Genomic DNA, 72089 nt, shown 5'->3' with positions numbered 1-72089 from the left:
TTATCTTTTATGTCTCTATTAAGTCACCTCTCCTCCTCCTTCTCTCCAACGAAAACAACCTCAACTCCCTCAGCCTTTCCTCGTAAGACCTTCCCTCCATACCAGGCAACATCCTAGGAAATCTCCTCTGCACCCTTTCCATAGCTTCCACATCCTTCCTATAATGCGGTGACCAGAACTGCACGCAAAACTCCAGGTGCGGTCTCACCAGAGTTTTGTACAGCTGCGGCATGACCTCGTGGCTCCGAAACTCGATCCCCCTACTAATAACAGCTAACACACCATATGCCTTCTTAACAGCCCTATTAACCTGGGTAGCAACCTTCAGGGATTTATGCACCTGGACACCAAGATCTCTCTGTTCATCTACACTACCAAGAATCTTCCCATTAGCCCAGTACTCTGCATTCCTGTTACTCCTTCCAAAGTGAATCACCTCACACTTTTCCGCATTAAACTCCATTTGCCATCTCTCAGCCCAGCTCTGCAGCCTATCTATGTCCCTCTGTACCCTACAACATCCTTCGGCACTATCCACAACTCCACCGACCTTAGTGTCATCCGCAAATTTACTAACCCACCCTTCTACACACTCTTCCAAGTCATTTATAAAAATGACAAACAGCAGTGGCCCCAAAACAGATCATTGCGGTACACAACTCGCAACTAAACTCCAGGATGAACATTTGCCTTCAACCACCACCCTCTGTCTTCTTTCAGCTAGCCAATTTCTGATCCAAAGCTCTAAATCACCTTCAACTCCATACTTCCGTATTTTCTGCAATAGCCGACGATGGGGAACCTTATCAAACGCCTTACTGAAATCCATATACACCACATCCACTGCTTTACCCTCATCCACCTGTTTGGTCACCTTCTCGAAAAAGTCAATAAGGTTTGTGAGGCACGACCTACCCGTCACAAAACCGTGCTGACTATCGATAATGAACTTATTCTTTTCAAGATGATTATAAATCCTATCTCTTATAACCTTTTCCAACATTTTACCCACAACAGAAGTGAGGCTCACAGGTCTATAATTACCAGGGCTGTCTCTACTCCCGTTCTTGAACAAGGGGACAACATTTGTTATCCTCCAGTCTTCCGGCACTATTCCTGTCGACAATGACGACATAAAGATCATGGACAAAGGCTCTGCAATCTCCTCCCTGGCTTCCCAGAGAATCCTAGGATAAATCCCATCTGGCCCAGGGGACTTATCTATTTTCACACTTTCCAAAATTGCTAACACCTCCTCCTTGTGAACCTCAATCCCATCTAGCCTAGTAGCTTGAATCTCAGTATTCTCCTCGACAACATTTTCTTTCTCTACTGTAAATAATGACGCAAAATATTCATTTACCACTTCCCCGACCTCCTCTGACTCCACACACAACTTCCCATTGGCCCTAATCTAACTCTCTTCATTCTTTTATTCCTGATATACCTATAGAAAGCCTTAGGGTTTTCCCTGATCCTATCCGCCAATGACTTCTCGTGTCCTCTCCTTGCTCTTCTTAGCTCTCCCTTTAGATCCTTCCTGGCTAGCTTGTAACTCTCAAGCGCCCTAACTGAGCCTTCACGTCTCATCCGAACATCAGCCTGCTTCTTTCTCTTGACAAGCGCTTCAACTTCTTTCGTAAACCACGGCTCCCTTGCTCGACAACTTCCTCCCTGCCTGACAGGTACATACATATCAAGGACACGCAGTAGCTGCTCCTTGAATAAGCTCCACATTTCGATTATTCCCATCCCCTGCAGTTTCCTTCCCCATCCTACGCATCCTAAATCTTGCCTAATCGCATCATAATTTCCTTTCCCCCAGCTGTAATTTTTACCCTGCGGTATATACCTGTCCCTGCCCATTGAGAAGGTAAACCTAACCGAATTGTGATCACTATCACCAAAGTGCTCACCTACATCTAAATCTAACACCTAGCCGGGTTCATTACCCAGTACCAAATCCAATGTGGCATTGCCCCTGGTTGGCCTGTCTACATACTGTGTCTGCAAACCCTCCTGCACACACTGGACAAAAACTGACCCGTCTAAAGTACTCGAACTATAGTATTTCCAGTCGATATTTGGAAAGTTAAAGCCCCCATAACAACTACCCTGTTACTCGCGCCCCTGTCGAGAATCATCTTCGCTATCCTTTCCTCTACATCTCTGGAACTATTTGGAGGTCTATAAAAGACTCCCAACAGGGTGACCTCACCTCTCCTGTTTCTAACCTAGGCCCATACTCCCTCAGTAGAAGAGTCCTCAAACGTCCTTTCTGTCGCTGTAATATTCTCCTTGATTAACAATGCCGCACCCACCCCCCCCCCCCCCACGCCCACTCTTTTACCATCTTCTCTGTTCTTACTGAAACATCTAAATCCCGGAACCTGCAACTTTTGCTCTTCACTTGTTTGAAATTGCAGCATGGGATCTTTTACATTCACCCAAACATGCAGACCAGGTCTTGGTTTAACATCACACCTGAAAGGCAGCACCTTCAACACCCTCAGTGCTGCACTGGAGAGTCAGCTGTGAAATCTGAACGCAGAAGCTTGTGATTTCGAGGTGAGTGTGACCAACTGAGCCACAGCTTTTACCTGAGTCTCAATCCTTCTACCAACAGTTTCTCTCTATCTAGTCTGTCACGACCCCTCATGATTGTGAACACCTCTATCAAATCTCCTCTCTGAGGAGAACAACCCCAGCTTCTCCAATCCATCCACATAACTGAAATCCTAACCACACGTTGCAGAAAGGAATATTTCCTCAAGTTCCTTCTGGTTCTGTGAGTCATCTTAAATCTGTAACTTTCGTTCTGGACCAGTTAGAAACAGTTTTTCAGTATTTACTCCACCTCAAACCTTCAAGGAAGCTCTGTAAAGTAACTGAAAATCAAGTTGTCAGAAGTGGGATTTAAACACATGCCTCCAGTGAAAGCTGCAACCTGAACAGAGAAGCTGAAACCGCTCAGTCACCTCAACTGTTCAGACCTATTTGACCTCATCATCACTTCTGCACTTTGAAAGGTTCACTCAGTTCAGTAACTTGTTCAATGTTACTGGAATGCTCAGTGACTGGGATATTAACTCCCCCGGGTTTTCCTGAGCTTGTTCTCGGTGCATGGGGATGTTTGTCCTGGGCCGTGGAATCTTGCATGCCTGTAATGGACATTAACCCACTGATTGAATCTGTATCCACTGCTTTCTGCTGGTGCTGGGTAATTCCAGAGTGTGGGGCCGGAATGTTGCTGCTTGTCCCGGCCTCACTCACTCTGGGAAAGACTAAATAATTGATGCATCTGTTTCTGTATCTGAAATGTGACTTCGATCTGCTGTTATTAACCGAGGCAGCGCTGCAGGAGGATACGTGAATAATCTCTCACTAATCAACTGCAAACAGTCAGAATATGTAACTTTGAGCAGCGCTTTCTGCACCGTCAGTGCTGGAAAGTTGAGGGAGGGAGAGACAGTGTCAGTATCTGAGTGTATACAGCACTGCACAGAGAAAGAGCCAATATAACGGGGCTGAGACACAGTGCATCTTTTCACATTTATTCACAATAATATCCACAGTCAGGAACGGAAAAGGATGAAAAACCGAATAGCAAGAGCAAAAGTAAGAACACAAAGCAATTATAGATTAGCTGATAAGCTTTTACTGTGCTACCTGGTCGTCTACTGTTTTATATTCAATGCTTTCTCCACTGTGGCCAGGGAATGGTTTATTCTCAAGGGCTGAATATTAACAAAACTTCTTAGAATTGAAATCTTTTAAAATTAATTCCATGGAGCTAATGGGGAAAAGTCAAATAACTGCGTCAATTATAGGCGAGTTGGTTGGTGATGACGTGGATGTGTCTGCAGTGTGCAGGACCAGACTGTTTCTATAGATTCACAATGAATGTTCCACCCTATGTTTGCAACAGTAAAACTGATAGTGGACAATGGCTATTCTGGTTGCAGCAACTTGAAGATTTAACTCATTAACACCCTGCTTTCGGGTAATTTAGAAAGCACAACATGCAGCTCTGTCAGTTAGTGTGCTTGTTTGTTCACCCACAATTTGTTGGTTTAAACACAAAAAAGGATGAGGCTTTATTAACTTAATCTCGTCTACATCAGCTGTATTAGTCTTGCTGTTGATTCTTCAAAGATAAGATTAATCAAGTCTTTCTTTGTGAAATCCATGCTGACTGTGCTTCATTATATTTTCATTTTCATATGTATTTTCTACTTTTGGGAATTATTGTCTTTTTTATTGATTTTATTTTTATTTATTGCCCATCCCTAATTCCCTGGAGAAAGTGGTGGTGAGCTGCCTTCTTGAACCACTGCAGTCGATGTGATGCTGTTCGGAAGGGAGTTCCAGGATTTTGACCCAGCAACAGCAAGGGAACAGTGATATGTTTCCAATTCAGGATGTTGTATTTCTTAGAGGGGAACTTGCAGGTGGTGGTGTTCCCATGCATCTGCTGCCCTAGTCCTTCTAGGTAGTAGAAGTCACGGGTTTGGAAGGTGCTGTCTAAGGAGGCTTGCTGCCTTGCTGCAGTGCATCTTGTGGATGGTGTACACTGCTACCACAGTGCATCGGTGATGGAGAGAGTGAATATTGTGAATGAGGTGCCAATCAAGTGGGCTGCTTTGTCCCAGATGGCGTTGAGCTTCTGAAGTGTTGTTGGAGCTGCACCTCTCCAGGCAAGTGGAGAGTATTCCATCACACTCCTGACTTGTGCCTTGTAGATAGTGGACAGGCTTTGGGGAGTCAGGAGGTGAGTTACTCGCCGCAGGATTCCTAGTCTCTGACCTGCTCTTGTAGCCATGATATTTATATGGCTACTGCAGTTCATTTTCTGGTCAATGGTAACCCCCAGGATGTTGATAGTGGGAGATTCAGCAAACGTAATGCTGTTGAACGTCAAGGGGAGATGGTTAGATTCTCTCTTGTTTGGGATGGTCATTGCCTGGCACTTGTGTGACTCGAATGTGAAATATCCTTATTGTCGGGTATTGTATTGTACTGTACAGTGACAACACTTGGAAAGTCCTTCATTGGCTGTAAAAGGCTTTACAAAGTCCTGTGGTCGTGAAATGCATGTGTTGCTTTTCCCATTGTTATCAGTGTCATTTTGATCAAAAGATAGGTTTCGTGAGCACAAAGTTTAAATCAATGTTGATTCAAATAATGTAAAAGCATCTATATTCTTGCACTATACTTAATAATCACCATCTTCCTATCCTTACAGAGTCCAATGTCTTTGATCCTGAAATTGATTCCACAATCTCAGTCCCGAAGACAATTTCAGCCCAGTTCTGATGTAAGATCACAGATCTGAAACGTTAACTCTGTTTCTCTCTCCACAGATGCTGCCAGACATGCTGAGTATTTCCAGCATTTTCTGTTTTTATTTCAGATTTCCAGTATCTGCAGTAATTTGCTCCTGTGTTACTTTGAAAGTTAAAACGGACCCACCTGTCTACAATTCACACTGGGGTCTCCCATGAAATGATTCTGTATAATGTTGATGTAAGGAATACAGACTCCGAGCAAAGAGCTTCCTGTGGGGAATTGGGGATATGAAAACCAGCAGACTCTGCAGGAATTTCCACTGGGAGCACAAATTCACAAAATCTACCTATTATATTTCGAGTCATTTTGATTGTCCTTCTTGAAAATTATTTTGAAACAATTTAAACATCAACCCACAGCTCCATGACTTGGTCAATTATGAGGTCATCCTCTGACAGGTCATGTGACAGCTGGAGCCACAAGACATCAGAACCAGATTTGTGACTGGATTAAAACCCGGAATCCTGTCACAATGGCTTTTCAAATAAAGCTGTTGCTGTTTGAAAACACAGCAGTTAAACTTTCTGCCTGACCATGAGGGGAGCTAGGGAGAAATTTACAAAACTCAATCCTTCAACAAAATAGTTCGGAAACCATTAATACAGAAATCATGTGAGGATTCATATGCAGGCGAGAAACAAGCAGAATACAGAAAGTACAGAGGAGAGCTGAAAAAGGAAATGAGATCAGCAAGAGAATGTATGAGAAAAGATTAGCAGGTCACATAAATGGGATCACTGAAGTCTTTTACCAACATATGGACAGTCAAAGAAAGGGTGGGTCAATTAGGAGATCCTGTGAAGGCAGAGGGTGTGACAGAGGTACTAATTAAGTACATTTCATCTGTCATCACAAAACAAGCAGATTGTGCAAATGTCACAGTAAAGGAGGATGTTGTGGAGAAATTGGACTGGATGAAAATAGATAAAGAGGAGATAATTACAAGGTTAGCAGTGCTCACAGTCGAAAAGTTACCCGGTCTGGATGGGCTGCATCCTGGGTTGCTGAGGGAAGTAAGGATGGAAATAGTGGGGACTTGAGCCACAATCGTTCAATCCTCCTTTCCATGGGAATGATGCCAGAGGACTGGAGGATGTAGGTAAGTTTAGATAGTTCGATCTCAGTTTAACTTGTCCATTTTTATAATGTATCTGTTGTAATAACTAATAAGGTCAAGGAAGCCATTTTACAATTAACACATGACCGAAGGAGCCATTTTGTGTTCAGTACTAACATTTATATCCTGTATAATTAATGAGTAGCTGCCCATCATGAAACAGATGTTTGCAAAGGTAATGAACCTTGATTGAGTTATAAATAATGAATCAATAATCATTTTAGAGAGAATGGGTTTTCATTTAAAGTTAGTTCAATCTAATTACTGTGAGTTTCTGTGTCTGTGTGGGAAAGGGCAGTTTCAGCGAAACGTATTCAAACAATGGACCTTTCTAGTACACCTCATAAAACCCATGGTATTTTACATCGTGACCTTCAAGAGTCTCGATTTAATGAATAGGAAACTTGTTTCAGATCAGATTGGGAGATAGTGTGAAACCACTCCATTGTACTCATGTCTGAGATTCTGAGGACAGGTGACTGTTAGTGGAAGACATCATTCAGAACTTATTAAATGCACTTAGCAACTGCTTGGACAAAATATTATTTTACAAGGTGGTGTGATGGCAATCCAGGGGTTAAAAGTAGGGATTTTGTAAGGTTTCAGTGAGCAGGAACACTAGAAGATCTCAGGGGTAAAGGCTCAGATCATCAACCAAGTTCTCCACCTGATGTGGGATCTAGGCTGGACAAAGAGGACCGTGACACTCTGAGACCAAGCTCGACCAGTCCACACACCTGCTGGAGCAGTAAAGTTATATTGTCCAAGTTTGTTAAAGATAATTTTGCTTTCAATTATTAAGCACTATTTTACTCTCAAGAAAAGTTCTGGACTTACTAATCAAGTATCCTTTTGCTTTAATTGGTTAAAGTAATTCCCAAAGAGATTGTCCACAATAGACTTTCCAGAATTAAAAGATAAGTCTGCAAGGATTGCCAGTTTTAAAGCCTTGTTTAAAAAGAGAGATAAACCCAGCAACTACGGAGCAGTTAGTCTAATGTCGGTGGTGGGGAAACTTTTAGAGACAAATATCCAGGCGAAAAATTACTGTCACTTGGTAGAACATGGCCTAATAAATGACAGCCAGTACAGAGTGGTTAACAGAAGATTGTGTCTGAAATAATTCATTCATTTCTTTGATGAAGTTTCAGAGAGAGATGACCAGGGTGGTGAGGTTGATGGTGTGTGTCTGGACTTCAAAATTGTGTTTGAAAAAGTACCGTAAAATAGACTTGTTAACAGAATTGGAGCAGATGGTATTAAAGGGGCAGTGGCAGCGTAGATACAAAATTGGCTGAGGGACAGAAAGCATAAAGTAGGGTGAATGCTTGTTTTTCAGAATGGAGGGACTAATCCAGTAATGTCACTGTTGTTGCAGTGTGTGCAGTGTCTGACCCTGAGCGGTCCTAGGGAGGGGGCTGTTTGTGATGTTCCTGTGGGTTGCATTATCATCAGGGTCTCTCTCTGAGCTGTCACAGGGATGGGGCAGTGTGTGATATCCTTGTGCATGTCATGCAGGACCACTGGCTTGTGGTTCCATCCTGATGCCAAAAACAGAGCCCCAGCTATGGGCAAAAAGTCTCACTTCCCTGTGGATGTCTTGAGGGAGAAGAAGGCTGAGAGAGTAAACCTGGACAGTAAATCCGGAGTGGAGTCCCTTAGGCAGTTACCTGTTACTTATCAGGTAATTTTCCAGCAAATCCTACCGCAGAGCAATCCCAAACTGTTACTGTTTTTCTCCTTTCCTTTGGACAATACTCGCAATGCTGAGAGGGTGTCCTGATGCTCAGTGTCTCCATACTATTTGCCCAGGCCTGTGCCCTGGAGAGGTCACTCCAGCTTTGTGGTTAAACATTAGCACAACACGGGAATAAACAGTTGCTGATTGTAAGCTCTCACTCAATTGGTGTAGAGTATGAGCACCAGGGGTTACTTCTGACAGAGGGAGAGATCATCATGTCTCATTGGATAGCTACCACCCACTCTGTTAACTGCTGTCCTGCCACGACCTACTTGCTTCAATGGGTATTTGGAGCTTAGAGAGATATCTCTCAACAGGCGGTTCGATAATCTATGCACCAGGCAAGACAAACTTAACAAAGAAGACACCAGTCCTTCGCATCGCAATCTGGAATGTGAGGACCATGTGTCCTGGCCTTACTGACAACCTTCTGCAGGTTGATGACACACACAAGACAGCTGTGATGGACAAAGAACTCACAAGGCTCAATGTGGACATTGCTGTGCTGCAAGAAACTAGACTCGTTCAAAGTGGATCCCTCAAAGAGAGACACTACACCTTCTTCTGGCAGGGGAAAGCCCAAGAGGCAACTCGTGGGTTTCACAGTAAAAAAACAAGCTACATGCGATGAGTGAACCACCCACAGTAGGCTCAGAGAGACTTCATGCTCTTCACTTGTCAACAAGCGCGGGCCCAGTTAATCTCATGTGCATCTCTGTCCCGACACTCACCTCCACCCCAGATGTCAAGGATCAATTCTATGAGACACTTGACGCTGCCATCAGTAGAATTCCCAGCACTGAGGGATTGTATCTTCCAGGAGATTTCAACGCAAGTGTGGGTTCTGACTATAGCTTGGCCAACGAGCATAGGGCACCAGGGGATTGGCAAGATGATCCAAAATGGACAGAGGTTGCTGGATCTATGCTGTCACCACGGACTCTGTGTGACAAACAGCGACGTCCAGTTCAAGCTGTGCCACAAGGTGTCCTGGAGCCATCCAAAATCACGCCACTGGCATCAGCTCGAACTTAACATCACCAGATGTACCACCCTCAGCAGTGTCCTCATCACTCACAGCTATCACAGCGCTGTCTGTGACACTGACCACACCCTGGTGCGTAGCAAGGTCAGGCTTCAGTCAAGGAATCTTCACCCATCCAAGAAGAAAGGTCCTTCATGGATCAACACTTGCTGAACCACTGATCCAGAAAGGACCCAGGAGTTCCTCAACATCATTGATCAGGCTCTTTCAGAAATCACCCAAGGCCTTAGTGCGGTGTCAAAGTGGAATCATCTGCACGCCACCATCTATAACTCTGCACGGGAAAAGAGATGGGAGGAATGCTGACTGGTTTGAGGCTTATTGGACTGAAATGGAGTCAGTTACTATAATTAAGAAGAGAGCCCTCATGAACTACAAACCAGTCCCCAGCAAACAAACTCTAGACACTCTCAGAACGACCAGAAACAAGTCTCTGCGGACTGCTCTGCACTGCACCAATCAATACTGGTTAAAACACTGCAACAGTATTCAATCTGCCGCTGAATCTGGGGGATGCAAGAGGGACATATGAAGGAATTCAACACACCAAGGTTCCTTAGACAGCACCTTCCATACCCGCAACCTCTACCAACTAGAAGGACAAGGGCAGCAGATTCATGGGAACACCACCACCTGCAAGTTCCCCTCCAAGCCACACACTATCGTGACTTGGAACTATATCGCCTTTCCTTCACTGTCGCTTGGTCAAATCCTGCAACTGCCTTCCGAACAGCACTGTGGGTGTACCTACCTCACACAGACTGCAGCGGTTCAAGAAGGCAGCTCACCACCACCTTCTCATGGGAAATGAGGGATGGGCAATAAATGCTGGCTTAGCCAGTGATGATCACATCACATGAATGAATAAAAAAAAAAATATGAAAGCAACGGGCCCAGCAGTAACTAAATCAGCACCTTTGAAGACAAAGAAAGGGACAATCATCACTGAACCTAACAAGCAGATGGAAAGGTGAGTGGAGCATCACCTTGAACTCTACATAACGGAGAACATTGTCATTGAAGTAGCTCTCAGCACCATTCCAGACTTCCCTGTCATGGAGGAGTTGGACAGTGAGTCCACTATAATAGAGCTCAACAACGCCATTGACCGTCTTGCCAGTGATAAAGCCCCGGGAATTGATGGTATTCCACCTGGAATCATCAAAAGTGGAAAAGCGGCACAGTTGTAGCATCTCCATGAACTTCTGTGTCTCTGTTGGAAGGAGAGATCTGCGCCTGAAAACATGCGTGATGCAAACATTGTCACCTTGCACAAAAATATAGGAATCACAGTGACTGCAGCAATTACCGAGGCATCTCCTTGCTCAGTATTGTGGGGAAGGTCTTTGCTCACATTGCTCTGACCAGATTTCAGACCCTGGCATCACACATCTATCCTGAGTTTCAGTGTTCACCGCTATTGGGGCTGTAAAATGCAGGCCAATATCTCACAGTCCTGTTAGATTTGCTCTCCCTCTGTACAAAATCAAACTCCACACATTGTCTTTCACTCACTCCTGTTTCCAGCCCTGACGGTGCAGAAATCCCCTCTCAAAGGTACACAATCCAGTTGATTCCTGATCAAATACCTCCTTCCTCATTCAATGGAGGAAACAGAGACATGAACAGGAGTCAGGTGCAAGAAAGTTTCACCAACAGAGCAAAGAAAGGCACCAACAAAAGTCACACCTACTTTCCAAATCATTTCACTGTAATATTCTTTCACTTGTTTTGTCGGATGACTGCAATAAATCTGAAAATGAGCACCATGAGGTTTGTGTTCACTAGTCACTTGTTCTCCTGTGTTTGTCTGTCAGGTTTGTAATTCAGTTTGTATTTGATATTGAAGAGAATATCTTTTCAAGATGATTGCACATCGTACTGTGTTTAAAGCAACCAACTTGTAAAATGGAAGTTAATGAATGTTTCAATACCTGTGTGACCAGATTCTTCCAATGCATTTCAACAGCTAGATTGATGATGCTTGTCATCTGTATCCTGTGGAGAATGGGAGAGGAGAATAAAAACATGGTGCATGAACAGGACAGACTGTGTAAAATGGGAGCACAGAAATACTGCCACCTCATTGAAAGTTAATGAGATTTATTTGAAGTCAGACACCTGTCCACAATGAACAAGTGAATACAATAATTGTCCACTTTCAATCTAAATGGGACTGAGGTTCCAACAGAGAAGTTTTCTGGAAAATACCTGCTGCAGTTTTAAAATTGATGAACTGGAACATCTCATACTAACTGTCAAATAACTGGAGTGATTGTATAGATCTCATCGTGGAGAGAAGGAATTGTTTATAAATATAAGCAGAAAGACACATTTGTGGATTGGTGAATGAGCTTTATCTTTCTGAAATGTATTTGTCCATTGGTTGCAGGTCACTGGAAATTCTTTTTTACATTTCAATTGTCGCAGCAGCAGTTAGCAGCAAAATGTCTGATTAATCAGAGTAGTGGGTCTGGGAAACACTTAAACAGCCGAGACCCTGTAAAACAGAACTCCAAGTAATAGTTTAAATAAGGGACTGAACTGACAGAGCGGTAAAGGCCTGCTCAGGTCAGGAAAAAAACCCCGACCCGAACCGAACAGAACCACATTGGACCCGAGCCCGACCCGGCCCGAGTATCTCCATTTATTCCCACGCCCAAACTAACCCGAATCTTACCCGACCACCGGAATGTTCACTTTATCTGCCTCCCGATTCCGAATCCATCGGAAGTTGCAGCATGAGCGCAATGACGTCATAGAGATGCTCACTTGCTCACTGCGCAGACTCAGAGTTTCCCTCCTTGATGACCCGGACTCCCAGCTAAGGTTGCCTTTTCAACTTTTGACACTTATTAAACTCAACTTCCCAGCAGAGTTAAATGTAATACTTACTGTGTGTGTCCGACACGGACTCAGCCCGACCTGGACCCAGCCCGACCCGAACCTGGCCCGAGCCCGAAAGCCAGACCCGGAAGAGCGACCCGACACGACCCGGACCCGACACAGGTCGTCGGGTCCCGTTGGGTTCAGGTCGGGTCGCAGGCCTTGACAGAGCGGAGGTCAGATGAGGATTGAATTAATTTCAATCACTGAATCTAAACAAGAAGTAAATCTGCCAGGAATGGAAGACTTTGCTTTATCTGTGAGCTTTTGGCGCAACGGTAGTGCGTCTGACTCCAGATCAGAAGTTTGAGTGTTCAAATCACATCAGGCTCAGTTACGTTTTGCAGCAGCTCAAGTTCCTGGATTTTATATCAGAAGAGAGTTCGTTCTCTTGGAATGTTCGTGCATGGTAGAATTTCAAGATCAACTTTAGTAGATTAAAGTCCTGATTTCTGGTTCCGTTCCATTTCCATGCTCAGTTCTTATTTCACACTATTTTATATCAGAACAATGTTTCAGGGATGTGATGTGTCCATTGTTTGTACAATCGCTCTGTCACCCAGTGTGAGAAATAAAACACAAACCACACAGCGTGCGGCTCAAACCCATACCTGGCTCTGTCTGTAGGCCGCTTAGTTCAGTTGGTTAGGACGCAGTGTTGATAACAACAAGGCTGTGGATTTGATCCCCATGTGCGCTGTCACATGGTCAGTCATTAATTTGACACATTTTTGTAACACTTAAAATCCAACCTTTAGATGCAAACAAGTTTACATAAAATGTCAAAGGGAATTTATTTTGAATAACATCCATTGCATCTTTGTCACTGGTCTGGAGTAACACAGAATTCTTTCCAATTATCTTCCATTTGCTGATAAACATTGAACTCGTGGCCTGTTCTCGTTAATGGTCACGAGCAGCAAAAACAGACAGAGCGAGTCTGATCGCCCAGAGATGTGGAAAAGGCTTCAGTTTGGGACATATGCAGCAAATAAAATGTTCACCCGGCACCGAAAGATTCAAATACTGGGGAAAATGACACAAGGAGATAGAGAATAAGCTAAAGCTGACAATGTAAATATTTCCCATCCTTGATATCTCTCTATTCCAATCCAACCTTCAGAGTTGGGTAAATAATTTCAGTGTAAATTGTGCAGTTCAAGAGTCAAAACCAAAGGGCGATGCAGAATAAAGGAGAACTGCCAAAACCCCAGATTGAACCAGGGATCTTCAGTCTAACACACTCCCAACTGAGCTATTTCAGTCTCACAGGCTTGGGATGATAAGTGGCAAGTAACATTCGCACCACACAAGTGCCAGGCAGTGACCATCTCCAACAAGAGAGAATCTAACCGTCTCCCCTTGACATTCAATAGCATTACAATCACTGAATCCCCCACCATCAACATAATGGAGGTTACCATGGGCAGCCATACAAATAACGTGACTACAAGAGCAGGTCAGTGGCTTGGAATCCTGAGGTGAGTAATTACAGTGCAGCTGTTGGCTCCACCCCAGGGGCTGATTTTGTCCTGTAAACCATGAAGCAGCTTCCTCTCAAATCCCAGGTTTATCAATAAATCCTCTTACAAAAGCCCCAAAGTGTGATATATTCCTCTCACTCATTCCATGACTCCCGACTCCCCAAAGCCTGTCCACCATCTGCAATTCACAAGTCAAGAGTGTGATGGAATACTCTCCACTTGCCGGGATGGGTGCAATTCCAACTCAAGAATCTCAACACCGTCCAGGACAAAGCACCCCACTTGATTGGCACCCCATCTACAAACATTCACTCCCTCCACCATCGGCACACAGTGGCAGCAGTGTGTACCATCTACAAGATGCACTGCAGCAATGCACCAAGAATCCTTAGACAGCACCTTCAAAACACAGCGAACTTTACCACCGAGAAGGGCAAGGGCAGCAAATGCAGGGGATACCACCACCTGCAAGTTCCCCTCCAAGCCACACACCATCCTGACTTGGAACTATATCGCCGTTCCTTCACTGTCGCTGGGCCAAAATCCTGGAACTCCCTTCCTCACGGCACTGTGGGTGTACCTACCCCACATGGACTGCAGTGGTTCAAGAAGGCAGTTCACCACCACCTTCTCATGGGCAATTAGGGATGGGCAATAAATGTTGGCCTCTCCAGCGGTGCCCACATCGCATGAATGAATGAATAAAAATGTGAAGTATCCCTTGTGTCATTGTTTTGGTAGAACATATAACCCTGGTGGAGTTGCCCCTCCCAATCACACCTCACTTCATAGAACATAGAAAATGGAGAAAATTTATGGCACAGAATGAGACCATTTAGCAATCGTGTCTGTGCCAGCTGAAAAAGAGCGATCCAGCCCAATCCCACTTTCCAGGTCTTGGGAATGGGATCCGAACAGATCTCAGAGCTCACATTATGTGAATGTTCTGTTGAAGTATTGGTGAGCTGATATACCAGGGAAGATTCGCACTGTTAAACACAGTGTGAAATACATTCAAGTATTTATAAAACATTACAACATGTGATTAATATTCCCCATTGATTTCTCAGCACTGATGGATTGTGAAGTGGGAGACAGCCAGAAGTCCCAGTGATCCACACTGACCCTGAGCTGAGAATAAAATGAGAAAAAGTTCAATCTTCAGCAGCGAGTTGCTGCAGAGAGGTAAGAGTCCTGAATCAAGGAGAGACTTTCTCATACTGCTGTTGAATCTCATTTCAAACACTCTTTGAACTCTCTGCCGAGGAATTCAGAGCTGGAGAATGCCTGTAAGATCAGCCTAAAAAGGAAATAGAAAACACCCACCTTGGGCTCAAACTCAAAAACTTGAGATTCAGAGTTTCATGCTTTCATCGACTGAGCTCACTAGGCCTGAGACAGTGTCCCCGTCCTGTCTGTTATTGGACAGTGCAGCTGTTGGCTCCACCCCAGGGGCTGAATTTGTTCTGTAAACCATGAACCAGCTTCCTCTCAAATCCCAGGTTTATCAGTAAATCCTCTCACAAAATCCCCAAAGTCTGATATTTTCCACTCACTCATCCAGAATAAAAGTTACATCTTTTGCTCTTTTTACCTTCCAAACATTGACTTCTATTTTACTCAGCATTTATTTCTCTCTCCTTTTTATGTTGTGCATTTCCTAATGATCATTTCATTTCAATTATTTATGAGGGATGAAATGAACAGAAGAGATTTTCTGCAATGGTACCGGGGTGTGGGACAGATTGAGTGGTTCGGATCTGGAATACACTGCCTGAGAGTGTGCTGGAGGCAGATTCAATCGTGGCTTTCAAAAGGGAAGTGGATAAACACCTGAATAGAGAAAATTTGCAGGGCTACAATGAAAGGGCAGAGGAGTGGAATTAGCTGATTTGCTCTTGCAAAGAGCTGTCATGGACATGATGGACTGAATGGTCTCCTTCTGTACTGTAACCATTTGATTCCTTGATTCTAACACTGTCAAAGTTGTTCTGAACTTGCTCTGCTCCAAGGAGCACAACCCCAGCTTTTCCAGTGTCTGCACATAACTGAAGTTATGAGGAACCATGGGGAACCCACTGTAAACCTTCCTCCAGACAGAAATACAACTGTTCACCACCACACTGTGACCCAGCTGTTCACATGATTTGGATGTGGGGACCAAATGTAGTATTTCCAAGTTTGCAGATGACACAAAACTAGGTGGGAATGTGTGTTGTGAGGAAGATGCAAAGCGGCTTCAAGGGAATTTGGACAGACTTAGTGAGAGGACAAGAAAGTGGCACATGACATATAATGTGTAAAAATGTGAGGTTATCCACTTTGGTAGGAGAAACAGACTGCAGATTATTTGTTAACTGGTAAGAGTGTGAATGTACAAAGGGGCCTGGGTGTCCTTGTCAGTAAGTGACTGAAAGCTAACATGCAGGTGCAGCAAGCAATTAGGAAGGCTAATGATATGTTAGACTCTATCACAAGAGGATTTGAGTACAGGAGTGGTGAAGTCTTGCTTCAATTGTATATAACCTTGGTTGGACTGCACTTTGGAATACTGTGTGAAGTTTTGTTCCCCTTACCTTAGGAAGGATATCATTGCCAAAGAGGGAGTGCAACGAAGGTTCACCAGACTTGTTCCCGGGATGGCGGGACTGTCAAATGAAGAGAGATTGGGGAAACTGGGCCTGTATTCTCTAGAGTTTTGAAGAATAAGAGGTGATCTCATTGAAACTTACAAAATATTTAAAGGGATAGACAGGCAGATGAAGCTAAGATGTTTCCCCCGGTTGAGGAGTCTAGAACCAGGGGACACAATTTCAACGTAAGGGGAAAGCCACTTAGGACAGAGATGAGGAGAAATTTCTTTACTCAGTGGGTTGTGAATCTTTGGAATTCTCTACCGCAGAGGGCTGTGGAAGCTCAATCATTGAGTATGTTTAAAGCAGAGATTGACAGATTTCTAAATACAAATGGCATAGGGGAGATGGAGATAGTGCGGGAAAAAGGCATTGAAGTGGACGATCAGTCATCATCATATTGAATGGCAGGGTGGGCTCGACGGGCTGAATGGCCTGATCCTGCTCCTATGTTCCTATCAGTCTGCAAACTTCATATGCATGCTGTCATTGTCCCTTTTATTCCATGGGCTTCAGTTTTACTGGCAGTCTAGTATGTGACATCATCAAGAAGGTTTTCAATAAGTTAAATAAGGAGAAATTGTTTCCAGTGGCAAAAGGGTCAGTAACCAGAGGATGTATTTATCAGGTGATTGAGAAAAGAACCAGAGGCGAAATGAGGAATGATTTTTTATACAGTGATGTGTTGTGATCTGGAATGCACTGTCTGATCAGGACTTGAAAGCAGATTCAGTCGTAACTTTGAAAAGCAATTGGGATAAATACTGGAAGGAAAAATGTACAGATTACAGGAGACAGCACTGACACAATGGACCAAATGGTCTCCTTCTTTGGGTATCATTCTATGGTTTTATGAACATAATGTTGGTACAATTCGCTGAGTTGGAAGGGAAGTGAACCCAGATTCCGGGTATTCTAAACACCAGACCCAAACCAAATGAACAAGCCCATTGTTTAATCTCTGTTTTTCACACCAGCCTCTCCTCGCTCTTTCTGTGTTTCCTGCCTGGTCTGTTCCTCTGACCTTCATTCCTGACACTTTATTGAGAATGGCCAACTCACTGCGCCTCTCACTCACACCGTCACTCCACCCCTTCACCCACTTCCAAACCTCTCTGTTGAACAGCACCTCACATCTGCTCCTCTGCTCCATTAATATAACAGGAAAACATTTTCAAACAGACATTTCCAGACAGTGAACGTTCCAGTAAGACAAGGTAAAGGTCAGATTCATTCACTTCAAACACAGAGAGAGCAGCTCTCCTTGTTCAGTCTAAGGAGCAGCTGTAGTTTCACTCCCATTAGTCTTAGAGACATGGGCCAGAATTTTAAGGGACCGTTGGAGACGGGAATGCAGGCCGGGGAGGGGGAGGGGGGGGTGTATAAAATAGGGATGGAAGACGTTGGACCGGATTTTTCTGTCGGCGGCTGACATGGAGGGCAGACTTCGCACATTCACACGGCAAGAAGGCATTTAACGTATTTATGAGTCCAATTGTCAGCAATTTTATTCACTGGATCCAATTGAACTAATAGTGCACGGGAACCACGGGGCTTCAGAGCCTCGTCTGGTTAAAGGAGGTGACTGGGAGTTGGGAGCTGAGTGTTGGCTTCACTGGGAAGCTATCGGGTGAGGCAGCAAAACTTGGCAGCAAGGGTGGAGGGGGAAAGGGCATCGGGAAACACTGTCAGGAGTGGGGGCCAATGTGCCAGCTCTGCAGGAGAAACAACACCAGAGTGCCATTGGGGCAGTGCCACCTCTTTGAGGATGACAAGTGAGCTAAATGTGGCTGGGTGTTGTTTACTGTGAAGGCCTTGCACTCAGGGAGGGGCAACCTGTCATGGGCCTCATTCGAGGCTCTCATTGGATTCGAGGCTCCCATTGAGGAGGAGGAGGAGGAGTAGAGAGGAAGGGAGGGAGGCGCAGGCACCAGCAGGGGTACCACAGCAGCTTGGGGGCCCACAGGACGGCCAGCCTCGAACAGGAGGCTGGAGAAGTAGGCAGAGGAACACGTCAGCCGAGGTTCAACTACCTGCAGATGTCCGAGTGACAGTGTCTCCGCAGACTGCACCTCTCCACGGAGGTCGTCACTGATCTCTCTGCCATGATGCAGCTGTGCCCCATGCGACTTGGTGGGCACCTGATGCCAGTGTTACTGAAGGTCACCGTGCCACTGAACTTCGACACCACCAGATCTTTGCGGGGATCCACTGGAGATATGTGTGGAATCTCACAGTCTGTGGTGAATCAGTGCATCAAGGAGGTCACCAATGTCCTGTTCAGGAGGGCCGCTGACGATGTGCACATTGATCCAAACAGTCAAGCTGAGAGAGCTATCGGATTTGGGGCCATCGCTGGATTCCACCAGGTGGAGGGTGTCATTGACGGCACCCATGTGACCATCAAGGCTCCTGCAGACCAGCCAGCAGCCTTCAACAGGAAGGGCTTCCACTTGCTCAGTGTGCAATTGGTCTGCGACCACTGCAAATGGATCCCATAGGTGTGTGCACAAATCCCGGGAAGCAGCCACAACACCTGCATACCAAGGCACTCCCAGGTGCCAGAACCTTTCCGCGACCCATCCGCTTTCAGAGATGGATCCTTGGAGACAAGGGCTACCCACTGAGGACATGACTACTGACATCTGTGAGGAACCCACGCACGGATGCAGAGGAGAGGTACAACACCTGCTGCGGGTCAACCCGAGCGACCATCAAGGAGGCCATTGGTCTCCTGAAGATGAGATTCCGGTGCCTAGATCGATCCAGTGGAGCCCTTCAGTATGTCCCGGCGAGGGTCTCGCATATCGTGGTGGTTTGCTGTGCACAGCACAATCTGGCATTACAGAGGGGTGAGGTGTTGACTAGTGAGGATATCGTGGAGTGTGATATCTCCTCTGATGATGAGGATGTGGAGGAGGATGCTGCCCAAGCAGTGCCAGATGAAGAACCTCAGGCACAGGAGGAAAGGGGCCATGAGATACACACAAGGGAGACATGAGGCACCCTTATACATTCAAGTTTCCTTTGAGCCTTACCACCTTCTGGAACCACAGCAATAAAGTCTTAGCTTTCAGCAGCCCTGTTGTCGCCTCCTTCCTTCTGCACTGCAGCGTCCAGGTACACATCGCACAGTGACAAGGCCGAAGCTTTGTGAACTCAGGGCTTGGTCACTCACTTCCAGCCCCTTGGGAGGAAGGGTTTAAATGAAGTCCCAAAGGACATCAACAATCGGAAGGAGACATAGTGAGAGCACATCATTTCTTTATTCCGTGTGACACCAAACACAACCCTATCCATCTGGAATGCACATTCACCGTGAACCCTAAGTGAATCTAGGTGCTCTTCTGAAATCTTTTCCGCATGCTCCTACGAGGTGCTCCCCCTGCTCTGTCAGCTGAGGTGGAGACAGGCTGCTGACCTTGCTGCCCCATGGCTTGGGATGACATTGGTGGCTGTCCTCTTGCTGCCTGAGGCCTGGAGGGCTCCGGCACACAGAGGGCCTCCTGCACAGGTACAGGGACCCCCTTCTGTCATCGAGGGTGATGGAGGCAGGCACTGGCATCACTTGTGTCACTGGCAGAGGGGCTTTGGAGCTACTGTCCACACCAGGAGCACCCTGAGAGGAGACCCCAGATGTAGCAGCCAGCTTCTCCTCCCCCTTATAAGACACACTTGTACCTCGCTGCTGACCTGAGAGGGACGTGGTGAAGAGTTCAGGTGCCTCGTCCCCCCTCTCGCCTTGTCACCACTGGATGGAGCTCATGGACAAAGCGATGGAGTGCAAGTCTGTGCACATCTCCGGCAGCCACTGATTGGTCGGCTGGATCTGGCTCTCCATTAGAGTCACCAATCTCTCAAGGAAGGAAGCCAGACACACCCCCATCAGAGACAGTGCAGCATGCAAGGCCTGGATGGACTCCTCCATCATCCGAACTTGGGTACACATAACCTCCGGCAACTCTGCCAGATGTTGCCTGACCTCTTGCTGCAGCTGCAGCATTTCCCGTGTGGCTGGTGACACCAGAGGCACGTCATCAGCCTGGGACTCAGCATGGGCCTGGCCTCCCACAGACTTCCAACTGCCAGTGGCCTCGGCTGTCACAGCCTCCGTCAGCTGCCCGGGCCTGTCTGTGACGTGCTCACCTGCATGTGTGTGCCCAAATCTAACAGCGAGTGGATACCCACCGAGTGAGGGTTTCTGTGCTGGTGGAGGGTGCAGGGGAATGATGTGACGGTGCACCCTCTGAGGCTCCCTCCTCCTCCTCAGAGGTGTCTGGTTGTCCCCCAGTCTCTCCAGCTCTTCGCTCTTGTCGTTCATCCCAGCCTGCATGTGGAAACAGGGACATTGAAGTGTTAGGGTCTTCACATCGTGACATTCCAGCCACCCCTACTGTGCAGCTCCATTGATGCAGTGGTGAACAGATGAGCAGTGTGGCTCCTTTGCAGCGGATGCTCCCTTGTGCCCCAGGAGATGTTCACTCACTTTCTTAGGTAGGTGTCCCTGTCTGTCCATCAGCTATGGAGCAGCTGCTTTGCTGCCCGGCCTGTTCCATGGCCTCCTCCTCCATCGGGATGAGGACATGGAGATAAGGCATCCACTGCCAGTCTTGACACGCTCTTTCCGATTGTGGGCTGTCTTGTCCTGCAGCCACTATGATCAACAAAGTTAGTCTCCCAGCGGGGACAAGCCCAATATCTCTGATGGTGATAGTCCAGCAGTCCATGATGTGGACACACATATTCCTCCTGCATGTGGCCCCTCTCGAGGGACTGTGTGAGTTTATACAATCACTGACGTGCACCTCCCACCGAGATGCAGCCAAGCCTCAGGCAGCATGTCCTGCTGCCCTTCCCCAATACACATGACTGGATGGTCACTCCCTTTCCATCAAAAACTCCCTCTCACTCGGCCATGCGCAATGTCCAAAGGGTCCAAAGTGTTTTGAGTTTGCGCCTGAGCAGCCCGGATCCGGTCATTGACCCACTTCGTGCACTGGATCCATGTCTTGGGGGTGACCCCACGGCTGCTGACTTCACCTACTATCTCAAAGCAGCTTTGCTTTGTCAGGTGGACAGGTCTCCACCTCCCATCCCTGGGGAAGAGGATCTTCCACCTATCTGTTGTCACCTGGAGGCGAACCTGCAGGAAGGCATCGCCAAACCATTGGACCATGGTCACTGCAGGCTCGCATTCAGCTCCTTACCTATCAGGCAGCAGAGACAGCAGAACGGGTCCTGGGGCGTCAGTGATAGCAGAACGGGTCCTGGGGCATCAGTGACAGCAGAACGGGTCCTGGGCAGCAGAGGCAGCAGAACAGGTCCTGGGGCAGCAGATGCAGCAGAACAGGTCCTAGGGCAGCAAATGCAGCAGAACTGGTCCTGGGGCAGCAGAGGCAGCAGAACAGGTCCTGGGGCAGCAGATGCAGCAGAACAGGTCCTGCGGCAGCAGAGGCAGCAGAACAGGTCCTGGGGCAGCAGATGCAGCAGAACGGGTCCTCTGTCAGCAGAACGGGTCCTGGGGCAGCAGAGGCAACAGAACAGGTTCTGGGGCAGCAGAGGCAGCAGAACGGGTCCTGGGGCAGCAGAGGCGGCAGAACGGGTCCTGGGGCAGCAGAGGCAGCAGAACGGGTCCTGGGGCAGCAGAACGGGTCCTGGAGCAGCAGAGGCAGCAGAACGGGTCCTGGGGCAGCAGAACGGGTCCTGGGGCATCAGAGGCAGCAGAACGGGTCTTGGGGCAGCAGAACGGGTCCTGGGGCAGCAGATGCAGCAGAACGGGTCCTGGAGCAGCAGAGGCTGCAGAACGGGTCCTGGGGCATCAGAGGCAGCAGAACGGGTCTTGGGGCAGCAGAGGCAACAGAACGGGTCCTAGGGCATCAGAGGCAGCAGAACGGGTCTTGGGGCAGCAGAACGGGTCCTGGGGCATCAGAGGCAGCAGAACGGGTCTTGGGGCAACAGAACGAGTCCTGGGACAGCAGAGGCAGCAGAACGGATCCTGGGACAGCAGAGGCAGCAGAACGGGTCCTGGGGCAGTAGAGGGCTCTCAGGAAGACACTCCTTTAAACCAGGCAGCAGTGAATGCAGGTCTGGCAGCCCTTTAAATATGGTGCCAGCACCTGCCGTTGTGTCAGATGTCGGTGCCATCGGTGCCTCGTTCCCTACCTCTGGTCCTTGTTTACATGGGCCCCACGCCTCCCCTTCATTAATTGGTCGGCTGCTCCGTGATCGGGGTCGGCCGGCCACATTTCATTCGTGTGGTGACGGCACCCGCTTCCGGTGCCTCTGGCGAGAGCCGCACCGTTAGTTTAAAATTCAGCCCATGGGGTCAAGAGTGGAAAATCTCCCCTCTGATTCTCTCTACTTAAACTGATGGAGACACCAAATTAAAACTGATGAAACCAGGGATTGTATCCTGGTTCTTCAATCTAGTGTTCTCCCAACTGAGCTATTCCATCCTCACTGTGAACTCATCTTCATTGGAGACAAATATAACTCCAGGTGGAATTTCCAAACCCGTTCATTCCTCACTTCAGCGGAATGGGACCCGACCAGATCGCGGAACTCAGATTATGTTAATGTTCTGCTCTTGATATCTTGATATAATCTTGTGTTTGAGCCACTTTTAATCAGGTTCACGGACAAATTCTTCCATCATCCCTTCTCCCACATTCTCTCTCTCTCATTCATTCTTTATTCCACACAGTCCAGAAAGGGTTAGGAATCAGAGCTCACCCCCAAACCCTCTGCACACAGACCTCTGTCTGTTACCCTGTTTGATCCAAGATCCAAGAGACCAGTCAATAAATTACACTCTTTATAAACACAGAAAGCTGCCTCAGAGTGTTGGATAGAGATAAATACACTGAAGTCTTTTGAAAAAAGTTCATCTTACGGGTTGTTACTGAGCCACACGGAGCAGGAAAGGGCCTGGTTGTATTCATGGCCTGTGTTGAGTTAACTGATCCCACTCAGTGTGGTAGGAGCCACACTGAACAGAATGGACCCAGGCTCCTTCCTCAGCCTGAGGGATGATAGTTCTTCTCACGTGTTGTTGTACAGAGCCCCACACAGAACAGGGAAATCTCAGGCTCCATCCCCGGCCTGTGGTATTTTACTTCATCGCACCTGGTATGGTACGGAGACCCCAGAGCAGGAAAGGTCCAGCTTCCATCTCCGGCCTGTGCTGAATTGGCTGATCTGACCTGGTTGGCACTGAACCGCAATCAGGGAAGGATGGGCCGAGGCTCCATAGCCTGTGGTGTGTTAGTTATTCTCATTTGGTGAGGTACTGAGCACCATATAGAGTAGGATGGGCCTGTGCTCAGTGAGCTGATCTCACCTTGTGTGGTCCTGAGACCCACACACAAAGCAGGACAGGCCTAGGCTCATCCACGGCCTGTGTTCAATTAGCAGATCTCAGCCAAAAGATTTTGATAAGGTTCCACACAAGAGGCTTCTCTATAAGATTAAAGTCCCTGGTATCAGTGGTAATATATTGATCTGGATTGGACTGGCAGACGGAGGCAGAAAGTAGTTACAGATGGATCTGGATCTGTTAGGAGACCAGTTACCAGTGGTGTCCCACAGGGATCGGTGTTGGGTCTGTTGCTCTTTACTATTTTTATTAATGATCTGGATGTAGGTGTAGGGGGCACCATCTGTAAATTTACAGATGATTTGAAGATCTGTGCGAGTGTTTAGACTGTCGACGATGCTCGGCTGTTTCAGGCTGATCTTAATGTGTTGGGAGATTGGGTTCATGACTGGTAAATGATGTTTAATTTGGGTAAGTGCAGTGTTATTCATGTGGACAGGGCGAATGCTCAACATTCATACACCCTTCAGGGAAAAACATTAAAGTAGGTGGAAAAAAGAAAATAATTTTGAGCAGAGATCTGGATGTTCTAGTGCACAGATCTCTAAAGGTACAGCAGCAATGCTGTGAAGTGATAGTTGGAGCAAATAGAGGGTTGGGCTGCATTCAGAGGACAATTGAGTATAAAATGAGGCATATTATTTCATGGGATGTGAGCGACACTGGCAAGTCCAGAATTTGTTACCCATCCCTAATTGTCCTTGACAATGTGGCGGTGAGCTCCCTTCTCGAAATGCTGCACTCCATGTGGTGTAGGTACACCCACAGTGCTGTTCGGAAGGGAGATCCAGGATTTTGACCCAGCATCAGTGAATGAACAGCGATATATTTGCAGATCAGATGGTGTGTGACTTGGAGGGGAGCTTGCACATGGTGGTGTTTCCATGCATCTGCAGCCCTTGTTCTTCAAGGTGGTGGAGGTCTTCGGTTTGGAAGGTGCTGTCTGTGGAGCCTTGGTGAGTTGCAGCAGTGCATCTGGTAGATGGAACACACTACTGCCACTGTGCGTCAGTGGTGAAGGGAGTGAATGTTTAAGGTGGTTAATGGGGTGACAATCAAGGGGGCTGCTTTGTCCTGAACAGTGTCGAGTTTCTAGAGTATTGTTGGTGCTGCACTCATCCTGGTTTGTGCCTTGCGGACGGTTGACAAGTTTTGGAGAGTCAAAAATCACAAAATTATTACAGTGCAGAAGGTGGCCATTCGGCCCATTGTGTCTGCATAGAATCATAGAACATAGAAAGTTTACAGCACAGGCAGGCCAAAAAACGAGCCACCCAGCTGAATCCCATTGTCCAGCATTTGGACCGTAGCCCTGCAGGTTCAGGTACTTGAGGTGCACATCCAGAGTCTTTTTAAATGAGTTGAGGGTTTCTGCCTCAGCTACCCTTACAGGCAGTGAGTTCCAGACTCCCACAGCCCTCTGGGTGAAAAAACCTTTCCTCATCTCCCCTTTAATTGTTCAACACATCACTTTAAATCTATGCCCCCTAGTCACTGACCTCCCTACTAAGGTAAATAGACTCTTCCCATCCATTCTATCCAGACCCCTCACAATTTTGTACATTTCAATCAAATCTCCCCTCAGCCTCTTCTATTCCAAGGAGAACAACCCCAGTCTATCCAATCTTTCCTCATAGCTGCATTTTTCCAGTCCTGGCAACATCCTCGTAAATCTCCTCTGTAACCTCTCTAGTGCAATTACATCCTTTCTGGAATGAGGTGACCAGAACTGCACACAGAACTCAAGTTGTGGCCTAACTAATGATTTATACAGTTCCAGCATAACCTCCCTGCTCTTATATTCTATACATCGGTTAATAAAGGAAAGGATTCCAAAAGCCTTCTTAACCAACTTATCAACCTGTCCTGCTACTTTCAGGGATTTGTGGACATTCACTTCAAGGTCCCTCACTTCGTCTACACCTCTCAGCATTCACCCATTAATTGTGTATTCCTTTGCTGTGTTTGACCTCACCAAAGGCATCACCTCACACTTCTCCAAGTTGAATTCCATTTGCCACTTTTCTGCCCACCTGACCAGTCCATTTCTCCAGCTCTCCTAATGAGCATTTCACCACGTGCCTTGAGCTGAGTTACTCATCACAGAATTCCCACTATCTGATTTACTCTTGTTGCCAGAGTATGTATATGAATTGTCCAGTTAACCTTTTGTCAATGGTAACCCCCAGGATGTTGATGGTGGGGGGAGTCAGCGATGGTAATGCTGTTGATCGTCAAAGGGAGATGATTACATTCTCTCTTGTTGGAGATGGTCATTGCCTGTTACTTATGTGGTGTGAATGTTACTTGCCACTTAGCAGCCCAAGCCTGAATGTTGTCCAGGTCTTGCTGCTTCTGGACACGGACTCCTTCAGTATCTGAGATGTCCCGAATTTGTACTTTTATGAAACATTGGTCACGACTCACTTGGAATATTGCATCCAGTCTTGGTCTCCTCACATGATGGGTGATATTGAGGCTTTGGAAAGGGTACAGAGGAGAGACATTCGACGAATTCCCAGTATAAGACATCTTGGTTATCAAGTTAGACTAAAAGAGTTGGGACCCTACACCTTAGAGAAACATAGACTGAGGGGTGATCCGATTGAGGCTCATAAATAATGAAGGGTCCAATTCAGCATGGGAGAGGAGTCATAACTTTGTATTTTAAAAGGCCAGATGGCACCCGGATCACATTAAATTTCATTTTAAGCGATGGCTTAATGTTCCAGGATAGCCGAGTGGTTAAGGCGTTGGACTTAAAATCCAATCGACATGTGTCTGCGTGGGTTCAAACCCCACTTCTTGTATCTGCGCTTACAAAACGTTACTTATTCTGTCCCTGACTTTTGCATTGCACCATCATCTCTTCTGTCATTTAATCACTCTTGCCTTCCAACTGATCACAGCTTCCTATTATTTGATCTGCCCCAGCACCGTTCCTTGGCTCTGCGCTTGCTTATAAACTGGTAAATCTTTAACTTAATCTCCTCTGTCCCCTGACAATGACCTTCTCATCCTTCCTGGATTGTGGTTCCTCACAGGATCCGCTGCATCTCCGACTCCCCTCCAGGTAACTGAAGGCCCTGAGCCTTGGTCTCGCTTTATACGCTAGCTGGTAGTTGATTCCTTGCAGGTCTGCCACCGCTCAGGAGAAGCTCAAGACCCAGATCAAGCAAAGTATCAAGAGGAAAGTGGACAAAGGCTCCCTGGTGCAGAGCAAGGGACAGGGAGCCTCCGGCTCCTTCAAAATCAGCAAGAAGGAAAACCCAGGGAAAAGTGGGAAAGAAGGTGAAGAAACCAGCAGACAAGAAATCTTCAGTGAACAAACCAGCAGACAAGAAATCTTTCGTGAATGAACCAGCAGACAAGAAAGTGACAACAAAGAAAGTAATAGCCAAGAAAACGAGCAGCAAGGCGGTGGCAAAGCCAAATAAGGCGGTGAAGAAAGCAACGCTTCAGAAAAAGTCTCCAGCGAAGAAGGTCAAAAAAGGCAAGAGTGTGGCGGGCGGAAAGGCGCTGAAGAAAGTGCAGACATGGAAGAGCAAGGTCAAGCCGAAAGCAGCGAAGGATCAGAAAGCAGGGTCTGGAAAGAAGTGAAAGAGCGCGGGAAACTTGTAAACATCTGAACACAAAGGCTCTTCTCAGAGGAACCCACATCTCTCAGGAAAGAGCTGATCCCCTGATCAAATGATCCCTGTCCCGGCCCCGCCTGCAGATTCCACATGGAAATGATTTGGAGTACACCCAGGATCCCTGGTGACTCCCCTCCACCCAGCCCTTTCCCCACTCTCTGTCATAAAACAGAGGGATGTCCGGCCCTCACTCTAACTGGAGATGTGTTCGGTGTAGTCTCAGTTCACAAATTCAGGGGGAGAGTTTGTAAGACGGTAACACTGGCGGAGAAACCCCACCTCACAACTCAAACCCCAACACATGAGTTTCTCCAATTCAGCTGGAGTCGGGTGACAACAGGAGCTGGGATAGGCTGTGATCGGGAATGTTAGGAATGGATTTGTTCAGGGAGGAATGTACCTGGACTCTCCGAATATAATAGTTCCTTATTTCCCCAGATGACACATTCTGCAGTGAGAGTGAAAAGTCTCTTCACTGCTTCACATTTACTAATTGTTTGGTTCGAGATGAATAATGAGTCAGAGAGTAATGACAGGATCTGAAGCTTCTCTCACACCAGCCCTTGAATGACTCAGTGTGAAGTGTCCAATGTGTGAAGCTGCTGCCAGGGTTTGTCAATCTGAACAGTTTCAGCTCAGTTACTGGGGGCCTGGAATCCCCGCAGTTTGACTCTGTCTCTGATTGGTCACCCGCTTCTCAATCCAATTCTTAACCAATTGGAGAACCACATATAAGTAAATAGAAGTTCTCATTGGCTTAGATTTTCCAATTGGAAAAAGCCCGGCAATTCCAGAGCAGGAAGGAATTGAAGTGATGGAAAATTTCAATTTTCAGGCAACAATTTTAAAACCTCTCATTTTATGTTCTGTTTTACTGTATTTACCATCATAAAATCCTGACGCGATTTCAGGAATCGTTTTCATTTGTCAATCTGTTAACTGTAAGCAGCGGGAGGAAGGTCCGGTGCAGCAATTTTAAACGGGACAAATATCAGCTTCCTCTCTGGAAAAGGAACACATTAGCGACTAACCGCTTCTCACAGGCTTCTCGGGGACTGACAGAAACGAGCGGTTTCTGATCTTTTCTCCTGAAAGAGGTGGATAATGCTGCAGGGAGCAATGAACTGCCCTTCACTTTCTGGCTGCTAATACACCCCTGAATTTAAACAGTTCAAACAGCGACTGGTGCTTCTGCCGGAAAATGAGCAGATTCACCAGAATGATCACGCTCCATTATGGCCAAAGACATGCAGCTGGCCCGCCGCATCCGCGGGGAACGCACCGAAAACCCAGCTTCAGTAACAAGTGTAACAAGGGCTCTTTTCAGAGCCACCAAATCAGCAAAGGGAAGAGCTGCCATCTCTGTTCATCATCAAACCCATTAGATTGGAGGGGCGGTCACATGGTTTCTGTTTTGTCACATCACTTTCCTGAAAGGCCTGTCGGACTGAGAGCTGATCTGGAATTTAGAAAGCAGCATTACCGGAGACTCATTGCTGCTCTGCACAATCTCAACCCCGCTCCTGGGATCCGTTAGCTGGCATTTGGGGAAAAGAAATGGATCCCAGTTTTATTTGGAAGGCATTAATGGAGCCGGGTCCGTTCACATGATGGTTATTTACAAACATTACCCAATGAGTTCACCAATATTTGAATCCATTGGAGATCAGTACACAGGATATGTAAGGCAGCTCGGTCACTCTGACTAGAACAGCCAGTTCCCCGGGGCTGCAGACCCTGACACTGCGGGGAGAGAATCCCCGACTCTACCCCGCCGCCGGGGGGACCAGACAGCTCTGTGTCCGGAGAATAGGGAGGGCCGGGGGGAAGGCACATATTAAAGCGCTGCAGTGGACTCAGATCCTGTGTGTGCACAACTCTCACTGATTCCGTCCTCTGGGAACAGTGCGATCTGAACAGATCAGGTTAGGAGAGAAACACACAGCCCGAGAATGGCCTCTTCCTTCCTGCATTTACTCTGTTCTGGGAGCAGATTCTCATTGAGAAGCGGTGCTCAGATCACCGGAGAGAAAAAGAAACACAATTCAAACTGTCTAAATGAAAAACAGAGAATTAACCCGGACACTTCCATTATTAAATGCATTCATCAGCTCCGAACCAGTTCCCGTTAATGTACCGGGATAATCTCGGGATTTATCAAATCGAAGGCAGCGAAATTTATCAAATTGTTGATTCTACACCCTGTACTTCAGTTCTTCACTTAACCAGAGGGGGAGATGTGTGAGCAGAGAAACAGAGCGAAATCCAGAGAGGGAACTGAAAACACACCTGGACAGATGTGAAACAGGTCAATCCACTGTTACAATAACTCCATCACTGACTCCCTCCTGACAGTAACCAGTCTTTTCACAGAGACTGTGGGTGGCTCTGAAAAGAGCCTTTGGTTTGTCAGATGACATTTTGGCCGCTTTACTTTTTCTGGGAGCTCTGAGCGCTGGTTTTCTTGGGCAGCAGCACGGCCTGGATATTAGGCAGCACCCCGCCCTGAGCGATGATCACCCCTCCCAGCAGCTTGTTGAGCTCCTCGTCGTTGCGGACGGCCAGCTGCAGGTGTCTGGGAATGATCCAGGTCTTCTTGTTCTCCAGGGCCACGTTCCCGGCCAGCTCGAGGATTTCAGCGGTCAGATACTCGAGCACAGCAGCCAGATAGACCGGGGCTCCGGCACCCACACGCTCAGCATAGTTACCCTTTCTCAGGAGCCTGTGAACACGGCCCACCCGGAACTGCAGTCCAGCCCGGGAGGAGCGAGACTTGGCCTTGGGCCGAGCTTTCCTGCCGGTCTTTCCTCTTCCAGACATTTCCACAATCTCACAAATACTTCCACAAAGAATGAATAATTTCCTTCGCATTAACTGTCCAGAGCAGGCAGTCAGGATGGCCGAGCGGTTTAAGGCGCTGCGTTCAGGTGACAGTTTCCACTGGAGGCGTGGGTTCCAATCCCACTTCTGACAAGTTGTGTTTTGACAGGCGTTTGGGAGCAGCGGTCAAAAGCAAAGAAAAAGCAGGAAAGAACATGGACGAACAAAATAACAATGGACCCAAAGATGTTGCAACAAAACATTTGAGTATTTGCACTGAATTTCTGCGCAAGGAGGGACAGTTTCAAACAGCCATTCCCGAATCACTTCTTTCACAAAGACAAAGACTGTGCTGTCTTAACGTGTCCCTCAACTTCACAAACAAATTTAAACTCGAAGTTCAGGGGAAGACAGAGATGTGAATGATTGACAGAGTAATCTTTCAATCATAACTTTCCGTTTCTTTACTGCAGTAAGGCTTTGTTGGGGTTTGAAGTTAGGTTTTTCTGTTTATTAGACGGAGGCTTTAACCAACTAAGCAACAGGGCAAAACCTCAAACACATCCTTTGCTGGAGTTACAGGTTATTGCAGGACTATCTGTCTCTGGGTTCTTTCTGAATCCATAAGTTTGCAGATCTTTGTGAGTGAGAGACATGGAGATATGCTTCAAAGATTTCCCTGTAAATTATTCTTATCTCCATCTTTTCCTGAACTTTGAACAAACACATTACTGTGGGAATCACACACATCTGGCCCTCACACTCGTCCACTGAACATTGAAAGGTTACAGTGCTTGGGGATCCATTTATTCAGATACATCTTGATCAGGACATGATTCACACATGTAATGTTTTTGTATATTATGTTTATGATGTAATATTGCAAATAAACATTTCCTTGCACTTGTCACATTTGGTCTCCATTTTCTCTGCTGATGCCCCCTGAATATATTGGAGAAAATGGTGATGAGGATGAGATAAAAGTCTGTAAATATAGGCAGCTAACAGCAGCAGGGACTGCAGTGAACAAGAACAGCCAGCTCCTGGTGACCTACCTGCTCGGATGGAGGAGATTTTGGGTGGTTTGTGTGAAGCCTGTACTACAGACTGTCTCCTCAGTTGAATGAGATGCCCTCGGGTAAAGCATGGCTACCCGACCCGACTCCGACCAGACCCGATGACATGTCAGGTTCGGGTCGGGTCTCTCTTCCATGTCCGGCATTCGGGTTCGTGATGGGTCAGGCTGGAGGCGGACACAGTGCTGCCTTGCTCAGGGAGGGAACTTCTGCATGATTCCGCAGGAATAGCCAGCTTTCGGAATGGAGGATCACAACATTTGGACAAGGTATGTTTGATATAATTAACTTTATTATGGTAGTCGGGTCGGGTCGGGTCGGGTCGGGTCGGGTCGGGTCGGGTCGGGTGCGGAAAAAAAATCAAAGGACTCGGGCCCGGGTTGAGTTCACGTTGGATGTGGTCAGGTCGGGCCGGGTTGGGTTTCAATTTCATAATTGAGCAGGCCTTTACCACATGGTCTTAGTGTGCATCTGATTGAAAGTGATTATTTGGGGCAATATGGCTGCACCCAAGGGATACATTGGAAGGCGAGGAACATATGAGAGGGCGCGAGACCCATTCAGTTCATATATTGAAAGAATGGACATGTTTTTCAGAGTTAATAACTTTTTGGAACTTGAAGGTCAAAGTGAAGAAGTCGAGACTCAGAATAAGGCAATTCTTGAGGGCAAGAAAGTAATTTTGCGAATGGAATTTATCCTGGAAGTGTATGACATGCCAACAAATCTTCCTGCTCCCATCAAGGCAAAAGATGTGAATTCAAAACAATCATCACCAAGTTGGAGGAACATTTCAACCCGAAGCCACTAGAGATCGCAGAAAGCGAGAGATTTGGAACCAGAAAGCAGAAAAGTAGTGAAACAGTTGGTGAGTACATTGTGGCACTGAAGAATTTATTACTACATTGCAACTTTGGCATATTCTTAGACCGTGCATTATGAGACAGATTTGTGCTTATATTGGTGGATGAGCAAAGATACTAAACACGCAAAATCCTACATTTCAGCTCGCGTGTAAGATTGCTCTTTCCATGGAGATAGCATCAAAGAATGCTGGGGAATTTCGTCTTATGCCAGTGACAGTAACACACTTCAGGAGAAGATTAAAAAACTGCAAAAATGGGCTTTCACATGGCAGATAACATTTTCCACAGAGAAGTGTAAAGTGATAAGGTTTGGGAGGAAGAATGAGACAATGAGCACCAATCTTAGAAGGTTTGAAAATGTTGCTAAAAGCAAACAGGACACTTGGCTTTGTTACTAGAGACATAGAGTAAAAGCAAATAACTTATACTAAACCTTTATAAAACACTGGGGTTGAATGGCCTACTCCTGCACCTCCACGGAAAGCTTCCACTCCAGGCTCGGACACCCTCTTCAAGATCACTGTCCATACATCCCGCCACTCCACGCACGGATATCTCCCTCAGGATCAGATCACAGCTCCACAGTCCTGCCACATCCAGTCGTGAATGGTGGTGGATAATTTAATAACTAACAAGATGAGGAGGCTCCAAAAACATGCCCATCCTCAATGATGGTGGAGCCGAGCACGTCAGTGCAAAAGGCAAAACTGAATCATTTGCAACCATCTTCAGTCAGAAATATTAAGTGGTTTTGATCTATGCTAATTTCAGCTCCTCATGCTCGCTGGTGCCTTGGTTCTCTGGTGCTAATTTCAGAGTAAATCATGCAGCTTGACAATTGGAGTCAAAGAAAAAGACAGGAGAGGTTGAAAGTGCCAAAACCAGGGATTGAACCAAGAACTGTGCTTTTTAATACTATGCAAATCCAGCTGAACTATTTCAGCCACACACCAAAACCAGCCTTCGCTCATTGCTTTGGAAGACAATGTTCACATTGAAGTGTTTGTCAAAATTTACAGAACACAACATGAGTGATATTTCCCATTGTTTTCTCAGCACTGATGGATTGTGAAGCGGGAGACAGCCAGGAGTCCCACTGAGCTGCACTGACCCCGAGTTGTGAGTGAAATGAGATAAAGTTCAATCTTTAGCAGTGAGACGCTGGAGAGACGGAAGAGTCCTGAATCAAGGAGAGACTTTCTGATATAGTAAAAGCAAAATACTGCATATGCTGGAAATCTGAAATAAAAACAAAGGTGCTGGAAATACTCAGCAGGTCTGGCAGCATCTGTGGAGAGAGAAACAGAGTTAAAGTTTCAAGTCTGTGACATTTCATCAGAACTGGCAAAGGTTAGAAAAGAATTCGGTTTTAAACAAGTGAAGGAGAGGGGCGTGTGGGAGAGAACAAAGGGGAAGGTGTATGATGGGGCAGAGGGCAGGAAAGATTAAATAACAAAGTTGTCCTGGGACAAAGGCAAAGAGTCCGTTAATGCTTGTGGTCAAAGACAAGGCATTTGTCAAGAGAGAGTGTTAATAGCAGAATAATGAGCAGCTCCAACTACATGAAAAACAGGCACATGGTTTTAAACACTGTGTTTTGTGCTCCCCCTTTTGTGAATCCTTGTTCACAGCTTTCCAATTATAATGCAAAGAAATGAACATAAACAGGCTTTCTTTGGTTTAAAGAAGAAAAGTGAAACTTATTAAACTTGCTTAAACTTTAATACGGTTCATGCCGACAGATATACAATGCACCCATGCTAGCATGCACACGTGATTTACAGATGCAGCTAGGGACAGAAAAAATAAAAGATAAAGTGGAACAGTTTGAGGCAATATCTTGTTCCTGTGCTTCGAGCTCACGGTATAGCACTTTTGAAGGTAATTCTTGCATTTCGTGGGGCCCAGTATTCGACTTAAACTTTGTACATGTTGGAGATTTTTGTCTATTTGAGATTCACATGTTTTCACAAGGTTCAGTTCTGTGGGAAAGAGATGGAGGCAGGCAGGACTGGAGAGGGTCTGCCCCATTCGGGAGCACACGGTGTTCTGAGTTCAAATCTGTGTCAAGTTCAAAAAACCAACAGCCAATTAGTCATGTGACTAAAACTGGTCTGACCACTTCTGCTGTGTATTGGGGAAGCAAAAGACTGCGACCCTTTGTTTCAATACTGTTTGTTACTATGCAAATTTATTTCCAGTCAGGCGATGGCAATTTTAAGTTTTAATGTTCATGTGGCAAAATTCATGTGTGCCTCAGTCTTGGCAGGTGGGGTGGGGGGATTTGCCTGACACCAGTCATGTTCTGAAGTTATTGAACTCAAGGTTCAGTCCACAAGGCTGCAGAGTGCCGAATCGAAAGATCAGGTGCTGTTCCTCGAGCTTGCGTTGATGTTCACTGGAACACTGGAGCAGGCCAAAGACAGAAATGTTGACATGAGCGCAGGGGGGAATGTTGAAATGGCAAGCAACCAGAAGCTCAGGGCCATGATTTCGGACTGAGTGGAGGTGTTCTACAAAGCGGTCAGCAAATCTGCGTTTGGTCTCCCCAATTTAGAGAAGACCGCATTGTGAACAGAAAATACAGTCCGCTAAATTGAAAGAAGTACAAGTAAATCACTGCTTCACCTGAAAGGGGTGTTTGGGGCCTTGGATAGTGAGGACAGAGGAGGTAAAAGGGAACTTATTACACATCCTGCGATTGAATTGGAAGGTGCCGTGGGAAGAGGTATTGGGGATAATGGAGGAGTGGACCAGAGTGTTGCGGAGGGAACGATCCTTTCAGAATGCTGACAGGTGAGGGGAAGATGCATTTGGTGGTGGCATCACGCTGGAGGTGGTGGAAATGGCGGAGGATAATCCTTTGGATGTGGAGACAGGTGGGGTGGAAAGTAAGGACAAGGGGAAACCTGTGGCGTTTCTGGGAGGGAGGGGAAGAGTGGAGGGCAGATGTGTGGGAAATGGACCAGACACACTCCTTGAACTCTCTGCTGACGAAGTCTGAAAAAGGGAAGAACAACCACACAACATGGGTCTCAAATCCAAGACCCTGAGATTAAAAGTCTCATGCTCTACCAACTGAGCTAACAAGGCCTGATACAGTACTTCTACTCTGTCTGTTATTGGACGGATGCAGCTGTTGGCTCCACCCCAAGGGCGGGCGTTTGTTCCACCAACCATGAAGCAGCTTCCTATCAATTCTTAAAATTATCATCTCCAACAAGAGAGAATCTAACTATCTCCCCTTGACATTCAATGGCATTATCATTGCTGAATCCCTCACTATCAACATCCTGGGGGTTACCAATGAGCAGAAACTGAATTGGAACAGCCATATAAATACTATAGCTTCAAGAGCAGGTCAGAGGCTGGGAATTCCACTGTAAATCACTCACCTCCTGTCCACCATCTCCAAGGCACAAGTCAGGAGTGTGATGAAAGGCTCCTCACTTGCCTGGATGAGTGCAGCTCCAACAACACCAAAGAAGCTCAACACCATCCAGGACAAAGCAGCTCACTTGATCAGCACTTTATTGACCACCACCTCGACCACCCAGAAGGACATTGGATGAATGGCAACACCACCATCTGCTAGTTCCCCTCCAAGCTACACACCACCCTGACTTGGAACTATATCATGGTTCCTTCACTATCACTGGATCAACATCCTGGAACTCCCTTCCTAACAGCACATATTACAACGGCTCAAAAAGGCAGCTCAGCACCACCTTCCCAATGGCAATTAGGGATGGGCAATAAATGCTGGCTTTGCCAGCAATGCCCACATCCCATGAAAGAATAAAAAAGAGATTTACCGCAATGGTAGCAGGGTGTGGGACGTCAGTTATGTGGAGAGATTGGACAAGCTGGGGTTGTTCTCCTTGCAGCAGAGAAAGTTCAGAAGGGATTTGACACATTTGTTCACAATCATGAAGGTTTTCAATAGTTTAAATAAGGAGAAACTGTTTCCAGTGGTAAAAGGGTCAGTAAGAAGAGGACACAGACATCAGGTGATTGGCAGAAGAACCAGAGGTGACATGAGGAACCATTTTTTACACAGCGATGTGATGTGATAAAGAAAGAAAAGACTTGCATTTATATAGCACCTTTCAAGACCACTGGACATATCAAAGCACTTTGTAGACAATGAAATACTTTTGAAGTGCAATCACTGTTGCAATGTCAGAAATGCAGCAGCTAATACCCACAAACAACAATGTGATAATGTCTAACTGATCTGATTGAGGGGCAAATATTGATCACAACACCAGGGATAATTGCTCTTCACTTGTTTGAAATTGCAGCATGGGATCTTTTACATTCACCCAAACATGCAGACCGGGTCTTGGTTTAGTGGCACAGTGGTGCAGTGGTTAGCACCGCAGCCTCACAGCTCCAGCGACCCAGGTTCAATTCTGGGGACTGCCTGTGTGGAGTTTGCAAGTTCTCCCTGTGTCTGCGTGGGTTTTCTCCGGGTGCTCCGGTTTCCTCCCACATGCCGGTTGCAGGTTGATAGGTAAATTGGACATTAGACATTGCCCCTAGTCTCGGGAGGTGGTCGGGAAAATATCGGGACAGGTGGGGATGTGGTAGGAATATGGGATTAGTGTAGGATTAGTATAAATGGGTGGTTGATGGTCGGCACAGACTCGGTGGGCCGAAGGGCCTGTTTCAGTGCTGTATCTCTAAACTAAACTAAATACTGACACCTAGTGTCACAGACACACACTGACAGCCAGTAATACAAACAAACACACACTGACACCCAGTAACACAGAGAACCACTGATACACAGTAACACAGACACACACTGACACCCAGCAACAAAGACATACACTGACACCAAGTAACAATGACATGCATTGATACCAAGTCACAAAGACATACACTGATACCCAGTAACACAGACACACACTGACACCACGTAACAAAGACATACACTGACACCAAGTAACAAAGGCATACACTTACACCAAGTAACAAAGACACACACTTACACCAAGTAACAAAGACATACACTGACAACAAGTAACAGGCCGAAGGGCCTGTTTCAGTGCTGTATCTCTAAACTAAACTATCACACCTGAAAGGCAGCACCTTCAACACCCTCAGTGCTGCACTGGAGTGTCAGCTGTGAAATCTGAACCCAGAAGCTTGTGATTTCGAGGTGAGTGTGACCAACTGAGCTACATCTTTTACCTGAGTCTCAATCCTTCTGCCAACAGTTTCTCTCCATCGGGTCTGTCACTACCCCTCATGATTGTGAACACCTCTATCAAATCTCCTCTCTGAGGAGAACAACCCCAGCTTCTCCAATCTATCCACATAACTGAAATCCTAACCGAAAGGAATTTTTCCTCAAGTTCCTTCTGGTTTTGTGAGTCACCTTAAATCTGTAACCTTCGGTTATTGACCGTTCAGCAGTTAGAAACAGTTCCTCAGTATTTACTCTACCTCAAACCTTCAAGGAATCTCTGCAAAGTAACTGAAAATCAAGTTGTCAGAAGTGGGATTTAAACACATGCCTCCAGTGAAAGTTGCAACCTGAACAGAGAAGCTGAAACCGCTCAGTCACCTCAACTGTTCAGACCTTTTTGACCTCGTCATCACTTGTGTACTTTGAAAGGTTCACTCAGTTCAGGAACTTGTTCAATGTTGCTGGAATGCTCAGTGATTGGGATATTAACTCCCCCGGGTTTTCCTGAGCTTGTTCTCGGTGTATGGGGATGTTTGTCCTGGGCCGTGGAATCTTGCATCCCTGTAATGGACATTAACCCACTGATTGAATCTGTATTCACTGCTTTCCGCTGGTGCTGGGTAATTGCAGAGCGTGGGCCTGGAATGTTGCTGCCTGTCCCGGCCTCACACACTGTGGGAAAGAGTGAATAATTGATGCGTCTGTTTCTGTATCTGAAATGTGACTTAGATCTGCTGTTATTAACCGAGGCAGCGCTGCAGAAGGATACGTTAATAATATCTCACTAATCAACTGCAAACAGTCAGAATGTGAAACTTTGAACAGCGCTTTCTGCACCGTCAGGGCTGGAAAGCTGAGGGAGGGAGAGACGCTGTCAGTATCTGAGTGTATCCAGCACTGTCCAGAGAAAGAGCCAATATACTGGGGCTGAGACACAGTGCATCTTTTCACATTTAATCACAACAATATCCACAATCAGGAGCTGAAAAGGATGAAAAACCGAATAGCAAGAGCAAAAGTAAGAAAACTAAGCAATTGTAGATTAGCTGATCAGCTTTCTCTGTGTTACCTGGTAGTCTACCTTTTTATATTCAATGCTCTCTCCACTGTGGCCAGGGAATGATTTCTTCTCAAGGGCTGAATATTAACAAAACTTCTTAGAATTTAAATCTTTTAAAAGTAATTCCATGGAGCTAATGCGGAAAAGTCAAATAACTGCATCAATTATCGGAGAGCTGGTTGGTGCTGACGTGGATGTGTCTGCAGTGTGCAGGACCAGACTGTTTCTGTAGATTCACAATGAATGTTCCACCCTTTATCTGCAACAGTAAAACTGATAGTGGACAATGGCTATTCTGGTTGCAGCAACCTGAAGATTTAACTCATTAACACCCTGCTTTAGGGTAATCTAGAAAGAACAACACCCAGCTCTGTCAGTTAGTGTGCTTGTTTGTTAACCCACAATTTGTTGGTTTAAGCACATCAAAGGATGAGGCTTTATTAACTTAAACTCTTCTACATCTGCTGTATTACTCTTGCTGTTGATTCTTCAAAGTTAAAGTTAATCAAGTCTTTCTTTGTAAAATCCATGCTGACTGTGCTTTATTATATTTTCATTTTCATATGTATTTTCTACTTTTGGGGATTACAGGATATTGTCATTTTTTGTTGATTTTATTTTTATTTATTGCATTTATTGCCCATCCTTAATTCCCTCGAGAAGGTGGTGGTGAGCTGCCTTCTTGAACCACTGCAGTCGATGTGGTGCTGTTAGGAAGGGAGTTCCAGGATTTTGACCCAGCAACAGTAAGGGAACAGTGATATATTTCCAATTCAGGATGTTGTCTGGCTTAGAGGGGAACTTGCAGGTGGTGGTGTTCCCATGCATCTGCTGCCCTTGTCCTTCTAGGTAGTAGAAGTCACGGGTTTGGAAGGTGCTGTCGAAGGAGGCTTGCTGCAGTGCATCTTGTGGATGGTGCACACTGCTACCACAGTGCATCGGTGATGGAGAGCCAATCAAGTGGGCTGCTTTGTCCTGGATGGCATCGAGCTTCTTAAGTGTTGTTGGAGCTGCACCTATCCAGGCAAGTGGAGAGTATTGCATCATACTCCTAACTTGTGCCTTGTAGATAGTGGACAGGCTTTGCGGAGCTGGGGAGACATTTACAAAACTCAATCCTTCAACAAAATAGTTCGAAAACCATTAATATAGAAATTATGTGAGGATTCATATGCAGGAGAAACAAGCAAAATACAGAAAGTACAGAGGACAGCAGAAAAGGGAAATTAGATCAGCAAGAGAGTGTGTGAGAAAAGATTAGCGGGTCACATAACTGCGAACACTGAAGTCTTTTACCAACATATGGACAGTCAATGAAAGGGTGGGTCAATTAGGAGATTCTGTGGAGGCAGAGGGCGTGGCTGAGGTACTAATTAAGTACATTGCATCTATCACAAAACAAGCAGATTGTGCAAATGTCACAGTAAAGGAGGAGGTTGTGGAGAAATTGGAGGGGATGAAAATAGATTAAGAGGAGATAATTACAAGGTTAGCAGTGCTCACAGTAGAAAAGTCACCCGGTCTGGATGGGCTGCATCCTGGGTTGCTGAGGGAAGTAAGGGTGGAAATAGCGGAGACTTGATCCACAATCTTCAATCCTCCTTGAATATGGGAATGATGCCAAAGGACTGGAGGATGGAGGTAAGCTTACATAGTTCGATCTCAGTTTAACTTGACCATTTTTATAATGTATCCATTGTAATAACTAATAAGGTCAAGGAAGCCATTTTATAATTCACACATGACCAAAGGAGCCATTTTGTGTTCAGTCCTAATGTTTATATCCTGTATAATTAATGAGTAGCTACCCATCATGAAACAGAGGATTGTCAAGGTACTGAACCCTGATTGAGTTATAATTAATGAATCAATAATAATTTTAGAGAGAATGGGTTTTCATTTAAAGTTTGTTCAATCTAATTACTTTGAGTTTCTGTGTCTGTGTGGGAAAGGGCAGTTTCAGCTAAATGTATAGAAACAATGGACCTTTCTAGGACCCCTGATAAAACTCATGGTCTGGTACATCGTGACTTCAAGAGTCTCGATTTAATGAATAGGAAACTTGTTTCAGATAAGATTGGGAGACAGTGTGAAACCACTCCATTGTACTCATGTCTGAGATTCTGAGGACAGGTGACTGTCAGTGGAAGACATCATTAAGAACTAATTAAATGTACCTAGCAACAGCTCGGACCAATTATTATTTTGCAAGGTGGTGTGATGGCCATCCAGGGGTCAAAAGTAGGGATCTTGTAAGGTTTCAGTGTGCAGGAACACTAGAAGACCTCAGGGGTAAAGGCTCAGATCATCAACCAAGTTCTCCACCTGACGAGGGATCTAGACTGGACAAAGAGGACCGTGACACTCTGAGACCAAGCTCGACCAGTCCACACACCTGCTAGAGCTGTAAAATTATATTCCCCAAGTTTGTTAAAGATAATTTTACTTTCAATTATTAAGCACTATTTTACTCTCAATAAAAGTTCTGGACATATTAATCAAATATCCTGTTGCTTTAATTGGTTAAAGTCATGCCCAAAGAGATTGTCCACAATAGACTTTCCAGAACTAAAAGATAAGTCTGCAAGGATTGCTAATTTTACAGCCCTGTTTAAAAAGAGAGATAAACCCAGGAACTAAAGACCAGTTAGTCTAATGTCGGTGGTGGGGAAACTTTTAGAGACAAATATCCAGGAGGAAATTAACTGTCACTTGGTAGAACATGGCCGAATAAATGACAGCCAGTACAGATTGGTTAACAGAAGATTGTGTCTGAAATAATTGATTAATTTCTTTGATGAAGTTTCACAGAGAGTTGACCAGGGTGGTGAGGTTGATGGTGTGTGTCTGGACTTCAAAATTGCGTTTGAAATAGTACCATAAAATAGACTTGTTAACAAAATTGGAGCAGATGGGATTAAAGGGGCAGTGGCAGCATAGACACAAAATTGGCTGAGGGACAAAAAGAATAAAGTAGGATGAATGCTTGTTTTTTCAGAATGGAGGAACTAATACAGTAATGTCACTATTGTTGCAGTGTGTGCAGTGTCTGACCATGAGCTGTCCGAGGGTGGGGGCTGTTTGTGATGTTCCTGTGGTGTGCATTATCATCAGGCTATCTCTCTGAGCTGTCACAGGGATGGGGCAGAGTGTGATATCCTTGTGCATGTCATGCAGGCCCACTGGCTTGTGGTGCCATCCTGATGCCAAGAAACAGAGCCCCATCTATGGGCAAAAAGTCTCACTTCCCTGTGGGTGTCTTGAGAGAAAAGCAGGGTTAGGGAGTAAACCTGGACAGTAAATCCGGAATGGAGTCCCATAGGCGGTTACCTGTTACTTATCAGGTAGTTTTCCAGCAACTCCTGTAGCAGAGCTGGTACCAAACAGGATTGTTTTTTTCCTTTCCTTTGGACAATACTAGCAATGCTGAGAGGGGGGTCCTGATACTCAGGGTCTCCATACTATTTGCCCAGGCCTGTGCCCTGGAGAGGACACTCCAGCTTTGTGCTTAAACATTAGCACAACACGGGAATGAACAGTTACCGATTGTAAGCTCTCACTCAATTGGTGTAGAGTATGATCGCCAGGAGTTACTTCTGGCAGTGGGAGAGATCTTCATGTCTCATAGGATAGCGACCACCCACTCAGTTAACTGCTGTCCTGCCACGACCTAATTGCTTCAATGGGTACTTGGAGCTTAGAGAGATATCTCTCAACAGGTGGATCGATAATCTATGCACCAGGCAAGACAAACTTAACAAAGAAGACACCAGTCCTTCGCATCACAAGCTGGAATGTGAGGACCATGTGTCCTGGCCTTACTGACTACCTTCTGCAGGTTGATGACACACACAAGACAGCTGTGATGGACAAAAAACTCAAAAGGCTCAATGTGGACATTGCTGTGCTGCAAGAAACTAGACTCGTTCAAAGTGGATCCCTCAAAGAGAAACGCTGCACCTTCTTCTGACAGGGGAAAGCCCAAGAGGCCACTCGTGAGCATGGAGTGGGTTTCACAGTAAAATACACGCTACTTGCGATGAGTGAACCACCCACAGTTGGCTCAGAGAGACGTCTTACTCTTCACTTGTCAACAAGCGCGGGCCCAGTTGATCTCATGTGCATCTATGTCCCGACACTCACCTCCACCCCAGATGTCAAGGATCAATTCTATGAAACACTTGACGCTGCCATCAGTAGAATTCCCAGCACCGAGGGACTGTATCTTCTGGGAGATTTCAACGCAAGTGTGGGTACTGACTCTAGCTTGGCCAACGAGCATACGGCACCAGGGGATTGGGAAGATGAACAAAAATGGACAGAGGTTTCTGGAGCTATGCTGTCACCATGGACTCTGTGTCACAAACAGCTACTTCCAGTTCAAGCTGCGTCACAATGTGCCCTGGAGCCATCCGAGATCACGCCACTGGCACCAGCTAGACCTTATCATCACCAGACGTACCACCCTCAACAGTGTCCTCATCACACGCAGCTATCACAGCGCTGTCTGTGACACTGACCACTCCCTGGCATGTAGCAAGCTCAGGCTTCAGCCAGGGAAGCTTCACCCATCCATGAAGAAAGGTCGTTCTCGGATCAACACTTGCCAAACCACGGATCCAGAAAGGACCCAGGAGTTCCTCAACATCCTCGATCAGGCTCTTTCAGACAACAATGCACTCACTGTGTAAGGGAAAAGAGATGGGAGGAATGCTGACTGGTTTGAGGATTATAGAGTCAGTGATTGCAACTAAGATGAGAGCCCTCATGAACTACAAACAAGTCCCCAGCAAACAAAATCTAGATGCTCTTAGAGCTGCCAGAAACAAGTCTCTGCAGACTGCTCGGCCCACCTGGAATGTGTCTTTGCAAAGCCGGTGTGGAAGCGATGCAGTGGTTTTTGTCGAGGTTCATCCCAAGCAGCTCGGTAACACAGGAGTCTGTGCTCTATGGCTGTTCCCAGGGACGCACACTGAGACAACCATCAACTGCTGCTGGAGGACTATCAATTCGGTGAAAGATGCCCTTTGGTCTGCCCAAAACTTGCTGGTCTTCCAGAGCAAAGAGTTGACAACGACCGAATGTTGCAGACTGGCACATTCCGCGGTCCAGGACTACGTGCTGAGGGACGCACTAAAGCTTGGGGCAGCCGCAGCAAAGGCTCAATGGGGAAAGACAACTGTGTACGGTCCCCCCACCAAGCTGAACTGAGGAGCAGGATCCATGGGAAACCCCTCGAACTGTATCGGGAATATTTTCATTTGCTGTAAAATGTGAAAATGTATATGGCATGACAAATGAAATGGAAGGGTTGTGAGGCAACTCATGATTGTATTGAAGGAAACTGATCTCCCTTGCGCTGATTGCATTTTTTGACTTGGTGCTGTTTGAAACTGTTCGGTAATGTATTTTTTACAGATTTTTTATGAATAAAGTATATTTTGGAAATTTAAAAAAACTGCTCAGCACTGCACCAATCAATACTGGTTAAAACTCTGCAGCAGCATACAATCTGCTGCTGAATCCGGGGATGCCAGAGGGATGTATGAAGGAATTAAGAAAGCAATGGGAGCAGCAGTAACTAAATCAGCACCTTTGAAGACAAAGACAGGGGTGATCATCACTGAACCTAACAAGCAGATGGAAAGGTGAGTGGAGCATTACCTTGAACTCTACATAACGGAGAACATTGTCATTGAAGTAGCTCTCAGCGCCATTCCAGACTTCCCTGTCATGGAGGAGTTGGACAGTGACCCCACTATAATAGAGCTCAACAACGTCATTGACCGTCTTGCCAGTGATAAAGCCCCGGGAAATGATGGTATTCCACGTGGAATCATCTAAAGTGGAAAAGCGGCTCTGCTGCATCATCTCCATGAACTTCTGTGTCTCTGTTGGAAGGAAAGATCTGCACCTCAAAACATACGTGATGCAAATATTGTCACCTTGGACAAAAATAAGGGGGAATCGCAGTGACTGCAGCAATTACCGAGGCATCTCCTTGCTAAGTATTGTGGGGCAGGTCTTTGCTAGCATTGCTCTGACCAGATTGCAGACCCTGACATCACACATCTATCCTGAGTCTCAGTGCAGCTTCAGAGCTGGTAGATTGACAGTTGACATGGTTTTCTCACTTCGGCAGTTCCAGGAGAAGTACTGTGAACAGTACAGATCACTCTACATTGTCTTTATAGACATCACCAAGGCCTTGGATATTGTCAGCAAAGAAAGACTCTTCAAACTGCGATGGAAACTAGGCTGCCCTCCTGAACTCTTGAGCCTCATCGCTTCTTTCTACGAAAACATGCGCAGTTCCATCAGTTACAATGGAGCAACATCAGACGCTTTCACGATCAGCAGTGGGATAAAGCAGGTTGCGTCCTGGTGCCAACTCTCTCCGGAACATAGGAGGAGGCCATTCAGCCCGTCCAGCCTGCTCTGTCATTCAATGATCATGGCTGATCATCTACCTCAACACTGCTTTCCCATGCTATCCCCATATCCCTTGAAGTCATGAGTATCAAGATTTCTATCAATTTCTGTCTAGAACATGCTCAATGATTGAACTTCCACAGACCCCTGGGGTGGAGAATTCCAAAGATTCACCATCCTCTGAATGAAGAAATTCCACCCATCTCAGTTTTAAATGTCCTATCCCTTATTATGAGACTATGTCTCCTGGTTTTGGACTCACCAACCAGGGCAAACATCCTGTCGACATCCACACTGTCACACCCTGTAAGAATATTGCAAGTTTCAATGAGATCACCTCTAACTCTTTGAAATTTAAGGAATACAGGCCCAGTTTCTTCATCAGACTATCCCACTTTCCCAGGGATTCATCTGGTGACCCTCTGCTGCAGTCCCTCTATGGCAAGTATATCCTTCCTTAGATAAGGAAGCCAAAACTGGACACAATACTCCAGCGCGTTCTCACCAAGGCTCTATACAATTGCGGCAAGACATCTTTACTCCTGTACTCAAGATCCTTTGTGTGAAAGCCAACATACCATTTGCCTTCCTAATTGATCGCTGCACCTGCATGTGAGCTTTTAGTGTCTCATGAACAAGGACACCCAGGTCCCTTTGGACATTAACACTTCTTAAGCTCTCACCATTTAAGAAATATTCTATCTTTCTGTTTATTCTACCAAAGTGGATAACTTCGCATTTATTCACATTATTTTCCATCTGTCATGTTCTTTCCATTTCACTTCGCCACTCCAAGTCCCCTGGAAACCTCCTCGTAACCTCCTCACAGCTCACATCCTTTATAATTGGCATATTCTTCTCCATGCTGCTATTTTACAGTTTCAGTGACTCAGATAGGGGTGTCCACCTGCATAACAGAGCTGACGACAAGCTGTTCAACTTGGCAAGACAGCGCGCCATGACCAAAGTGGGTAAATTCCTTGTCTGTGAGTTGCTCTTTGCTGATGACGCTGTGCTAACATCCCAAAATCAAGTTCACTTGCAGAATCTTGTAGATCGCTTCTCCCTGGCCTGCAAGGAATTTGGACTGATGATCAGCATCAGGAATATCAAAGTTATGGTCCAGGACGTAGAGACTCCACCTTCCATCAGCATCGACAACCTGGCACAGTGGCGCAGTGGTTAGCACCGCAGCTTCACATCTCCAGAGACCCAGGTTCGATTCAGGGTACTGCCTGTGTGGAGTTTGCAAGTTCTCCCTGTGTCTGCGGGGGTTTTCCCCGGGTGCTCCGGTTTCTTCCCACAGCCAAAGACTTGCAGGTGATAGGTAAATTGGCCATTGCAAATTGCCCCTGGTGTAGGTAGGTGATAGGGAATATGGGATTACTGCAGGGTTAGTACAAATGGGTGGTTGTTGGTCGGCACAGACTCGGTGGGCCGAATGGCCTGTTTCAGTGCTGTATCTCGAAATAAAAATTAAGAAAAAATAAAAAAACCTCACTTTGGAGGTTGTCAACAGCTTCACAAACCTTGGATCAACAATCACCAGCAATCTGTCCCTTGATACTGAAATCAGCACCAGGATTGTCAATGCTGCAGCTGTCATGTCAAAGTTGAGAAGACAAGTGTGAACCGACAGCAAACTGATCGAAAATATAAAGCTCCGCGTGTACCAGGCTTGTGTTCTCAGCACCATCCTTTCTGGTAGAGAAGCATCAACAACTTATGCAATTCAAGAAAAGCAGCAGAACAGCTTCCACCTCCACTGCCTCAGATGGATATTGGGCATCTCCTGGCGGGACAGAGTGCCGAATGCGGAAGTACACCAACGTGCAGGGATCTGCAGCATGTTTTCCCTCTTGAGTCAGCGGTGACTCTGTTGACTGGGTCATGTGTGCTGAATGGATGATGGTCGCCTTGCCAAAGACATGCTCCATGGTGAGCTTGCTATCAGCACGAGACCAACAGGTCACCCACGTCTGTGATACATGGACATCTGCAAGAGAGATCTCAAGCTGACTGGGATTGGAGTCGATGCATGGGAAGTCCTTCCTGCTGACTGGAATTCCTGGAGAAAGGCATTCAGGAAGACCATGCGAAAATCAGAGGACAAAAGAAATGACCAGTTGGAAGGAAAGAGAGCCCAGAGGAAGGACAAATTATCAGTCGACCTCGGGCCAATGATATTCATCTGTACCAGCTACAGAAGGGATTGTCACTCACGAGTCGTCCTCTACAGCCACAACAAATGATGTTTAATACAAAAGTGACGTACACCCCGGGTGTAGCCCATCGCCTTCCGAGACAGACGGTTGCCTATTGCAATTACAACTACAGCTACAACTACAAGAGCGAGTCAGAGGCTGGGAACTCTGCGGCAACTAACTCAACTCTTAACTCGCCAAAGCCTGCCCACCATCTACAAGGCACAAGTCAGGAATGTGATGGAATACTCATGCCTGGATGAGTGCAGCTCCAACAACACTCAAGTGATTGACACCATCAGGTCAAAGCAGCCCACTTGATTGGCACCTCATCCACCACCTTATACATTCATTCCCGCTAGCACCAGTGCAGAGTGGCAGCAGTGTGTAACATTTACAAGATGTACTGCAGCAACTTACCAAGCCTCCTTCAACAGCACCTTCCAACCCACAAACACTACCACCTGGAAGGATAAAGGCAGCAGACGCATGGGAACATCACCACCTTCAAGTTCCCCTCCAAGTCACACACCATCTTCACTTGGCACTATACTGCCATTCCTTCACTGTTGCAGGGTCAAAAACCAGGAACAGCCTCCCAACAAGCACTGTGGAGGTGCCAGAGGATTGAACAGTGGCAAATGTGACTTCCGATTTCAACAAAGGGTGTAAGGACAATCCAGGTAACTACAGGCCAGTTAGATTAACAGCAGTGGTGAGTAAGGTTTTAGGAACAATAATTGGGGAAAAAATCAACAGTCACTTGGAGAGATTTGAGTTAATTGAGGAGAGTGAGAATGGATTTTTAAATGGGAGTTCATGCTTGACTAACTGCATTTTTTGATGAACAAACAGGAAGATGATGGATTTTAAGACAGGATGGATGGATGGATTAAGAATGGATGAGAAGGTACCACATAAAAGGGCGGTTAACAAAATTGAGGTTCATGGAATAGGAGACTCCCTGTCCAATTGGATAGAAAATTGCCTTAAGGACAGAAAATAGCAAATCGGAGTAAATGGTTCTTTGTCAGACTGGAGGATAGTCGACAGTGGGTGTTCTCCAATGGTCACTGCGAGAACCACTGCTTTTCCTGCTATATATAAATGACTAGGATCTTGGAATATAGTGTATAATCTCAAAATATACCGATAACACCAAACCTGGAAGTTTGGTAAACAGTGAGGATGAAATGACCTGCCTGCAACAGGACAGTGATAGGCTAGCAGAATGGGCAGACTGGTGGCAGATGGAATTTAATAGTGACTACTGTGAGGTGATGAATTTTGGCAGAAGAAATAGGGAGAGGCAATATATACTTAATGGCACAGTTCTAAAGAGAGCTAAAAATAGTGTTCTTTGTAAGTGGCTTGTTGGTCTAGGGGTATGCTTTTCACTTTGGGTGTGTGATTAGATAGCATGTGAAAAGTCCTGTTTTCAAATCCTGCATGACCCCCACTTCATTTGTGTTTTTAGTTGAAGGTCATCGATTGGTTGCAGCCTCACAAAAAGCGGAGTTGACTTTCACACGGAGCCTGTTTGAGGACCAGAGAACTGGATTCAAAGAGCCTGTTGACAAAATTGAAATGAACTAAATGTCCAGATTGCCAAGTGTGTGCATGAAGGTGAAGCAGTAACTGAGAGCTGGATTCAAAAACAACACAACTGGGTTCTGGTATGGAATGGAATTCCTCTGTGTTTCTGCTGTTTGTCTTGGATTAACTCATCGATTTTTTGTTTTTCACTTTGCCGATGCGTTTGAATAATTGTGGATCCTTCTTCAGGGTGTTTTCATTCACCAGGTAGTTCTAACCTCTGATGATGTTGATCGTAATCAGCTTCAACTCGCTGACAGTTTTGGAAGTGAGCAGATTTCCTTTGCTTGAGTCTACAACATGTAACTCACTCTGCCATGTGGATCCATGGCAGGATTTGAAAGCTGCCCCAGCGTCGGAGCATACAGTTGCATCCATCCAATAAGCGAGCGAGTAGAAGTGATAGTTCAGTCAGTCGAACATGAGACTTTTAATCTCAGGGTTGTGAGTTTGAGTGCCATTCTGTTTCTCCATTTTTTTAGGCTTCATTAGCAGAGAGTACAAGGACTGTTTGCAATGAAATTCAACAGCAGTATGAGAAAGTCTCACTTTGATTCGGGAATCTTATCTCTCTGCAGCATCTCACTGTGAAAGATTGAACTTTATCTCATTTCATTGTCAGCTCAGGGTCAGTGCGGCTCAGTGGGACTTCTGGCTGTCTCCCGCTTCACAAGCCATCAGTGCTGAGAAAGCAATGGGGAATATTACTCACATTGTGTTCTGTAATCTTTTGAAAAAAATTGAATTATGTATTTTCTTCCAAAACATTCATTATCAGTTCTGGGGAAAATAGAGAATATGATTGACTGTATCAGTAAGTGGGAAAAGTTAAAATATGTTGTGACCAGTGGAGAAATGGGATGAGAATAAATAGTAGCAAAATACTGCGGATGCTGGAAATCTGAAATAAAAACAAGAAATGCTGGAACCACTCAGCAGGTCTGGCAGCATCTGTGGAAAGAGAAGCAGAGTTAACGTTTCGTGTCAATGACCCTTCTTTGGAAGTTCCGAAGAAGGGTCACTGACCCAAAACGTTAACTCTGCTTCTCTTTCCATCGATGCTGCCAGACCTGCGAAGTGGTTGCAGCATTTCTTGTTTTTATTTGAGAATAAATAGTGCCATTCTCTGATTTCAACTGCACAAGCACTTTCAATCTGGCTCTGTAGCTTAGTTGGTTACAGCACTTGTCTAATAAACAGGAGATCCTGGATTCAACTCCCAGCAGAGCCTTATTGCAGTGTGCTTTAGAAGTTTCCTAATCAATAATTTTATCGATGTCTTGTGAACTTTGACTCAGAATTCAAATTGCAGAATGAATTTCAGTCACAGGAGAAAACAGCCATTGTGAAGGATGTGAGTTTGGAATGGCTGTTCCTCCTTGCACAGAAATTCAGTGCTGATATTTCAAAGGCAACTTCTTTCATAGAAGTTTGTTCACAGTTGCATTCAACCTGGAAAACAGCTCAACATTAATCTCACTGAAGGAAAGTGTGACCGCGTTGTATGTTTCAGAGTGTTTCTGTCGTTATGTGTTGATTTCAACCGTGACTGGGACATGACGCATGCGAGAGGGTTGAGCCGAGGTTTGGAATATTTGTCAGTCAGGAACAAGAAAAATCAAAGGAAGCAAATAAGAAGACCTGTGCCTCATGTGGTTACCGAGAGACGGTGAGAAGATATTAAACTTTGTTCTATTCAATATAGCTGTGATTAACTTTGACCTTTTCTGCCTTTTGTAAACAGTATTTGAAGTGTCTCGGGAACAGTGTTCAGTGGGGTCTGGGTGAGCAGCTGCGGAGTGTAACAGGGTCAAGACTGGATGCAGGAAGTTCTCTGACAATCTCTCTCTCTCTCTCTCTCTGATGGGTTTGAGTTGATTTTCAACTGGCAGCTGTTGGTGTTTCAATAAATGAAAGAAGTTCCCTCCACCCATTTTTTGGACAGACAGTGTATTACAAGGATGTAAAGGGTTAATGCTGAAGACAGTGGGATCAACCCCTCCCACTGTCAGAGTGATGACGTAACAGTCACATGAGATGAGGTTTGGGAGAAGAGAGAGCAGCACCAAGGATGCCAGCTTAGGAGGCTTGATGAGTGTGCAAATAGTATTGTGTAAATTAGAAAAGAGTTCTTAGTTCTTTCAGCTGGAAATGTGTCCAGAAATAATCGAGAAACTCACAATTTTATTATTCAGGAGTCGAAACACAGATATTAATTCCAAGTGACAGTTCTGGGTTCATTTAACAAAAATAAGGTAGAGAATAATATTACTCACTGATTGAAATCCCCCAGTGAGGAGACAGTTAAACAGGTGATCTTTTGGGGCATCCTTCAATCCCAGGTTTCGGCAGCATTTAATCTCTCTTTTTGGTGAAATTCTTTGTTATTTGCATCTTCTTATTAATCCAGCTTTGACGGGTGGGTGAAAAAACTCAAAAAAACTGAACAGTTCCATCCTTTCTTTTCTTCCTTCTTCCCTTCTTTCCATCAGTTTCGTTTTTAGTTTTTAGTTTTTAGTTTAGAGATACAGCACTGAAACAGGCCCTTCGGCCCACCGAGTCTGTGCCGACCATCAACCACCCATTTATACTAATCCTACACTAATCCCATATTCCTACCACATCCCCACCTGTCCCTATATTTCCCTACCACCTACCTATACTAGGGGCAATTTATAATGGCCAATTTACCTATCAACCTGCAAGTCTTTTGGCTTGTGGGAGGAAACCGGAGCACCCGGAGGAAACCCACGCAGACACAGGGAGAACTTGAAAACTCCACACAGGCAGTACCCAGAATTGAACCCGGGTCACTGGGTTTTCTGTCCCAGATCAATGTAATGATGAGAATCCCAATTTCATCAGCTGTTTTATCCATTCAAATCAAATCTATTTGTTATTCCACAGTGTCTCTCCATGTGTTTTATTCTATTGTATTCTCTCACAGTCTGTTTGATGATCAATGTTACATCTTACTCTCTGTTCTGGTGAAGATCAGAAGCAGTGATATCTGTTTACACCACCCACCAAGTCGGCCTGAAGCTGTGCCTCACCGATCATGTGGAGTTAGGAACATCGGAACATAGGAGCAGGAGTCGGCCATTCAGCCCATCGAGCCTGCCCCACCATTCAATATGATCATGGCTGATCGTCCACTTCAATGCCCTTTTCCCCACACTTTCCTCATATTCCCTTATATCGTTTGTATTTAGAAATCTGTCAATCTCTGCTTTAAACATACTCAATGACTGAGCTTCCACAGCACTCTGGGGTACAGAATTCCAAAGATTCACAACCGTCTAAGTAACAACATTTCTCCTCATCTCTGTCCAAAGTGTCCTTGGGGGTGATTTAGCGAACGCTGTTGGGGAGGGTTTAAAGTAATGTGGCAGGGGGATGGGAACCAAATGAGGAGGTCAGTGGACAGTAAGGAGGTAGTAACTAAAGCCTGTAAGGAACGAGATAATGAAGTCAGCGTGACGAAGGGGAAGAGTAGGCAGGGAGCAGATGATGAAGGCAGAGGGACTGGTGGTCTGAGGTGAATTTGCTTTAATGCAAGAAGCGTGGTAGGTGAGGCAGATGAACTTAGGGCTTAGATTAGGACCTGGGAGTATGATGTTAATGCTATTAATGAGACTTGGTTGAGGGAAGGGCACGATTGGCAACTAAATATCCCAGGATATCGATGCTTCAGGCGGGATAGAGAGGGAGGTAAAAGGGGTGGAGGAGTTGCATTGCTGGTCAAAGAGGAGATCACAGCTGTGCTGAAGGAGGGCACTATGGAGGACTCGAGCAGTGAGGCAATATGGGCAGAACTCAGAAATAGGAAGGGTGCGGTAACAGTGTTGGGGCTGTACTACAGGCCTCCCAACAGCAAGCGTGAGATAGAGTTACAAATATGTGAACAGATTATGGAAAGATGTAGGAGCAACAGGGTGGTGGTGATAGGAGATTTTAATTTTCCCAACATTGACTGGGATTCATTTAGTGTTAGAGGTCTGGATGGAGCAGAATTTGTAAGGAGCATCCAGGAGTGTTTTCTGGAGCAGTATGTAAATAGTCCAACTCGGGAAGGGGCCATACTGGACCTGGTGTTGGGGAATGAGCCCTGCCAAGTGGTTGAAGTTTCAGTAGGGGACTACTTTGGGAATAGTGATCACAATTCCGTAAGTTTTAGAATACTCATGGACAAAGATGAGAGTGGTCCTAAAGGAAGAGTGCTAAATTGGGGGAAGGCCAACGATGCCAAAATTCGGCAGGAGCTGGGGAATGTAGATTGGGAGCAGCTGTTTGAAGATAAATCCACATTTGATATGTGGGAGGCTTTTAAAGAGAGGTTGATTTAGCGTGCAAGAGAGACATGTTCCTGTGAAAATGAGGGACAGAAATGGCAAGATATGGGAACCATGGATGACAGGTGAAATTGTGAAACTAGCTAAGAGGAAAAAGGAAGCATACATAAGGTCTAGGCAGCTGAAGAAAGACGAAGCTTTGGAAGAATATCGGGAATGTAGGACCAATCTGAAACGAGGAATTAAGAGGGCTAAAAGGGGTCATGAAATATCTTTAGCAAACAAGGTTAAGGAAAATCCCAAAGCCTTTTATTCATATATAAGGAGCAAGAGGGTAACTATAGAAAGGATTGGCCCACTCAAGGACAAAGGAGAAAAATTATGCGTGGAGTCAGAGAAAATGGGTGAGATTCTAAACGACTACTTTGCATCGGTATTCACCGAGGAGAGGGACATTACAGATGTTGAGGTTAGGGATAGATGTTTGATTACTCGACGTCAAGTCGGCATAAGGAGGGAGGAAGTGTTGGGTATTCCAAAAGGCATTAAGGTGGACAAGTCCCCAGGTCCGGATGGGATCTATCCCAGGTTACTGAGGGAAGCGAGAGAGGAAATAGCTGGGGCCTTAACAGATATCTTTGCAGCATCCTTAAACACGGGTGAGGTCCCAGAGGACTGGAGAATTGCTAATGTTGTCCCCTTGTTTAAGAAGGGTAGCAGGGATAATCCACGTAATTATAGACCGGTAAGCCTGACGTCAGTGGTACGGAAGCTGCTGGAGAAGATACTTAGGGATAGGACCTATTCCCATTTGGAAGAAAATGGGCTTATCAGTGATAGGCAACATGGTTTTGTGCAGGGAAGGTCATGTCTTACCAACTTAATAGAATTCTTTGAGGAAGTGACAAAATTGATTGACGAGGGAAGGGCTGTAGATGTCATATACATGGACTTCAGTAAGGCGTTTGATAAGGTCCCCCATGGTAGGTTGATGGAGAAAGTGAAGTCGCATGGGGTCCAGGGTGTACTAGCTAGATGGATAAAGAACTGGCTGGGCAACAGGAGACAGAGAGCAGCAGTGGAAGGGAGTTTCTCAAACTGGAGACGTCTGACCAGTGGTGTTCCACAGGGATCCGTGCTGGGACCACTGTTGTTTGTGATATACATAAATGATTTGGAGGAAAGTATAGGTGGTCTGATTAGCAAGTTTGCAGACGACACTAAGATTGGTGGAGTAGCTGATAGTGAAGGGGACTGTCAGAGAATACAACAGAATATGGATAGGTTGGAGAGTTGGGCAGAGAAATGGCAGATGGAGTTCAATCCAGGCAAATGCGGGGTGGTGCATTCTGGAAGATCCAATTCAAGAGTGAACTGTACAATAAATGGAAAAGTCCTGGGGGAAATTGATGTGCAGAGAGATTTGGGTGTTCAGGTCCATTGTTCCCTGTAGGTGGCCACGCAGGGCAATAGAGTGGTCAAGAAGTCATACGGCATGCTTTACTTCATCGGCAGGGGTATTGAGTACAAGAGTTGGTAGGTCATGTTACAGTTGTATAAGACTTTGGTTCGGCCACATTTGGAATACTGCGTGCAGTTCTGGTCGCCACATTACCAAAAGGATGTAGATGCTTTGGATTGGGTGCAGAGGAGGTTCACCAGGATGTTGCCTGGTATGGAGGGCGCTAGCTATGAAGAGGGATTGAGTAGATGAGGATTATTTTCATTAGAAAGATGGAGGTTGAGGGAGGACCTGATTGAGGTGTACAAAATCATGAGAGGTATAGACAGGGTGGATAGCAAGAAGCTTTTTCCCAGAGTGGGGATTCAATTACTAGGGGTCACGAGTTCAAAGTGAGAGGGGGAAAGTTTAGGGGGGATATGCGTGGAAAATTCTTTACGCAGAGGGTGGTGGGTGCCTGGAACATGTTGCCAGTGGAAGTGGTAGACGTGGACACGATAGCGTCTTTTAAGATTTATCTGGACAGATACATGAATGGGCAGGAAGCAAAGAGATACAGACCCTTAGAAAATAGGCGACAGGTTTAGATGGAGGATCTGGATTGGCGCAGGCTTGGAGGGCCGAAGGGCCTGTTTCTGTGCTGTAATTTTCTTTGTTCTTTGTTCTAAGTGGTTTCCCCCTTATTTTGAAATTGCGTCCCCTGGTTCTCGACTCCCCAACCAGGAGAAACATCTCAGCTGCATCTACCCTGACTGTCCTTTAAGTATTTTGTGGGTTTCAATGGGTTCACCTCTCATTCTTTGAAACTCTAGAGAATACAGCCCGTTTCCCCAATCTCTTTCATAGGACAGTCCCACCATCCCAGGAACAAGTCTGATGAACCTTTGTTGCACTTCCTCTGTGGCAATAATGTCCTTCCTAAGGTAAGGGGACCAAAACTGCACACAGTACTCCAAGTGCGGTCTAACCAAGGTTCTTTACAATTGAAGCAAGAATTCACTATTCCTGTACTCAAATCCTCTTGCGATAAAGGCAAACATACCAATAGCCTTCTTAATTGCTTGCTGCACCTGCATGTTAGCTGTCAGTGACTTATTGACATGGATACCAGGTCACCCTTATATTCTATAACTCAGTTAATAAAGGAAAGGATTCCATAAACCTGCTGAACCACCTTATTGACCAGCCCTGCTACCTTCACGGATCTGTGGACATTCACTTCAACGTCTCTCACTTCCTCTGCACCGTTCAGTGTTCTACCATTAATTGTGTTTTCCTTTCCTTTTTTTACATCTGCTCTCGCTGTTCCCTGCTCTCCGAGTGAACTCTTGCTCCCTCTCCTGGGCTCTTTCTGCTCCATTCTGCTCTCACTGTTTCCCGCTCTCTTAATGTATCAATATTTATTTGCCTTGTGTTTAATTTAAAATATGGATTAACTGTATTTTACAGTTGTAGGTTTTATTTGGTAGTCCTGTACAAGTTGTGGATTGGTATTCAATATTTAGCTCTGTGAAGAAGATTGTGAATGAAAATATAACTTTCAATCTTATACATGGGCTGGTCTGCAAGCTCCAAGTCCTTCATTTTGCAGTAATGGAATTGATACTGTATCTTTCAGTCTTAATCTCTGTGGGATTTTTGAACTGGTATGCAATGCATGACTTGGTCTAACGTCTGATGTACATTATTGGGATTCATAGGATCATAGGAAATAGGGGCATTAGGCCATTCAGCCCATCGAGCCTGCTCCGACATTCAAACAGATCGTGACTGATCATCTACCTCTACGCCATTTTTCCCTGCCATCTCCATATCCCTTGATCCTGTTAGTATTTAGAAGTCCATCGATTTCTGTCTTGAATATGTTCAATGATTGAGGCTCAACAGCCCTCTGGGATAAAGAATTCCACAGAGTTCCCACCCTCTGAGTAAAGGAATTCCTGCTCATCTCAGTCTCAAATAGCCTGTCCTTATTCTGAGACTGTGTCCCCTTGTTCTAGACTCACTAGACAAAGGAAACATCCTATCCATGTCTACCCTGTCACACCCTGTAAGAATTTTGTAAGTTTCAATGAGATCACCTTTCATTCTTCGAAACTCCAGAGAATTTCGGCTCAGTTTCTGCAGTCTCTCATCATAAGACAATCCCACCATCCCAGGGGATTAGTCTGGTGAATCTCCGTTGCACTCTCTCCATGACAAGTCTATCCTTCCTTCGATAAGGAAACCAAAATTGGACAGAATATTCCAGGTGCGGCCTCATCTAGACTTTATACAATTGAAGCAATACATGTTTAACCATGTACTCAAATCCCCTTTCAATGAAGACAACATACCATTTGCATTCTTAATTGCTTTCTGCACCTGCACACTAGCTTTTAGTGTCTCATGAACAAGGACACCCATGTCCCTTTGGACATCAACACTTCCCAACCTCTCACCATTTCAGAAGTACTCTGTCTTTCTGTTTATTCTACCAAAGTGGAGAACTTCACACTTATTCACATTATATTCCATCTGCCATGTTCTTGCCCATTCACTTACCCTGTCCAAATCCCCTTGAAGCCTCCTTGCATTCATTCTGTACCTTTCAATCAGGTAAATTTTGTCTGTTCAATTTCAAGTTTTATTTTTAAATTGTGGCCATGGTGACAGAGTTTATTTAGATCTGATAGTGAGTTTTTCTTTGGACTGTGATTGATGTATCAAACTATCAGCTGTATTGAATTGGAGTGAAATTGAAACAACTTCTGTCTCTCCTGCTGTTGTTTGACTGTTGGATTGATAATGTGTCTCTCGACTTTGGGATCAGTGTCTGTCTGACTACTTCTTTGGTTTGTTCCAGTGGAACTGATGAGCTGGCAGTATCTCTGTGCTTTGGGAGTTATCCTGTACCGACTGTGTGTTGGAACGAAACAAAAACAAGAAATGCTGGAATCACTCAGCAGTTCTGGCAGCATCTGTGGAAAGAGAAGCAGAGTTAACGTTTCGGGTCAGTGACCCTTCTTCGGAACGTTCCGAAGAAGGGTCGCTGACCGAAACGTTAACTCTGCTTCTCATTCCACAGATGCTGCCAGACCTGTTGAGTGATTCCAGCATTTCTTGTTTTTGTTTCAGATTTCCAGCATCCGCAGTATTTTGCTTTTATTTTAGTGTGTTGGAACGAGCTCGCTGCACTTTTCTTTTTGTCCAAGAATCACCACATCCATTCAGGTTCCAAAGCAGTGGCTGCTGGAAGCTGATGCTGTTTGTTCCCTTCCCCCGGGCCCGGGAAGTCTCCATTAGCAGCTGATTTAAACCATCTTCCCCTGATTGAGTGAATGGCCTCACAGACTGGGTTGGGGAAAGGCTGCACATGCGCTCCACTCCTAATTGTGACGTACCACTGGGGGCGGGGCTGCATCGCGCGTGCGCAGATCCCTGCAGCAATTCAGCATTGAAACATCAATGGGAACTTTCCCCATTTCACCCTCATCAACGTCCCAAAGAAAGTGAAGAGGGGCTTGGACTGGAGGGAGGGAGGGGCGGAGCAGGGGGAACCTAGAACCCAGAAAGCTGCCCACTTGCCCCATTTAGATGCTCAATGTGTGGTCATTCCCTGCAGGGGGTTTGTTATTATTGAGCCCCTCCTGACAAAACAATCCGAAAGAAAGAGGGGAGAAAGGAGGGAGCCTGTGTGTTTGCTGGGACCTTGCAGAATTCATTTCAGCAGCAAAAGTCCCGGGTTATATTAACCCGAGTGAAACACGCTCTCAGTGAGAGGAAAACCGAACGGCCCTTTTCATCTTTTCATTGGAAACAAAGTAGAGCCGGAAGTGCGGCGAGCAGAGCAGACACACAAGCTCAATGACAGGAGAGCTCGGCGGTCCCTGTGTTTCAGCTCCTGCCTCTTACATTTCCTCATCCACACTGTCTTTACTGTGGATGCTCAGGGGTTCCTTGTCGGATCTGAGGACTGTATCCATTAAACATTCTGAGTCAGGAGATTCACACACTCTCTGTTATCAAGATTTATGGGCAGGAATGTTTCAAAACTTTGTCTATTAAATCATTGTATCATTCACAGAACTAATGAGGCAATCGGTTCATTATTTGAGTTCTCCCTGTGACTGCGTGGGTTTCCGCCGGGTGCTCCAGTTTCCTCCCACAGCCAAAGACTTGCAGATTGATAGGTAAATTGGCCATTGTAAATTGCCCCTAGTGTAGAATGGTGGGGATGTGACAGGGAATGTGGGATTAATGTAGGATTAGTATAAATGGGTGGTTGTTGGTTGACACAGACTTGATGGGCCGAAGGGCCTGTTTCAGTGCTGCATCTATTAATAAATAACTGATTTTTTTGATGAAGTAACAGAAAAGGTTGATGAAAGGAAAGCAATGGATGTTGCCTATATGGATTTTAAGAAAGCGTTTGACAAACTACCACATAAAAGGCTGGGTAACAAAACTGAGGCTGCTGGAATAGGAGGGTCAGTATCTGCTTCGATTCAAAAATGGATGAAATATCAAGAAAAGCGAGTTGTGATATTTGGTTGTTTTTCAGAATGGAATATGGTAAACAGTGATGTCCACAAGGGTCAGTGTCAGGACCACCATATATAGAAATGACTTGAATATTGGAATCACAGAATCACAGAATTGTTACTACACAGAAGGAAGCCATTTGGCCCATCATGTCTGCACTGACTCTCCAAATGAGCAATTCACCTCATGTCACTTCCCCGTCTTCTCCCCATAATCCTGCACATTCTTCCTTTTCAGAGAACAGTCTAATTCCCCTTTGAATGCTTCAACTGAACCTGCCTCCATCACATTCTCAGGCAGTTCATACTTTAACCACTCGCTGTGTGAAAAAGTTTTTCCTCATGTCGCTTTTGCTTCTTTTACCAATTACTTTAAATCTGTGCCCTCTCGTTCTCGATCCTTTCACAAGTGGGAACAGTTTCTCCCTATCCACTCTGTCCACACCTCTCATCATTTTGAATACCACCATGAAATCTCCTCTTAGCCTTCTTTTCTCCTAGGAAAACAGTCCTAACATCTCCAATCTATCTTCATACATGAAATTCCTCACCCCTGGAACCATTCTCATGAATCCTTTCCAGAATCTCTGCAATGCCTTCACATCTTTCCTCAAGTGTGCGCCCAAAACTGGACACAGTACTTCAGCTGAGTCCAGTCTTATACAAGTTCAACATGACCTCCTTGTTCTTGTACTCCATGCCTCTATTACTAAAGCCGAGGATACTGTGTGCTTTATTAACCGCTCTCTCAAGCAATTCCACCACCTTTGATGACTTACACCCCCAGGTCCTCTGCTCCTGCATCCCCTTTAGAATTGTACCTTTATTCTACATTGTCACTCCATGTTCTTGCTACCAAAATAAATCAATTCACATTTCTCTGCATTGAACTTCACCTGTCATCTGTCCTCCCATTCCACTAACTTGTCTATGTCCTCTTGAAGTTCTGCACTGTCATCCTTACAGTTCACAATGCTTCCAATTTTCGTATCATCCATAAACTTTGAAATTCTGCCCTGTACACCAAGGTCTTTGTCATTAATATATATCAGGAAAGGCAAGGGTCCCAACACTGACACCTGGGGAACTCCACTACAAACCTTCCTCCAGCCCGAAGAACATCCATTGCTCACTACTCTTTGTTTCCTGTCACTCAGCCAATTCCATATCCATGTTAATACTGTCCCTTTTATTCCATGAGTTATAATTTTGCTCACAAGTCTGTTGTGTTGCATTGTATCAAACTCCTTTTGAAAGTCAATAAAAGCAAAATACTGCAGATGCTAGAAATCTGAAATAAAAACAAAAAGTGCTGGAAATACTCAGCAGGTCTGGCAGCATCTGTGGAGAGAGAAACAGAGTTAATGTTTCAGCTCAGTGACCTTTCAGATGCTGCCAGACCTTTTGAAAGTTCATGTACACCACATCAACAGCATTGCCCTCATCAACCCTCTCTGTTACCTCATCAAAAAACTCCAGCAGGACAGTTAAACATGATTTTCCTTTACGAAATCCATGCTGGCTTTCTTGAATTAACCCACATTTGTCCATGGGACTATTAATTTTGTCCCGAATTGTTCTTTCGAGAAGTGTTCCCACCACCAAAATTGAACTGACTGGGGAGTGAGACGAGGTGAGTTGCTCGAACAGAGAGCCAGCACGGCTTCGACAGGCCGAACGACCTCCTTCTGTGCTGTAGCCATTCTCTGATTGTATGATTCTAGCGACAACTGTTGATGGAGAGGCAGTGATGCAGGAATGGGTTGACAGAAAGGGGAAAGTCTGGGCTGGTCTGTGTTTGCAGCATTTGCAGTTTGTGTTCGGGTTTGTGAATAAAGGTGATTTGGAAGCTGTTTTCCAAATTGAAGTGTTTATTGGAAGCAAGAAGTTGATGTAAATAAAGAGTAAAACGTGTTAAGACGAAGCGTGGTGTGATTGAGGATAGCAGTAAATATTGTGTTGGTGAATTATTTGTGTTCATAAACTTCCACTGCGCCCTCTGCTGCAGACTGCTGTTTATATCCAGCTGTGTATTAGTGCTGTGTGTTGGCGAGATAAATGTTTGTTTCAACGCTGTTTATCAAGCAATAGCATTGCACTCAAACAGTCCCAGACATAGCAACACACGTACAAAAGCAAAATACTGCAGATGCTGGAAATCTGAAACATAAACAGAAAATGCTTGAAATAGTCAGTAGGTCTGGCGGCATTTGTGGAGAAAGAAACAAAGTTAATGTGAGCTAAGGAAACAGACCGAACTGTTAACTGTTTCTCTCTGCACAGATGCTGAAAGACCAGCTGAGCATTTCCAGCATTTTCTGTTTTTATGACAGCAACACAGGTGTTGGGAAGCTCACCCTTGCTACACAATGTTACAAGGACGCTGAGTAACACCATCGACAACGGGACAGAGAGAAAAACACACAGAAAACCAAGAATAGACTGTGAGGAAGCAAAAGTGAGGGACAGAGAGACAACAAGACTGAGATGGCGAAACAAGGCATTTGTATGATTGTGTTCTCCCTGTTATCTGAAGGTATTTCCTGTTGTGTAAATATGTTTTCTGTTGTGTAAAGATGTACCCTGTTGTTGTGTAAAGGTTTTCCCTGTTATTGTTTTATTTTTTGTTGCTGACCGTCTCCTAACTGTGACCATTTGCCCTGGTTTTATTGTGGCCAACATCAGCATCTGGTGGTGGAGAGGAGGCTCTGCAGGAAGGGGTTGACAAAGCGGGAGAGACTCGGCTGGTCCGTGTTTGCAGTTTGTGCAGCTTGTGTTCGTGTGAGCAAAAGTGAGTTGTTACTGATTGATGTGTTCACTAGAAGAAAAGTGCTGATTGCAATAGAGTGCCTCAGGAAGCATCTTGTTATTATGGGTAAATATTTGATGTTTTAAAAGTGAACTGTTTGTGTTACTATCAAACACAAATTGCAGAGAATGGTTTCGATTCATTGACTTTTGGGTTTTGGGCCCAGCACACTCCCGCTGCGCCACTCTGCTAACTACTGCTTTAAATTTTAGCTGCCTGTTAGTGAAATATGTTCATTTCCCCAATGTTTTTATAAAAATAGGATTGTCGTCTGAATGCTCAAGAATCCCAGACTCAGCAACACACGTGCTGACGGACGCACCCTCATTGCGCAATGACACAAGGACACTGAGTAACAGCACCTACAATGAGTCAGGCAGAGAAAGACACACAGAAAACCAGGAAGAGATTATCAGGACCCAGAAAGGAACAAACAGAGAAAGACACACAGAAAACCAGGCAGAGACTGCGAGAGACCGATGATTTATGTAATCGTGTTCTCCATTGTGTAAAGATGTCCCCTGTGTTTTTAAAATATATTTCCTGCTGTGTAATATGTTCTCTGTTGTGTAACTATATTCGCTGTTGTGTAAAGATGTTCTCTGTTATTGTGTAAAATGGTTCCCTGTTGGGTAAAGATCTTCTCAGTTGTGTAAATATGATCCATCTTGTGTAAAAGTGTTCCCGGTAGTTGAAATATGTTCCCTGCTCTGCAATGTAGAGCTGAGTCTGCACTAATGGTATTGCTACAGTATCTTCCAGTCTGATACTGTATGAGGGCTGGAATGTGATCCAAAGCACAGTCTATAAAAATTAAATTGCTATTGTACCTTTTAGTTTCACAATCCGGGTGAGTTTTAAACTGAAATCTCAGTTTGTATCTCAGGTTATGCTATCTTTCAGATTCTCTCAATCTGATGACGCAATTGAGATTGAGACTTAAGAAAGGATGTACTGGCATTGGAGGAGTTCAAAAGAGATTCACTCAGCTGATTCCTGAGATGAAGGGGTTGACTTATCAAGAATGGCTTAACAGGTTATTCATTCGAGTTCAGAAGAATGAGGGGTGATCTTTTTGAAACGAACAAGATTCTGAGGGTGCTTAACAGGGTGAAGAAGGGTCTCTGCCCTGAAACATTAACTTTGCTTCTCTCTTCACAGATGCTGCCAGACCTGCTGAGTATTTCCAGCATTTCTTGTTTTTATTAACAGGGTCGATGTTGAGAAGATGTTTCCACTAGTGGGGGAATCTCAAACTAAGCGACATAGTTACAGAATAAGGGGACACTCATTTAAAACTGAGATGCAAAGGAATTTCTTCTCTCAGAGGGTAGTGAATGTCTGGAATTATCTACCCCAGACAGTTGTGGAGACGAGATCACTGAAAGTATTGAAAGTGGAAGTAGATAGATTTTTGAAATATTGGAGAGTTGAGGGCTCGGAAGAGCTGGCATGAAAGAGGAATTGAGGTCTGGGGCAGATCAGCCCTGATCTTACTGAATGGCAGGGCAGGCTTGAGGGGCCGAATGGCCTACTCCTGCTCCTATTTCTTATGTTATGTTATATCTAATGTATATGTCAGGATGCACTATGGGAATTAATACTGAAACTTATAAACTCATAACGTGTGTAAATATTGGGCTGGTATTTAACTTGAATCTCAGAGTACATTATTGTGGTTAATTCTGTAACTTTGAAAAGGGAACTATGTACTAGAATGAAAACAAGAAATGCTGGAAATACTCAGCAGGTCAGGCAGCATCTGCATAGAGAGAAGCAGAGTTAACGTTTCAGGTCAGTGACCTTTCATCAGATGTGAAACTGATCAATCCACTGTGACAATAACTCCATCTCTGACTCCCTCCTGACAGTAACTAATCCTTTCACAGAGACTGTGGGTGGTTCTGAAAAGAGCCTGTGGGTTATGAAATGACATTTTTCCACTTTACTTTTTCTGGGAGTTCTGAGCGCTGAGAATGATTCGCACTGACATGTACAGGGCAACAGACCGACTGATTTGGCAAAACGGTGCAACTAATGTTTGGGCTAACTCATGGCATCAGGTCAAACATGGGCAAGGAAACCTCCTGCTGATTAACACCTGCAACCCCCTCCCAACCACCCCCTCTCCCGCCCCTCAGCTGATGAGTCAGTACTCCTCGATGTTGATCACCACTTGGAGGGAGCACTGAGGTGGAACAGGGCACAGAATGTAGACTGCCTGGGGGATTTCAATGTCCATCACCATGAGTGGCTCGGTAGCACCACTACTGACCATGCTGGACGAGTCCCAATGGACACAGCTGCTCGATTGGGTCTGCAGTAGGTGGTGAGGGAACTAACAAGAGGGAAAAACATACTTGACCTCACCCTCAACAATCTGCCTGCCGCAGATGCATCTGTCCATGACAGTGTTGGTAGGAGTGACCACTGCACAATCCTTGTGGAGATGAAGTCCCGTCTTCACATTGAGGATACCCTGCATTGTGTTGTGTGCCACTACCACTGTGCTAAATGGGATAGATTTTGAACAGATCTAGCAATGCGCAGCTGGGCATCCATGAAGTCCTGTGGACCATTAGCAGCGGTAGAATTTTACACAACCCCAATCTGTCACCTCATGGCCCGGCATATTCCCCCACTCTTACATTACCAACAAGCTGGGGATCAACCCTAATTCAATGAAGAGTGCGGGAGGGCATGCCAGGAGCAGCAGCAGGCATACCTTGAAGTGAGGTGTCAGCCTGATGAAGCGACAGCCCAGGACTACTTTCATGCCAGACAGCAAAAGCAGCATGTAATAGACAGGGCTAAGTGATCCCACAACCAACGGACCAGATCTACACCCTGCCACATCCAATGATGAATGGTGGTGGACAATTAAACAACCAACAGGAGGAGGTGGCTCCACAAATATCCCCAACCTCAATGATGGGGGATCCCAGCACATCAGTGCAAAAGACAAGGATGAAGAATTTGCTACAATCTTCAACCAGAAGTGCCGAGTGGATTATCCATCTCGGCCTCCTTCTGAAGTCCCCAGCATCACAGATGCCAGTCTTCAGCCAATTCAGTTCACTCCGGGCGATATCAAGAAACGAATGAAGGCACTGGATACAGCAAAGGCTACAGGCCTTGGCAATATTCCGGCAATGGTACTGAAGACCTGTGCTCCAGAACTTACCGCGCCCCTAGCCAAGCTGTTCCCGTACAGCTACAACACTGGCATCTACCCGGCAATGTCGAAAATTGCACAGGTATGTCCTGTACACAGATAGCAGGACAAATCCAACCCAGCCAATTGCTGCCGCATCGGTCTACTCTCAATCATCAGGATGGTGATGGAAGATGTCATTCACAGTGCACTTGCTTAGCAATAACTTGTTCAGTGACACTCAGTTGGGTTCCGCCAGGGCCATTCAGCTCCTGACGTCATTACAGCCTTGGTTCAAACAAGGACAAAAGAGCTGAACTCAAGAGGTGAGGTGATAGTGTCTGCCCTTGACATCAAGGTAGCATTTGACTGAGTATGGCATCAAGGAGCCAGAGCAAAACTGGAGTCAATGGGAATCAAGTGGAAAACTCTCCACTGATTGGAATCGTACCTAGCACAAAGGAAAATGGTTGTGATTGTTGGAGGTCAATCATCTCAGCTCCAGGACATCACTGCTGGAGTTCCTCAGGGTAGTAGCCTCGGCTTAACCTTCTTCACTACTTCATCAGTGACCTTCCTTCAATCATAAGGTCAGAAGTGGGGATGTTCACTGATGATTGCAAAATTCAGCACCATTCGCGACTCCTCAGATACTGAAGCAGTCCATGTAGAAATGCAGCAAGACCTGGACAATATCCAGGCTTGGGCTGATAAGTGGCAAGTAACATTCATGCCACACAAGTACCAGGCAATGACCATCTCCAACAAGAGAGAATCTAACCATCTCCCATTGACATTCAACAGCATTACGTTCGCTGAATCCCCCATTATCAACTTCCTGGGCGTTCCCATTGACCAGAAACTGAACTGGAGTAGCCTTATAAATAGTGTGACTACATGAGCTGGTCAGAGGGTAGGAATCATGCGGTGAGTAACTCACCTCCAGACTCCCCAAAGCCTGTCCACCATTTACAAGGCACAAGTCTGGAGTGTGATGGAATACTCTCCACTTGCCTGGATGGGTGCAGCTCCAACAACACTCAAGAAGTTCGACACCATCCAGGACAAAACAACATGCTTGATTGGCACCCCATCCACAACATTCACTCCATCCACCACTGACGTACAGTGGCAGCAGTGTGTACCATCTACAAGATGCACTGCAACAATGCACCAAGGCTACTCAGGTAGCACCTTCCAAACCTGCATCCTCTACCGCCTAGAAGGACAAGGACAGCAGATGCATGGGTACACCACCACCTGAAAGTTCTCCTCCAAGCTACACATCATCCTGACTTGGAACTATATCGCCATTCCTTCACTGTCGCTGGGTCAAAATCCTGGAACTCCCTTCCAAATAGCACTGTGGGTGTACCTACTCCACATGGACTGCAGTGGTTCAAGAAGGCAGCTCACCACCACCTTCGCATGGGCAATTAGGGATGGGCAATAACTGCTGGCCTGGCTGGCGACATCCACATCCCATGAAACAAATAATTAAATACAATAACAGCTCATCTCATTTCCTATTATTTCTAAATTCCATCAGTCCAACATAAGCTGAACAATTATTGCATGTTGTGATTGACGGTCTGGTCTGCAAACTGCACTGCATCACAGATTGCTGACATTTGCTAACAGGAAGTGAGAACTGCAAAATCGGGACAGTAGTTCACATAGTCTGTCAGTGTGAAAGAATCAGGCAATGTGAGGTCATAGAATATGTCTGTAAATGTTACACTCATATTGCTTTATATTTTTATATTGAAAATAAAAGTAATAATTTTGTGAAAAAAGTGACATGCTGTCCAAACTTTGGTAGCCAGTTGTTTTTGTCTTGCACTCAGTAGGGCAAACCACAAGAATACCAATTTGAAGGAAAACAACAACTTTCTTCTGTATGAGAATAGGGTGCTGATTGGTTGTCAAGTGAACTCTGATTGGTCGAGGCATTGCCATTCAGAATGCATCAGTTTATGGTGACTGACAGATAACTGCCCAGCTGTGTTTGAAGTTTAAACCAGGCAGCTTTACTCTGATTGGTCAGGGCATTGCCCTGAGGAATGAGCCAGTGAATGGCTGTCACTTATTTTGTTTCGCTGAAACAGGCACAATGTGTGTGCGTGTTCTTTCTGTCTGCAAAGAACAGGGCCCTGTGTATTAATATATGTAGCTTACAGTACAGACCAATGCACCACACTGCGAGCCCTACTGACAGTCTTAAATTGGTTGTCAGTGTAATTGTTAGCACACTGAGAATTATTTAGCAAATGTTGTCCTATTGTGGAATCACATCTCATGTTGGATACTGTGTTTTGAGTTTTGCAGGCATTGGTTGGTTGGGTAGGGCCCATTGCGAACAGCGGAAGGTACATGTTATTTGATACAATCCGCCAGTTTTGGGATGTACGGTCCAGAAACCTAGCATCACACTGGTATTGAAATTCATATATCACGTTACTTATTTGTGTGATAGGCAGGACGTCTCTTTTGCTTGACAGCAGCATCCTGTTCGTGGCGAACACCACACTTGTTGCTCCTGCATAGCAACAGCAGGAAACAGCTCGCTTCACCTGTTACTGAAATACTGGGGATAGATTACCCTTCCAGGGTAATTTGAGGGGACTGGGCACTTTTTAGGGCTCAAAATGACGTGCTTCAGCCCGTTTATAAGTTTGTGTGATGTACAGATAGAAATGATCTGATCAGTGTAGCCATTGTAATGCAGGATGTCTTTGATTCGCCCTATTTCAGCATCAAGCTTGCATGGTGAGCAAATGGCTCAGCCCTATTTATGAGGTTACCGATAAGACCAATCTGATAGCGCGTGGAACTGTAATAATCCCAACGCGTGTATTGACCAGTGAATGTAGGTTTGTGGTCGACCATGGTCGGAAAAACCTGAGCAGATTTCTCAACTAGTACATCAAGGAAAGGGAGCTCATTTGACTGCTCCATTCCAAAGGTGAATTTGAGTGTAGGTTGGAGCCCATGAAGACGTGCAAGGAAATTATTTCATGCAGCTGCAGATTCAAATTTTAGCAAATGTATCATCTACATATTGGAAATAAGCAGGAGGTCGGAGGTTAGGTGTCATTCCCTTAAAAACAGGTTTGTCATGGAATCCAACAAAGATGTTTGTGAGAGCTGGGCCGAGAGAGGATCCCATGGCAACACCAGCGATACTTGGTGTCAATAAAACTGAACTCAACTGTGCGAGTTGCCGAGTTCATAAGTTCAATGAATACGGATTCACACAATGGTGGCGGGTCTAGATCGCCATGATATAGCACTGTAGTACAAATATCTATAGCTTCCTGAAGTGGTACATTGGTGCATAGGCTAGCAATGTCAAATGACACATGGACACGGCACTGCTATCGATATGCAAGTCCTGTATGGTCTTTGCAAATGTGATGGAATCCTTCACTGTGTATGTGGAGAACTTGCTCAAAAACTGGTTGAAACAATTTGCCCAACCATTTGGCAAATTCATTTCAGGATACTATTTACATTACTTCAAATAAAGAAAACACAACGACACAAAGAACTGAGCACAACGCTGGAAGTTTCACAGCAAATAGTCAAATGGGAAAAGGATGAAATACACAAAGAAAAAGCCTAAAATACTGAAAACACTCAGCCAGTCCGGAAACAACTGTGGAGAAGAGAAGCTCGGGTTAATGGTCCAGTTCTGTGACCCTCTCTTGACCTGAAACATTGCTCCTGCCTTCCTCTCTCCACAGATACTGCTGGAACCGCTGAGTGTTTCCAGAATCTTCTGTTATTATTCAGATAAGATCACAGCTGATCTCCTACATCAACTCCATCTTACCACACGAGCACAGATCCCTTGATTCCCTTAGTATCCAAAAACCTATCGATCTCTCTCCTGGATATACCCAATAATTGAGCATCCACATCTCTAGAGTCACAGAGAGATACAGCTTTGGCCCTTCGGCCCACCGAGTCTGTGCCGACCAACAATCACCCATTTATACTAATGCTACATTCATCCCATATTCCCGACCACATCCCCACCATTCTCCGACAACCTATCTACACTCGGGGCAATTTACAATGGCCAATTTACCAATCAACCTGCAAGTCTTTGGCTGTGGGAGGAAACCGGAGCACCCGGCGGAAACCCACGGGGTCACAGAGAGAACGTGCAAACTCCGCACAGGCAATACCCAGAACGGAACCGATGTCATTGGAGCTGTGAGGATGCGGTGCTAACCACTGTCCATAGAGAATTCCAAAGATTCACAATGCTTTGAGTGAAAAGAAATTCTCCTCTTCTCAGTCCTGAATGATTGAGCCATTTAAACTGAGACTGTGATCCCTAGTTCTAAATACCCCAGCCAGAGGAAACATCCTCCCAGCATTTACCCTGTTAAATCCCTTAAGATTTTTAGGTGCCAGGAAGATTACTTCTCACTCTTCTAAATTCTGAGGAATATCTTTTTTTTTATTTCCAAAATATACTTTATTCATAATAATCTGTAAAAATTACATTGCCAGACAGTTTCAAAACAGCACCAAAAAATACAAACATTGCAAAGGAGATCAGTTTCCTTCAATACTGTCATGAGTTTCTTCACAACCGTTAAATTTCACAATTGTCATGTCAATTACAGTATTACATTTACAGCAATTGAAAATATCAACGAGACAGTTCGAGGGGTTTCCCATTGATCCAGCCCCTCAGTTCAGCTTGGTGGGGGGAGCTTACACAGTGGTCTTTCCCCATTGAGCCTTTGCTGTGGCTGCCCCAAGCTTTAGTGCGTCCCTCAGCACGTAGTCCTGAACCTTGGAATGTGCCAGTCTGCAACATTCGGTGGTGGACAACTCTTTGCGCTGGAAGACCAGCAAGTTTCGGGCAGACCAAAGGGCGTCTTTCACCCAATTGATAGTCCTCCAGCAGCAGTTGATGTTTGTCTCGGAGTGCGTCCCTGGGAACAGCCCGTAGAGCACAGACTCCTGTGTTACAGAGCTGCTTGGGATGAACCTCGACAAAAACCACTGCATCTCTTTCCAAACCTGCTTTGCGAAAACACATTCCAGGAGGAGGTGGGTGACCGTCCCTTCCCCACCAAAGCCACCACGGGGGCATTGTGCGGAGGGGGCGAGACGTCGGGTGTGCATGAAGGATCTGATAGGGAGGGCCCTTCTCACCACCAGCCAAGCTACGTCTTGGTGCTTGTTTAAAAGTTCTGGTGATGAGGTATTCCGCCAAGTGACTTTGACAGTCTGCTCGGGGAACCATCCGACAGGATCCACTGTCTCCTTTTCCCGTAGGGCCTTGAGGACATTCCGTGCAGACCACTGCCTGATGGACCGGTGGTCAAAGGTGTTTTCCTGCAGAAACTGCTCCACGAAGGATAGGTGGTACGGCATGGACCAACTGCATGGAGCATTTCGCGGCAATGTGACCAGGCCCATCTTTCACAACACCGGGGACAGATAGAACCTCAGCACGTAGTGACAGTTGGAGTTTGCGTACTGGAGGTCGACACACAGCTTGATGCAGCCGCACACGAAGGTGGTCATCAGGATGAGGGCCACGTTGGGTACATTTTTCCCGCCCTTGTCCAGAGATTTGAACATCGTGTCCCTCCGGACCCGGTCCATTTTAGATCCCCAGATGAAGCGGAAAATTGCTCGGGTGACTGCCACAGCGCAGGAGTGGGGTATGGGCCAGACCTGCGCCGTGTACAGCAACAACGTGAGTGCCTCGCACCTGATGACCAGGTTCTTACACACAATGGAGAGAGATCGCTGCCCCTCCCTTCCGAACCAAATCCCCAGCACTTTCAGGTAGTCCGACCTAACGGTGAAGGGGACAAAGGATCGGTCAGCCCAGTTCCCAAAGAACATGGCCTCGCACTTGCCGTGGTTAACTTTGGCTCCCGAGGCCAGTTCGAACTGGTCGCAGATGCTCATCAGTCTGTGCACGGACAGCGGATCCGAGCAGAAGACGGCGACATCATCCATGTACAGGGAGGTTTTAACCCGAGTGCCTCCGCTGCCTGGGATTGTCAACCCTCTTATGCTCGCATCCTTCCGAATAGACTCAGCAAAGGGTTCAATACAGCAAACAAACAAGACCGGGGAGAGAGGACAGCCCTGTCTGACTCCAGATTTGATCGGGAAACTTTCCGATTCCCACCCGTTGATTGAGACTGCGCTACTGATGTTTGTGTAGAGCAGTTTGATCCAATTGCAGATTCCCTCCCCAAACCCCATTTTGGAAAGCACATCCATCATGTAGGTGTGCGATATCCTGTCAAAAGCCTTCTCCTGGTCCAGGCTGATGAGGCAGGTGTCCAACCTCCTGTCCCGTACGGAGGCGATCGTATCCCTGAGTAGCGCGAGACTATCAGAGATCTTCCTGCCAGGTACAGTACAGGTCTGGTCAGGGTGGATCACCAACTCCAGAGCAGACTTGACTCGACTGGCTATGACTTTGGACAGAATCTTGTAGTCAACATTAAGCAGTGAGATGGGCCGCCAATTTCTGATTTCTGCCCTACTCCCCCTTCCGCTTGTAAATTAGGGTGATGATGCCTTTCCTCATGGATTCTGACATGCTGCCGGCTAGGAGCATACTCTCGTATACTTCCAGCAGGTCCGGGCCGACCCAGTCCCAAGGGGCCGAGGATGAGGAATATCGGCCTTGTCGACTCAATCTCTTCTCATATGACAATTCCCTCATCCCAGGAAGCAATCGAGTGACACTTTGTTGCACTTCCTTTAAGGCAAGAATGTCCTTCGTTAGATAAGGGGAACCAAAACTGTACACAGTGCTCCAGGTGTGATCTCACCAAGGCTCTGACTAATTGTAGTCAAACTTCTTTGTTCTTATAAAATCTCTTCACAATGTTGAACACAATTATTAACTGCCTCATTAAGATCTCTGCTCTAAGAAGAAGGACCCCAGCTTCACACACCCCAGACCCCTATTCTTTCCACATTAGCTGAATTCTTGTATCTCTGATACCATTCCAGTAAATCTCCTCTGTGCCCTCTCTGAGGCCTTGACATTCCTGCTAAAGTGTGGAACATGGAATTAGACACAATGCTCGAGCTGAGGCCTATAACCAGTGAGATTTATAATGGTTCAGCCTCAATTCCTTGTCTGTGTCCCGCACTCCCATTTCTGGTTTCTAACTCAATGTCGGCTCTGAGCTGTTGAAACAGCCTGAATAAATATTTCCACCCAACAAAGCGCTCAGAATGTGAGAAGGGACAAAGTGAGTGATCAAGTACATCAACTCCAAGTAAAACTCCACCATGTAGTGAAAACACTCGAAACACAACGGCTCTTTTA

General features: G+C 45.7%; 2 non-coding genes across 2 annotated transcripts; both read left to right on the top strand.

Moving 5' to 3' along the window:
- Positions 1 to 26357: 26357 nt before the first annotated feature.
- trnal-uaa (transfer RNA leucine (anticodon UAA)) lies at positions 26358 to 26441 on the top strand. Its single transcript has one exon. It is a non-coding gene; the product is annotated as a tRNA-Leu (tRNA).
- A 23232-nt stretch (positions 26442 to 49673) lies between these two features.
- On the top strand, positions 49674 to 49747 carry trnai-aau (transfer RNA isoleucine (anticodon AAU)). Its single transcript has one exon. It is a non-coding gene; the product is annotated as a tRNA-Ile (tRNA).
- The last annotated feature ends 22342 nt before the right edge of the window (positions 49748 to 72089 follow it).

The sequence above is a fragment of the Heterodontus francisci genome, chromosome 50 (genome assembly GCF_036365525.1).
Source record: "Heterodontus francisci isolate sHetFra1 chromosome 50, sHetFra1.hap1, whole genome shotgun sequence".
In the NCBI taxonomy this organism is placed as follows: domain Eukaryota; kingdom Metazoa; phylum Chordata; class Chondrichthyes; order Heterodontiformes; family Heterodontidae; genus Heterodontus; species Heterodontus francisci.
Note: the sequence above shows the minus strand (reverse complement) of the source record. Positions and strands in the feature narration are given on the sequence as shown.